Consider the following 60,948-nt stretch of genomic DNA (forward strand, 5'->3'; position numbering starts at 1 on the left):
ACTTGGTGGAAACTTACTTAAGGTTGCCCAACCTTTGGTAAATAGATTATTTAATGCACATTTTGTTTTCAACTTAGACATCAGTCTTCTAGGGTGAACTTTTACAATCAAGCTCAGCTAGGTCATCCTTTCAGAACATTTGCTCATTTGCATCGTTAGGTTACAGAGAGGGGGCAATGGGTTGAAAGGTTTTTGCAGCACAAAGGTTTTAGAAGGTGAAGGACGCAAATAATTCCACCACAATAAAACATCAGAAAACAGATAAAATATAGAGATAAGACCGAGAAGGAAATTAAAGCCAATAACAGCATTAATTAAAAAAAAAAAAAAACATTTAAAGTTTTGCTGCAAAAGTGAGAAAAAAAATATGCAGTTGCAGCATCCTATTTGGCTTGTTACACTTCTTTTTTCCCCTAGCTTTCATCTACACTAAACTAATAATTTCAAGAACTTAAAAATGTAAATTAATCTGTAACACCTGAGTTTTCTCTCCTATGCATTACCAACAAATGAAACGATTACTGAAGTATGACATGTTTCAAATTGCTTTAGGATGCTCAGGCACAATTTCCTTAACACCTTGCTTGAGAATTCAAAGTTGTTTTGAGCTTGATGTTGGAAACTGAGGGCCGCAGACACAAGCAGGTACACACAGATTGTACATCAATGTTCTGTGGTTAGTGGTGCAAAAGATTTACTGTGGTCACCGAATGTGTGAACGGACGATAAAAGTGGCGTCAAGTTGGTAAGTAAATTAATATGACAAGGCAGAGAAGGCACATTTAATCTGCCTTGTATTTCTGGTTTTGAAGAATGTTCACTTAACATCTGGATGTAATGCACATTTATATGCTAAATAAGGCGCAGCAAAAATAATATAAATGTTTTTCTTTCCTATAATCTGCAGTCTTCTTTGCAAAATAACGGTCTATGAGGATCATATATTATCCAAAGTGTTCCTTGCTTTTTTTATTTGATATGTAAGCTAATAAAGCAATTACAACATAGTTGGTGTAAGCACAGCTGTGTCTTGAATCACAACTTTGAATAAATGTCAGGAAAAGAAACCCAAACATTTGGGTATCTTTCATTCTGCCTATTCACATCCAGAAATGTATTCCAAACTTGAACTAGGGTCAATAGGAATCCATGCAATTACTGAATAAGATATTTATTAACGCATAAGACACTTATATAAACTTACTGAAGACTGAAGACTGAGACTAATGTGTTCCAATTAAAAGAGGCATGCATCATTGCTCATAATGGCAAAAGGCGAATGCAAGAAAAAAATAATTTTGTCATTAGGGAATGTAGCTATTTATGAGAAATTCCTGAGCTAAAAATAATATAAATTGTAATGCTTATGTCAGCTGGACTGGAACAAATTGGTTAAAAAGGGAGACAGAAAAAGGGGGAAAAGGGTTACACACAGATATCTCTGACAAAAACTAAGGATTTGTGGCAGATAAACAAACAACTTACAGTTTTATGTTAAGATGAGACACATTTTATTTAAATATTGTCAATTTATATGCAAATGTATACATATAAGATTTACTGAACAGCTTGAGGGCTGCCAGTGTTGCCTTGCAGTGAGAAAGTCCTGGATTCAAAGCCCAGTCTGTGTTCTACTTTGCTTATATAAGTGTGTACATGTGTGTCCATTGTTGTTTTTCCTGTATGTGTCTATATAGTGATGGATTGGCGACCTGCCCAGGTGACCTGACTCTGACCCAATGACAGCTGGAGACATGCACCATCTACCTTGAGACCGAACAAGAACAAATGGGTATGGACAACGGACAGATGACTGGAAAGCTTCATTTTATGAGAAACTATTCTATAAATCAAAATAAACTATGGCACACAAAAAAAAAATGGCAAAGTCAGGCTCCCCCCACGCCCCCCAAAAAACCATTATGTGTAGACTTCAATAATACTAATTGGACACAATTATTCTGCCATACTGACTACACCAGGGATTGTTTTTGAGAGAATAGACGTGTTCTTGAGTAAATACTGCAAGTTATTGATTGTGCCCTTCCTTGTAAAAACAGATTTTTATGCCTCTGCCTTGCTGCACTGACCCGTATCTCAGACCACTGCAGTGCCTCTTTTCAGTCTTGACAGTGTTCACTCCTCTGAAATGCCCTGTACAAATACAAGTGAAGCTTATCTTAGAAAACAGCCTCTCTGATTTAGCAGCAAATGAAATGTAAAACATTTCTGTTTATTTCTGTTAGATAATGTTCCAGATCAGGCTTGAGGATGTTAAGTTTTTTTTTTCTTTTTCTTTTTCATTTTTAATCTGTGTTTTGATTAGATGCAGTTCTGGTCAGAAGATTAGACATTTTCACCACTCAGTTGAGTTTAAAATTTTAACTTTTAATGATTCATTGGAAGTGTTGTTTTTTTAATGGACTGATAATGCAGCATGCTGTACAACTTGAATGATTAAAAGCAGGAACTTGGTCCTGGCTGGTTTGATGCATTGTGGATGTCATCTAATGATCATAGGATAAGAAGTTCTAGCTGGGCTGTTTGTGTAAGAAATGGTGGAGCTAGTTTAAATTATTTGGTTTCCTGGCTTTCAAGCAGAGCCCTTCCATTTTAACAGGGTTGGAATAAGGTTATTAAAAACCTTTTTTTTTTCTGTTTCAAAATGTTGATTTCAGGGTAAAATAAAGTATTATCCTAACAAATTCACTCGTATCAAGTCGGATGCTTGGAACCTACTCACAATAAAATCTTCTGACAGAACAACGATCCCAAACCCAACTAAACCTGGCTTTCGATGGCAGTCAAGTTTGCAAAATGATCTGTCAAAAGTCCAGATCAAGATGTGTTGAATATTTGTGTGTTGCACTTAAAAGCTGGTTTCCTAACAGGAAGCCAACCAATCTGACTGAATGCTATGCATTCTGTCAAGCAGAATGTATAGATATAAAACCCTGATGACTACAAAAACCATGTGGTCAAAATTAAACCTCCAAAGAAACATTTCATCAAACATTAGTGGAGGAGTATGTATGTTTAATTTTGTTAGGGTAAAATTGGTAGAAAATCCATAATAAATCATAAACTTTTGCATCCATTTTTTTGCTTTTAAAAATAACTGAACGTTTAAGTTGTAAAATAATTTAACTCTGGACAATGAACGGTTTAAATGCATTGCTGAAATCACAAAATTATCCTGATGTTCATACCACAGTAACTGAATGTTAACTTATTACTCAGATTATAGGTTTCATAAGTCTATAGCATCTTGCATACTTGCATATACCAAATCATCAGAAAGGGGAGCATGCTAACTTACTTCAGACTCACTCACTTGTGCGAGTACAGCACTGTTTCCCTGCAGGACATTTCATTTTGAGACCAACAACTGACCTCATGCCAGCAACACAATGTTAAAGCCAAAAGATTAAGTAAGTGTTTTCTGTGTGCTCTGCTCTTCTGCCAGAACTGCCTCCTTCAGTCTTGGTTGTTATTTCTAAGAGCTTGATGTCCTTTGTGTTGCAAGCACTCGTGCACAGCGGTTCCTGAGCTGTAGAAATAGAATTTAGGTAAACAAATTTAGCTCCTACAGCGCGTCACATTTTGTTTCACAAAAAAACTCCTTTGGAGACGAAGAAACAGATGAGTGAAACAGAAACTGCATATTGCATTCTTTCTAACTGCTTATCGTAATGACATGCAAGCCAATGAGGCTTTTAATTGTTTTCAGTTTTGTGCAGAATGCAAAACGACAGTGTCATTTTACCAGGCAGTAAAATTCAAGGAATTTAGACATTCTGTAATAAGTCAAAGGTGCAAATGTCGTCACACAGACAACGCTGTGAGCATAGGAGAGCAAACGAGTATGTAAGCGAAACCGAGTTCATCGTGATGTGCAAGGGAAAAACCATTTGTGCTTTCAATTGCATTAGCTCCACTTCCAGTCGGTGAACACAGGTAAGATGCAATACCCACAGGACACACTGTCTCAGTTTTAGACATTACATCAGCGTTGCACAAGAACCAAGCCAAGAGAAATATTTGCCAGTCAAATATGTTGTCATTGAATCCTCTTTTATGTATATAACCCTCTGTAACACCATTTTTAATGTGGGAGAAAATCTCTTCAAAGCGGTGCAGAAAAAGTAATCCATTTCCGCAGAATGCTGGAGGGTTTCTTGGAACACATAAATGGTTATTTTCTGTTGTAGCACTCAAACCAAACTACCAGTCGGTAAGTATTTGCCAAATAGAGCTTGTGTGAAGCCCAGTTCAATGGGCTCTTTAGATCTCTACAGAGAACAGCTTGTTTTTTCACATTTCTCTGTATCTCTCTCCAGACCTCTAATCCTGCTCCATTGTCTCTCGGTGTTCCTTTATGGTGGGCATGGAACAGAAGGGAAAGCTGATATAATAATTAGAAAATCCTCATTAGGACTTGTGAGAAACATTCACAGTTGCTCTACTCTTCCAGCTGAGCCTTTTCATTTTCTCTGTTCCTGGCCTATTCAGATAGATGCACATGGCCTTCTATCTGTTGATTACCCATTTGGCTGCAATTCCTTACAAACATATATAGAGACATTATACAACAAAGAAAAAGGCACTGAAAAAAGTTTTTATACTTGAAGACAGTATTATGCAGTTAATAGACAACTAATAATCCACAAACAGGCTTTTAATGCTGAATGGGGTTTTTTGGCTCACATGTTTTTGAGTAAATAACACTGCAGTCCACAACTAATTAGATTTGAATCAGAGACAAACTGGGCTGATCATCTGACAAGCTTAATGTCTGAGGGCATGCACAATGTTTCCAGACCATTTTCTATTTTTGGCCATGGCATTCGAGCTTACGAGAGAAACATTTGAATACAATCTTTAGAAAAACTGCAATGCAAACTAGACTCTACCTTCTTCTAGATGACCATCCATAATTTGAATACATTCATATGTGCAGCAAATTTGCAAACACTTCCCTGTGTTTACAAGTTTTTTATTGTACAACTGTATGAGACTCTCTGTCTTTGTCTTCTGGCTAAAAGTCACTCCAGTCACTCTCAGCCTGGTGGGTGGGCCAGATGCTGTGGTGGATGTTCATTCATAGGCTGAGCTTGTGGGAGAATGGGTGGGACAGAATATGGTTTCGGGAATGGTGTGGGGAGTGAGGGGGGGTAAGGGATTTGGGTTATGCCCTGGTGGGTAGTGGGGGTTTGGAGGATGGGTGCACCTGCCATGGCCTGCTTGGTGTCTGGGGTTCTGGATCCCATCCGTGGTGGGAGTGGGCTTGTTGCAGCCGCTCTGTGGCAATTCACCACCTGCCATTTTGGGGGATCTCTGAGGAACCCTGCATCGCTCTATGGTGTGTTAATACGGAGACAGGCAGGGGCCAGGTAGGTAGATGGCCCCCAGGGGAATTCGAACAGGGTCCTTGGTACTGTTAAGGAAGAGATTCTCTGAATTAATTAATTTTGGAAAAAGTCTGGCTCTCTCTTCCTCTTGGATCCCAGTCCTCTCGGCGGGCCACGTGTAGCCACAAGGAAAACAACAGCAATGCGTGTTGACGTCACAGAATTACAGAGTTTAATCCAATAGAAGACAATGCATAAAATTACAACAGAAACTACAGAACAATGGAGACATACATTCATGTACCTGACAGACTTGGAAAAAGAAGGAAAGAAAGAAAAGCAAAGACGTTCAAAGACGTCTTTGGAGAATTGCAAGAGCAAATCTAATGTGTTACTTCTGTGTAGAAAGTTTTATAGTAAAAGGCGTATTCTTACCTTTAATTTATTCAAATAAGGTGTATTTTTGCTCATCCAATCCAGGAGCTGTCTCTGACCCTATCTCAAGTCAGAAACTCCTGCTGTGTTTACGGCTTTTCACAGATGAGTGTGAAAAGCTACAACTTCTACTGTATTGTTTTCCCACACAGACAAAAGGCAGTTCAAACGATCCTAGCAAACCATCTGCTGTAACTACAAGTAAAATAAAGGTCAATAGGCCAGAATACGTTACTGATTTTAAAACCACCATTAGGGTATTTGAATCAAGACATGTTAAGTTTTAAAACTAGCTTATTTTAAATTTATTTTCTCAACAGTATCCATCCCCTTCTCCTCCCTAACATTATGCTAGAATAAATCTTGATGTGTGGGACAATGGACTTCTGTTCTCTCTGGGTACTCTGGCTTTGTCCCGCAGTCAGAAAACATGGCTGTGAGGTTAACTGTCCTTCCACTTTCTGAGTGAGTTACCCTGTGATGGACTGGCAAGCTGTCCTCCAGGGTGGACCCCATCTCTTGCCCAATGACCTCTGGAATTAGGCACCAATACCCCTTTGACCATGCAAGGAAAAGCAGGTATAGATAATAGCTATTATGTTCAGGAAACAATAACTTGTATGCCCAAACAACCTATATTGGAAGTCTACCCACAGTTGAGCCTAAATTAGCCCTAGCAGATTTAGGTTTAAGGTCATCATTTCATTTTTATGAGTAATAGCAATAATGTTTCAAAGCAGCCCAGCCATAGTCCTGACTTGAATGTTGTAGAGAACCTGTAAAGGTAGCTAACAATTAACATGATGGCAAGGACACCTTCCTACATCACAGACCAGGAGCTCATAACCAGAGATTAAAAAAATAATATTAATAATTACTTGTGGACACAGGTGGGTAAGAGCTTCAACATATTTTTACTCAAGTAAAAGTAAAAAGTAACCATCTATGAAATTACTCCAGTAAGTTTTTTAAAGGTTTCTCATGTAACTGATCGCTACATCTGATTTAATATTCTACAATGACGTCATCAGACAGACACGATAATGAAAATAAATAATAATAATAAAACAAAACCTTTCCATTTTGAGATATGTCTGTCTCATTCCCTATGAGAAGCAAACTTATCTAAATGAAAATATTTTTAAACTAAATACCAGGCGTTTAGCTAATTATTAGTTTTATGTCGTCTACCTACTCCGGGTTCTCTATTTCTCTGCTAGTTGTAAACTGACTTTCCTCCGCCTGGCCTCTATGTGTCTCTGTTTTTGTCACTCACTCCGAAAGCTGTGAGGGAAAATGAAGAACAAAAGAAGCAGAGAGCAGTTCATGAAAATAAGGAAGTAAATGCTGTTGGACTGGAACCGTAGCTTTACCTCTGTTGTTTAAAAAGAAATGTATCAGGTAGCAGCTCCGTGACAGAATTATAAGAACGATTTGGCTAAGGAAGTTAGCGCTTAAGCTAACTCCTTAATAGACACATTATTATCGTAAAGCAGCCCATGTACACAGAGAGAAAAGTGAGAGGAAGACACGGACAAGTAAGTAAACAGTGCTACCGTGCAGTGTAAAAGAAAGGGGAAAGATTTGTATCTTGTGTGAAAACGTTCGTCAGAAAGAAGTGGTAGAAGCAAAGAGGAGAATTTCCCCCCTTGTATTCAAGCATTTTTATTTTGCTGTTCTGAGTCAGACTTGATGAGTAGCACACAAACACCTCAAAAAGAGAAAGAGAAAGTAAGGAGAGACACAGGTGAACAATATACTGCATGTTTGTCCTCCTTTCAGTTCGAAGAGACATAAATACACACACACATACACTCACAAAAAAGAAAAACACATAAAGGTCAGGGCCTTGGGAGAGCAAGAGATATTTGGACCCGCTGAGACTACTCAGCACTTTGAGTTAGTAATAAAGGAAAGAGTGAAAATGGTATTTCAGTAGCTGCAGAAGCAGGATACCATTTAATAGGACTTGGACAATGTATTTTCTTGTGTTCAAGGTTTACATGTTTTGCTGCAGAGCTTTGCTGTGTGCTGCAGAAGCATACCACAAATCAGACATAATGTCATGACCGCCTAAGTCCTATTGTGTATGTCCATATTTTTGCAGTCAAAGTAGCAATTTGTTGATACTATAACATGTGATGTCAGGTGTTTTATGGCTTTCTGATCGATTTTTACTCTTAATTCCTTAGATTAAAGACAATACAAATGTGTCTTGTCTACTTGAATATTCTTCATCAGCTATATTTAATGCTAGAGAAAATTTACAAGGCTAAACCCAATCTGTTCTTAAGTTCTTAAACCATTTCTAGACTACGTTTGCTTCTTATGCACTTATAGGATGCTGTACAATATCTGGCAGAAAGAGTTGAAGGGCTGAAAGAGGGAACGGCCATCAGGAAATTCTGTTTTCACTCCAACTATACAACTCCGTAAATAATAAAGTGCGACGCATTGTGTATTCTGATGCCCATCGATCAGAACCAACATAAACTTCTATAGCAATGTGAGCTGTAACAGATTTTCTTTTTGATCAGATCCACAATTGCTTCGTACATGAGCCAGTCAGACTGGAGCTGTCTGTGACCCTGTCACTGGTTCCCCAATTTTCCTTTCTAGGACCACTGCAGAACCCAGTCATTAGCCATCACACCTGGCCATTGTCAAACTTATCCAGCTCCTTCCATGTTTCTATTTTTCTGCTTTAAAACACCAACATCAGTGAAAAAAAATCTTCACTTGTTGTCTTATATATTTCATCCCAAAACAGGGACCTTAATGAAGAGACAATGGGTGTTATTTTACCCGTCAGTGGTCATAATGTTATGCCTGATTCTTGTATGTTAGGGATTAAAGTTGTGAATCTTGGACTTTTCCCTCATTTAAAGATAGCAATCACTCCCAGAAGATCATAGTTATATGCCATGTCCCATGCTATTTGTTTCTGGTATGACTTATTTATGTGATGCGCAGATATTCCAGTCACGATGGATCACAAAGACGAATCCCTGGAGGGAGCCACGGGGCTGAGTCAAGATGATTTGCCACAGATGGATGGTTCCTGTGATGCGTGTGAGCCTGATGAAGCCCAACCAGCGACGCACGTGTGCCACATCTGCAGCTTTGCCTTCTGCCCGATTCACGCTGACAGACATTCCAGCAGCACACGGCACACCTTAATGCCTTATAATGGTGAAGGTGCTCAGGCCTGTGGTCTGGACACAGACAGTGACTCGAGAGTTGAAGGTGCAGCTGAGGATGAATCTGGTGAAAAGAGAGCAGCTCAAGTGGGTGAAAATCAGGATCTGGCAGAAGGTGGTGAGGTCGTGCATGCAGACGGAGAAAAAAATGCCCAGAATGAAGGAAAGGTTGGGGAAGAGGCTGAGGCTGCAGCTGCTGGAGAGGCAGGGAAGAGGGACACGGTCACAGTGGAGAGGCTGCGCTGCAAAGAGCACGGCCAGGAAGGCTCCCTGTACTGTAAGCCAGACGAGCAAATCATCTGCGTGGTTTGTGCTGTGCAGGGCGAGCACAAGGATCATGAGATCATCACTCTGCACGAGGCCTATGTGTGGCAAAAGGTAAGCAGCAAACAACATGACAGGCTTATACATGGTGGACTAGCAGAGTGTGATTTATGACATGCCATGTGTTGGACCTAATCACTTATGGCATGCTGTACAATATCAGCAGCCCTGCAGCAGCGCGTATTCAGACCATCACCTATCTGCTTTGCATTTCTAATTCATTATCAAGTATCCCTCTAGCTGTAGGCCTTTCTCTCTTTATAGCCAGCTCAACAGGGCTTTGTAAGCGCTTAGTTTAATATTTTAAACACAACAACATTCATGGTCACCCGCCTGACTTCATTATTAAATTGATCCAGCTGCACTATAAGTACATTCCCTGAAAACCATAAAATGTAAATGAAACTGCATCACTGTCAATTTTGCTTCACGTCAAATGGGGATACATATTTTTTTTTTGTCTTTCCACAATGTTTTTCCATTGAGCATATTTAATAGGCTCAGTGATTTAATTGCTGCTCAGTACAGCATAACATTACCATTAGAGTTTAGGTATTTCTATCCATTGTTTTCTATACATATTTAACTCTTTTAGTTTACATTCCAAATGGTTGTATGAATTAACATTTTTTACTCTTTAATTTGGAGAAAAAACATTTCTTCAAAATATCTTTCTTTCTGTGAACAAGTGCCTATGGATATTTGAAGAGGCCCCTTATTCTGAATTTAATGCCAGCAACATATAGTTGTTTCTGGCAAGTTGTGTAATTATGCATATAGAAATGAAGAAAAATCCTTGAACTGATTACATATAATTAATTGTCAACAGATAAGTAAAATAAAGCACTAAATAGTAAGTTGTTTCTGAAGAGTACTTCACAGAAGGTTGAACTTATGAGAACAAAGGTTCTCTGTATTATCTGGAAGAAGTTCAGACACTTAGATCTCTTGGAAAAGCCTGTTTTATGCAATTTAAATTAAAAAAAAGCTTATATGAGTAACCATTTTTTTTCCATCTTTTTCCTTTTTAGAAAACGTTTGTACCATTTGAGGTTGAAAAAGATTTTAGTGTATGTTCAAGTTATTTTCAATTTAACTTCAGCGTTGCATTGTAGTGAAACACACACACTGCATAGTCTCAAAAATTCGTCAATGAGATGAAACACAATTGCAAAGCATAAATATTGAAAAACTCTGCGATAAACATTAAAATGCTAACTTCTCAAAGTAGTTTGAATGGATCAAAATAAATAGTCTTGCCTTTGCAGATTCTATGTAGGAATCCTTTGTATCGTCTGGGCCTAAAGTAAAAGGAACCATTTAGTCTAAAAAGCCACATCTGTCATGTATTTAGGTTTAGAGTGCCTGACTTGAGCAGTGTGCTCTTTAGGTAAGGTTCCATTAAGGGTGACTGATGTGCTGGATGAATAAATGCTGGCATCACAGTGGGTTTCTTTTTATATTTTACAAAAGACATCACGGATCTTGTCTAGACAACCAGATGCTGCAGAACTTGTAGCAAGTTGTTAGGTTTACAAAGAGAATCAATTAACATGTGTCTAATGGAGTCAATCACTGTGTTATCTTTGGATTACTGCTTAAACAGTAAAAGTTTTCAGTTGTGAACACTGCAATAGCCTTAGGAAATGTGGCAAAAGTTAAAACATTTATCATATAAAGCCATTTCATTTAATTTTCTTCTGGTTTGACATGTGGCTGTGCATCTGGGAAGGAAAGGTGAAGCAGCCAGCTCACTGGTTTACACTTAAAAACACTCGTAGATTAATGAGCACCAAAGAAGGTCGCGCATGTGGTCCAAATACTTTTCATTTAGTCAAGACTTAAGTCAGTGTTCATTCTTACTTGCAACAATTTCTACTGAGTGATCAATCAATCAATCAATCAATCAATCAATCAATCAATCAATCAATCAATCAATCAAATTTTATTTGTATACCACATTTCAGCAGCAAGGCATTTCAAGGTGCTCTGCTTTACATAATTAAAAAATCAAAATAAAAACAGCATGTGACATTGAATAAACAGTACGAAACAGTAAGTGATGATGGCAGGCCTGTTACATGATTCAGTTTATTGCATAATTTTAAGATATTAAGCTTTATAGAGTTGCAGCCAAGGATGCATTAATGTCGCACACAATTTATTTTGTGTTGTAAAATAAACAAAATAAAAACACCACTCAAAAGTGAAGTACTACTAAGGATGCATTAATGTCGCACACAATTTATTTTGTGTTGTAAAATAAACAAAATAAAAACACCACTCAAAAGTGAAGTACTATTACCAAAATTGGTATGCCCTATAAAAAAAATACTGTTTTGCATCAGTTTATATATTCTTTGGTTTTTATACCATAATATTTGCGTTCACCTACTGTGTTTATGTAGCATCTTACACTGTTGTATTTACTGCTTGCTGGCGTTCTCCATCTGCAGAGCAGGCAGGGTCACGACCTGCTGGGCTACACACAGCAGATGGCTGAAAACGTCAAGACCAAGTGGACTAACCCTGAGGTGAGTGCAAACCTTTCCTGAACTCCAAGTAAAATACTAACACAGTTTAGTTGATATCAGAATTTGCTAAAGAGCACCTCTCAGGAGATGTGCTCCAAACTGCTATATTTAACCAAAAACTTCAAAGCAGCACAAGAAAAGTTATACAATCTAAATCTGGATATAAGGATTCATGTTAGATGTTTCTTTAGAACTTTGTGTTGCTGATTTTGTAATAATATTTACTTCTTATAGTTCCACTATTAACCGTGGAATAGTTTTATTAAAATATGGCAATGGCAATAAGACTCATGTATGAAAATTAATGTATTAAAATAATGTTTTATTGGGAAAAGATGAACCACATAAATGAGTCACTTTCAATTAACTTGAGTATGATTGGTTCTATATAAATAGCCTTGCCTTATGCAGAAGTGATGGAATGTGAATATAATACACTACTCTACTGAACTACCTAGAATATTCTTGATTTGATTTTCCTGCTTTGATGGCCTATTTCTTCAACTGATTTATGAGAATTTCTTTCATATTCTCCAAACTAAATTAGCATCCATTGCTGCTTGATTCAGCACAATTTCCAAACTTTGAAAACATGCATTCCTTTACATTTTCCTTAAGATATTTAATTCCATTATGTTTTAATTCTAACATAACTCATATTTAGACAGAGCTGGATATGTGACAGTAATGAGAAATTCTGCAGAAAAACACAATAAAAGTGCAAAGACATTTACTTCTACATTAAGACCATTATTTGTGTTATTGATTAAATGTCTTTATTGTGGCATTTCACAAAATTAGTCAATGTTTTTAATCATTGCTGTACTGCTACATTTATGGTTTCATGAGAATGACTCGGGCACAATGCTGCATGATGTTGGAAACCCTGGATAACCTCATGTCAAAGACAAAAACAACAAACCACCACCTTTAAAAAGAAAGCGCTATTATCAGATGTGACTGTTTTGCAACAAACATGATACATGTTAACATTTAATATTTTTCTGCAACCTCACCAAAGATATTTTATATAATAATATAAAGCAAATCTATTCCTAACCTGCATTCGATTGTATCAGGAGGCGAAGAAGTTATTTATTTGTAATGTAGAGGCTGCGGCATTAAGCAGCACAGCTTTAGGGTTGCAGAAGCACAGCAGTCCAGAATGTTATGCTGCCTCATTCACAAGTCTGTTGTTACGGATTCTGCATATAAAATTCAGCTTGAAGCATGACATGAGTGTGGACATCTGTAGGCTTTGGCTGATGTCACTTCTTTGTGTCAGCACATTTGTGCTAAGTCAAGGACTGTCTTTTCACTTTTATTTTTTTATTTTCTTTCAAAGTGAATATTGTTCAGGCTTTGTCATATGAAATGTGGATTACTAAATGTCCTCAAGCAGTCTTTAAACTGATTTTGAACCCAGGCAGTTGATGGAGGGGAAGAAAAGTTGCATTATTTTACAGAATAGTGGCCCCCAAATGTCTGCACGGCCTTTTTATACGATGCAATATGTGCACTGTGGATATGAAAAGCAAATATTTGTGGGTGTTGGAGATATAAAATAATAATAATTAAAAAAAATAAATAAAAGTTATGATGACCGCTAAAAGACTGTGAATTTCTTGAACTGCACTGAGTGATCAGATTTCTTTGGAATATGAAATGAGGGATGTAGAAACATAAGTTTGTACCTCCACTTTTGAAAATGGGACTGCAGCCATTATACTTGCTTTATTGTTCAGGCACCTAAACATGTCCACATAAAAATGACTTCATGAGAGGAAAATCGAAGGTTTGGAATGGCTTAGCCAGAGTTAAGAAATAAATATGGCAGAAAGTCTGTGGGGTCACCTGAAGACGACTGAGGGCAAGAGATGGCCTCATAATCTGATAGATTAAGACAATGTCTGAAAAATGGAGGGGGCAGATATTACAAAGTCAATATGTGGCCTGCTGATGCCCTTTTACGAAGACTGACGTTTTATAAAAAGTTATTCCATTAGCGTGTAATTCTTCCTTAATAATTAAAAAAATTTTTTCTCCAACACTAGTGTCAATTCTCTGTTGGATACTGCAGGATAATTGCCACAAAAAAATAAATAAAGCTGGAAAAAAATATATTTATTCCATCATAAAACCATACAATTTTATCAGAGTTGCTTACAGATTTGAGAGCCACTGTGTGTGTGTGAGTAAAGTTTTAAGCAGCTTTTCAGTGTCTAGATATTCTGACCCATATGTAGTCAATATTTAATCTTGATGGTTGCTTAATTCTACTGTGGTTCTTTGTTTTTTTTTTTTTGTTTGTTTTTTTTGTCTCTTGATAGTTTTTGTCTGTATGGAACATTTTTCTCTGCATTCCTGTTGAAACTCCTCCAGGTTACTCTGAAGAACAGTGCAACTAGTGGATTTCTGCTCATGTTAAAGGAGAGGGGGAAAAAAAAAACTACTTAAGGTGAATTTTCATAGCAAGTCAACCTTGAAAATAGTTTCTGTATTTCCATTACAGATGCCATATAGTGGAGGCTTGTTGTGTCACTGAAAATAAAACCTGATCGCCTAGAGTAGAGGGTTGTGCATTGAAGGGCAGAAGAGTGAAAAGCAACATCAGAAACATGCGGCTCTGGTCTCAGCAAATTACCACTGATAGCAGAAGTAGCAGCATCTCCTGCTCTCTCAACCATTCCCACATTTTCACCTCTGTCAAAAACGTGGCACACCCGAGCACAGCTGAATGCTATGAGGTGAGACCCAGGCACAGTGGCATAATGTAAAAGGTTAATTTCCCTCACCTGTGGGAGATAACACTCTTTCTTGTAGGTTGCCCCCCCTCACCCTTCACCCCTCCTTTACAGTTCATATGTATTATCATATTGATATACCAGCTCTAGCTATAGGATTTCCTGAAGGTTGTGCATTTTGCTGTTTCAGTGCAGGGGAGCAGTGTGTTGGGGAAAACCACTTACCTGCTCACTCACCGGGCATTGTGTTGGAGACCATTATGTGGATTTGTCAGCATGTCCTTTCTGCTTCCTCAAATGTCAGTGTTTATTATTATGCGTGACAGGCAGCCTTCAGAGAGACTGCTTCTGGTAAGGAAGGTTATGTCTAAGTATGTGAGCAACACAGAGACAGACACACAAAGTGCATCTCGAGTAGGCTAAATTGCATGGTATTGACATCCTGAAACACTTTAAGGAGGAAGAAGCCGGAGTGGTCTTCTGGTTGGAAAAGATTTAACCCTTGCTATCTGTTTGCTTCTTAAATCCAGTCTTCTTTATATCAGTGCTTTGCAAAAGTATCCTTTTTCATACTCTGTAAATGTCTTCATATTTTAACACATTATAACCACAAAACTAAGTGTATGCTAAGTGATACGTCATCACAAAATATCACAAATAAAAATCTGAAATGTTTCAATTTATGTACAGTTCCACTGAGTTAGTAGTACCTTTCAGAAACACATTTAGACACAGGTATAGCCGCAAATTCTTTCGGGTAAGTCTCCTCCAGCTTTGTCCATCTTGAAAGTTTTGCTGATTATTTTTCTTTTTTCTCAATCAGACTGGAGGGAGATCTTCTGAACAGCAATTTTCAAGTCTTGCAACATATTCTTTAATAGAGTCAGGTCTGGATTTGGAGCCATTTTTCTCTGGTTGTACACTTAGGCATGTTGTGCTGTTGAAAAGTGAATATCCTGAATCTTTAGCAGACTCTAATGGGTGTTCTTCCAGGATTGCATTGTATGTAGACTCTTTTCCCCACCACTAACAAAACTATATTAGACTTACCATAGGCCTCTTGGCTGCTTGTCTGGATAAAGTTGTCCTTTCTCATCTTGTGTGGTTAGTTGGACAACCTCGTCTTATTTTCAGTTGTGCCATGCTCTATTCACATCGCACACATCGTTTACCATTTTCTCTAATTACCTTCAAGGTCTCATTGAACTGCTGGATTTCACAGAAATAAAACTATAGTGATCAACAAGTTTTATAAACAGGTGAAGACAGTCTATAAGTGTAGTGGAGTAAAAGGAGCTGAATATACTTGAATGCCATATATTTTTTTATATATATATACAAAAAACATAAATATAAAACATACATTCTAATCCACAATTATATTTTTCATTTTCTTTATGATTTGGATTTCGTTCCGTAATATCCAAATAAAGAAAATTACAGTCTGTGGTTGTAAGCTGACAAAATTTGAAAATGTAGAAGGGTATCAACATGCTAGCAAGACTCTATGTTCGTTCCATAGACATGGGGTGAATGATGTTTTAAAAGTAATACTTTCAGCTCAAAGTGAAATCTAATACAACTATCATATCAGAAGGTTTACACTGAAGGCGACTTATCTGAATTATTAAGCATTATCTACATTCAGTGAGCAAAAAGGGAACATTTATGTGCTTATGGCAGATACTAACTAGCTTTATCTTCAACTTACTTTTTGTTTCTTCACTTTAAGGTATGCCACACACATATTCTAAAGCTGCTCCCTACAGCTGATTCTCTGTGATATGATACATCAGCAGAGCACAGCACCGCCAGTCATCATTGTGTATGTGTGTTTATTGGCTAAATCCATTTTCACTGTCTTATATGATCTACAAGAGAAGCAAGCACATTAAAGCTGCCTTCGAGACTCAAGGCTGAGAGGCAGGCAGTGGAGGAATAAAAAACATTATTCTTCCCTATCCTTTATCTTTGTTCTGTTCTTTCTCTCCAATCCAGTTGCTCTTTAAGGCTGTCATTTCTATTCTATCTCGGCATTTTAATTCAGTTACTTTATGGCATTACCAGGAAAGTCCCTTGGCTGACATTGCTTCACTCAAAAGCAATAAAAAAGTTGCAGACTATTGAAACTATTATAAGATCCCATGCTACCTTATTTTTCTTTCTTTCTTAGATATAGATGACTTCTGTGATTGTGTCAGAGCCATTGTTTTTCAAATAAATACTGTATTTATTGCTTTGTTTTGTAAGAAGCTAAATTGGAAAAATCTAATTCTGAGGGGAGATGAAAGAGTGTGAAAGTAAGAGTGCACTGCTGTGTTGGAACACGTCCACTATTGCCAAGGGCAAGGACAGTTCAAAACCATTTACTCCTAATGAATTATTAATGCTTTTTAGGCCTTTTTAAAAAGACATCACACCAAAATGAGGACTGAATAAGCAGCACCGCTGGCTGTGATTTTGGAAGACCAAAGATTTTAAATAAACTCTTCGCAAATTTTCCCCAAAGTAATTTAATGCTTTGTAAAAACCATTAAAACAGGCATTCTGTGCCCAAGCATTTTAGTGTATTTAATTTACATATGGGATATTTTAAATTAACCTTAAAAAATATTAGCATATTTATCTTAAATTCCTAAAGCTTTGTTTCTTTGAAACAATGTGAAACGTGTGCCTTTGAAAGCTGAGGCTACTTTCATGAGGCTCCTTATATTTTTTGCCAAAAGAAACACAAGTAGTGTTATTTCCATACCGTTCTTTGAATTCCAGTAGTTCTGCTTCTTCTTAACTTTTGACTTCAGCATATTCTTTGTATCTGGTCAGAATTTAAACTTGTGAAGGTATCGTCTCGTTGCTGTGTTGTAGCAATTTAAAGTGTCATATGAGCATTTGAAAAGTTTTTTTTATAAACCATGAAACCAGCTGTTTTAGAGGGTTTTTAGCCACAAGAAGTTGTTTACTTTGCCACATACATGTCCCCAGCAAGAGCATAAAATCTGTCTTCATTTTTCCCTTTTCGTCATGTCCCCACTTTCCTAAACAATCGTCCTGATGTCCTGCCAGGGCTTGTACTTGCTTGCTCCTCTTGCGTACTTACAGCAACCCTCCCTGCGTAAGCATTGTGCCGCTGTTCCTCCTGAGGCCTCATTTTGTGGCCTCAGCTTGCAGCAACGCTAATGAAAATTAACATGCATGAATGCTCTTTCCTTGCGGCCAGTTTTTTTTTTCTTTTTTTTTTCCCCCCCAGAGCAAAAGGTCTGTTGACAAACTCCACAAACACAAACATCCAAGATCACAGTGTACATCCGCCATGCTGACCATGAGGACTCGTTTAAAGGGCAGAGGGCTTTCTGTAGGCCCTACGAGATGCTGTAATGGTACACGTGTAAATCTTGATAGAGACAGGATAGAAAGTTTTGTGTTGGAGCCACTGCAGCCCTATTTGTGTTGATGGATTGTACTAAAAGCATCCATTTTTTTATGTCTCAACACAAATTACTATGAGTAGTTTGTATATGGAAATAAAATTTCCTAATAAATAAATGCATTTAATGCTTACTGTTGCAAATGCTGCACCTCCTGTTAAAGTTGGATTTTCATTTAAGTGTTTTATTGTTTTCTCAACACATCATTAACAGAACAATAGTCATATTAAGACAGTCTTCAGCATACGTTTACACAGAACATGTTGACCAGTCAGTCGAGACCAGTCAGTGTGAAGTGGTGTTTATAACTCTGGAATCTACCAGCAATCTATTGATGGATTTAGAAATCCCCTCTTGCCAGCCACGTCTCCCTTTTGTGCAGTGACTTAAGATTGCAATTTGAAACACAAGCATTCTCACTACATTATCCTCATAAACTTTTGCTCACAGTCTGACCACAGATTCTGTGTACTGTAACTCTTCAGTTAAGCTGTTTTATATTATATTGTTTGCATTTGGGTAGTTTAATCCAAGTTTGAGAAGCACTAACATTACCTCTGCCTCCTCTAGTTTATATTTGATCCTCTGGGTGCATTTTGTTCAGACCTCACAAGTAACTCTAAGATGCATTTCTCAGAGTTCTCCCAAAGACCTTTTAGGATTTCATAGACAATGGACAGGATTTAAAAATTGTTGTTTTACCAAAAAAGTCAAATGTGATTAGAGGACTGGTATATTATATTCAATTGGCTGACAATTTGTTGTAATATACAGTTTACACATGTCCTACTCTGAGGCAAGTCTCTGTTCTTGGATTGTTTGTAGGACGATGGAACACTAATTTACTTCATGTAAATTTATCTGGCAATCAAAAATTATGCCCGAGTTCATAAACTTGGATGTACTGAGACTTTACGTCTCCACAAAGTATCTTTAGTAGTTTCATTGTGCCATTAGCATAAAACATCTGAAACCTAAATATCATTTAGTAGATGATGTCCAAGTCCAGTTTTTGAAAGCTACTATCCTGAAACTTTTTAATGCTTTAACGTATTTTATTACAATTTTACAATATAAAATTTCCTGCTCCAACGTACGTAAATCAAATAGCTGAAATCCTTCACCGGCAACCTTTCAGCCCTGCAGAAACCTGGTATCAAAAATCAATAGATGGTTGCTCTCGAGGAATTAACTTGGTCATCCCTGCTCTAACTATATTCCCACCTACCTTGTCATTGGGTGTACCTTGCTAGTAGCAGATTGGACCCTTTTTCCCTCAGATCTATCTTAATTCGTGATGGCATTGATTCAGTAAGTTCTTGGAAACATTCCTCTGAGATTTTTATTGACATGAGAATTACATACTTGCTGCACATTTGGGAGTAGCACATCCATAATGTGAACCTCCAATTACACCACATCCCAAAGTTTCTCTATTGGACTGAGATCTGGAGACTGTGTAGGCCACAGGATTAGAGTAAAGTGATTCTAACCAAGAAATGTTGTCCAGTCCATTATCATAAGATTTTGGTAAGCCTTGTTGATTTTAACCTCATCTTTCTTTTCTCAGTTGGCAAGAGTGCCACTCCCAGTGTGTTCTGCATTTTTAGCCCATCTGATTCAAGATGTGACTTATTTATTTAGTGATTGTATTCCTCATACCTTGGTTGTAACAAGTAGGTGTGTGCCTTAGTGCTGGATTTTCTCTCAAACTAGTTTGTTCATTCTTCTCAAACCTCCGACATCAATAAAAAGGAGTTCAATGGATATTTTATTTTTGGACCAGTCTGTGTTAAGTCCTGCCTAAATTCAAAACTTCCTATATTTACTATTTTGCATACAAATTAAGCTTGGCAAAAGAGTTTTGCTGATATAATAAGCTAACAGAAGGGTTTTGAAAGTGACAAACTAACACCAGCTGTTCCAGTACAAAATTCTAGTAGTAAATGTCATGTAAATTATTAGTAAATACTGTACTCTCAGAGAGCCTGCAGTTGCTATTTAAATCAAATGGTTTTTTTTAAAATTAACCCTTGTATTTTGTTAATTTCATTAACCGTATTATACCCGAGTGGTTGTGATTAACGAGAATGCTGTAACTTTAAATCTTACGGCTGCCTCTCCAGTCTTGGGTTAGAGATGCGTTTAACAAGTCCAGACAAGCATTGAAGCGGTGTCCAACCTAATTTCTTGGCTTTTGTTCCTCATCTCTCAAACATATATTCAGGTTGTTAATTTCTTTGGGGCTGACAGAGAAAAACTCATTGCTCTCCTATTGGATGTTAACTCTCTCCTTCTGTCTTATTCAGAATGAATGATGAGCATGTTTTTCTGTCCTCATAGAAAGAGTAATTTAAAAGTGTTACCTATTGCGCTTGGTTTAATGGGCAATTTGGAGAATCTGATTGCTTGTGAAGAAATGGCAAATGCATAATAAAACTTTGGGCCCTTGGGGGCATTCACTCTGCCAGACTTCGTGAAGACAATGATTCTTTGCTTCACTGAAGAGAGGGAGGCTGAAGGGGAAACAAGACCGAGTGAATGGAGAGGAAGATAGTTAAATTCAGCTCCAGGGAACAAGGGAGATAGAGCAGCTGATATTTGCAGATTGAAACAATTAGAACATATTAAAGAGAAGAGACCATGGCAAGGGAGCTTGGAATACTTTACGCCATGACAGCCTCTCTCTTTTTTTTTTTTTTTTGTTAAGGTGGAGTCATTTCAGTAGGAAGGACTGCAAGGAGGAGTCTGCTTATTGAGGTGCTTTAATGTAATGAGTCGGATCTAAAGAGTCTCAGCGGAGAGCTCGGTGAGAAATTAAAAAGGTTTCTCTGTGAGCAAGTCAACCGTCTTGAAAGCAAAACAGATGGTTTCTGTTGTAAAAGAAGCATCTCAGTTCTCTGTTTACTTGTGGGATCCATGGAGTTTGCCCCAGTGATTCTGTGTCTTGCTAACAAATAGTTCCTGGATGAAAGAAACCTGTTGACTTGTAGAAATATTTTTGAAAAAGACAGACATTGTTTCTTTCTCGCTTTCTTTGATCTCTTATTTTGCTATGTTCCGCTACAGTATTCCTCCATCAGTCATTGACTTGCAGTGCCTTGAAAGCTATTCATATACCCCTACGTCTTGTAAATTATTTACATTAAAGTCACAAAAAAGAATTGCATAAGACATCTTGTTTGCAGATTATTTATTTAGGGGATACAACAAACCTGATGAAGATGATTTGATCAGATAAAACCCAAATGTTACTCTTTAGCTTACATGCAAAATACTAAGTGGACAAATTCTAATACTGTGTGTCCATGACATCATTGGCAAACTTGGTGCTGGCACCATCATGCTGTGGAACTTATTTCTTTTGTTTGTTTATATTGTAAAATTGTAATAAAATACGTTAAAGTTCGGGGTTGTAATACTTTTCTTTGTTTTTCTTTCCTCCTCTCTATCACATTTTCTACTAGATGTCGACAGAGGAACTGGAAGAATATGTCAGCGGCCAGTTTGATGAGCTCCGCAGGTTGGTTCGACTGGAGGAGAGGCGAACCCTTCACCTGGTAGACCTCAAAGAAGCTTTCCTTACAGCATCGGCTGCAGAGAAAATCGCTGAGATCACCCTCGAAACCGAAAAGCTGCAGGAGGAGATGGATAACATCACCCACCAGCTGTGCCTGCTGGAACAGGCTGAGGCTCAGGCAGTAGGTCCTGCAGCGGTGGCAGAGGTCCTGGCAGCGAAGCCTGGGCCAGTCCACAGATTACTGGTGAGAAGATCTTTCTCTCTTATTCGCTCTCATTGTTTTTTGTCAACTTACTCAATACTGCAAAGCACAGTTACTGTAGAATTTTCAAGGTGTACAAGTATAACTATTACAGAATCTCTCATAACCTAACATTCGGCATGTAAAATTTTGTAAAATCTAATTTCAGTTAATTCCAATTTTGTATTGGTAATTATGAGTTTGTTATGACATGAAAATCTTGTTACAGTTAACAAAGCTTTATGGTTTTCATACAAAATTCTAAAATGAAACCTACAACATGATTTCATTGCTTTTGTTTAAAATTGAAGAGTAGATTATCCCAACTGCTCCAAGCACTGTAACATGCAATGGTAATGCTATTTATTTATTCATTTTAATGTTGACACAAAGACTTAAGCAGAGGAATTGTCAAACATTCTCTAAATGATGTAGTTTTAAAGTTCTGCTTGTGCAGATTATAATTTTTTTCTGCACCTTCTGTTCTTAGATTAACACAAATATAAAAATTCTGATATTACTTGGTTTATTAGCTGCACACTGTTAAGCATGTTGTAAATCACCTGCTTAACAGACAACTTCTCATACACACTGTCTGCGCTATGTTTGTGACATGCTATGAATTTTAACAATTGGAAAAGAAATGAACATTCTTTTTTTGTCAAAGAAATAACTCATTGCTCTTTTAAAGCAGTAGATGATTTGTATAATTTTAAACTGAAAGTGAAGAAGGACATCCAGTACTAGGATAACAGCTTTGTGCTTGTCTTATTTCTAAATCACTTGTCAATAACAATGTAAAATATATTTTTTGGCATATTACTGATATTTACACTTTAACAAAACACTTCACCTAATGCATGTGATGCTTCCAAATTTCTGTTGCAGAGCACTAGGCTACAAAAAGTCCTTTAAAGGTTTCAAATAACCTTTGAAGGTATCACATATATTTTTTTTTTTATATAATTCAGGAGTGATCTCAGCTATTCATAATTTGCATTAGATTTAGCTCTTAATCTTATAATTCATCAGGATTTATTATTTTAGCCATTAAGCAATGATCCAAGGTCTTATTTTTTATTTTTTTTAAAATTGTGTTAGTGTAGAAGCTGCAGCAATACACAGATTTGTTGCCCTGAAAGGTCAAACTAGCTCAGTTATTTATTCTAGATATTATATATATTTATAAAAACATGCATAAGATATAGTTGCATGAAAATATTAAACCTGACACAATTTGTGTTTTAGGGGTTTAATTTAGTTGACATTTGCAGATATTCTAATATTTCTACACCAACAGTGTAGAAATATTACACTGTTGGAGTTGTTTGCTTTACTAAAGCAAACAACAAAACTAGCTAATGTTTTGAAGCTGACTAATATTGTGGCATTGGAGTTACAGTCTACTGTCGACTGCACTCTCAATGTAGAAAATAAGCTATTTTTAGGCTTCAGAAGAAGAACAGATCTGTTGGAGAGAAAGCAGAGACATTAGAAATGGTCTAATCAATAGTTTTGTACATTTTTGAAAAAAATAAAATAAAAACATAAAAACTTGGAAGACATACAAAGCCTTGGACATCCACAGAACAGTGACAGATGATCACAGAATTATTTTTATTATAGAGAGACAAAAATACACTCCTTAGCGTCTGGCAAAGTGAAGGACGCTCTCCAGAGAAGACTTCAAGTGAGCAAACATAGAGGCTTCTCCACAAACTGTAAACCAGACATAAGCCTTTAGAATGGAAATGTCAGATTAACCAATATTCTTCAAAAAGATAAAACACATACGATTAACTGTGCACGAATGATGGGGAACAGAAGCAAATACAAAGCAGGCCTCGAAAGCACATCAAATAATTTTTTCAAACGAGCAGGTGATGTCATAAACATGCATTGCTTTCAGCATCACAGGTTTGCTAAGGTTTAACGAAAGTGACTGAATGCAGAAACAGCTGATGAATTTTGTTTATCTCCTGCATTTCAGTCACAGAATGCAGCTAATACTAAAAATCTGTGCACAGGAGAAAACAAACCAAAAACCCTGTTGGCTTCAGTGAAAGCAACTTAGGTGATTTTGATTAAAAAAGTGGAGATTCTTGCAGGTGCAGAGTGAACCGCTATAATTCTAATCACATTATGCATGTCATTTCTTAAGGAAAATGCCAGAAAGAGCCACAAGCATATAACAAATTTTATTGCAGTCCTTCTATTGTATCTTTCTTTGTTTAAAGAGCAGATGTCATGTTTTGGAGCCATTAAAATGGGAAAAGATTAGACATACATAAATGCCAATCTAATGGTTTTCAAAGTGGATAAGAAATCTTCTAGCTTACCTTTTTAAAACAAATGGTGCTTTGCGTGACTCTAAAGCAGTAAGGCTCCACCATCTACAGATGATAATGTTGCTTCCCTAGCGGATTATTTAATATGACAAAGTTGAGGGCACTGCATAGTTTATGCCGCTGCACAAAAGTGGTAAGTAGAGAGTAAATGGCCAATAAAGTTCATAAGTGTTTTTTTTTATTTTTACATGTCCGCTGTAAGACAAATGATCACTAACTTCACCTGCTGCCTAAATATTTGTTTTAACTTTCTTTCCAACCCCCAGAAGTGTGGCATTAGCATGAAGTGATTTTTTTTAATATATTTTTTATTTTGGTGCCTAAAAAATGTTTTGGGGAACCTAAGTAGAAAAACTTACAGAGCTTGAGAAACATTGAATAACACTGAATAACATTTTGACAGCTACATTGCTGTTGTCCAGGTAAACCATCAAAAGTAAGACACAGATGGATTATGTGAAGAAAGGTGAGACTAACACAGCATGGCTCGCAAATATGAGACTGGTGAGACAGTTGTTGGTCAGAACCAGATCTGTCAGATTGTTCCCAGTCATTTGCCACTGAAGTGAATTACAGAGAGGATGCAGGTTTATTAGATTTTTAAGCGACTGCTTTTCTCCTGACTTCCTTCTGCTTACTTTATGAATCACCATAAAACTCTTTACTTCATAAACTACATTTTAGCTACAATTTTTGCCTTCATTGCGTCTGTCTGTTGCGGGGCGTTGTGTGTTTATATAGTACTTTGGAATCCTCACTCCTCATCCTCTTTCTGCTGCTTTCTCAGCTGCCTTTCTTTCATGTGCCTTTACATATTTCTCAGTTGGGACCCTGGAAATGAATATAACTGTCATAAACTATAAGCCTGGACACATTTGAAAATGAAAAGTTGTAAAATCATTAAATATGCCCTAAAATGTTCTTTTCATTCCAAAAGAGCCATTTAAATCCCAATGTCTGCATACCTGTTTTATATAACATAGAGCTTTTGGAAGATGTGAGCTTTGGCAGAAGAGCAAGTCATGTCCTCACACTCATCAAATTCTTAAGCACCTCACTCCCGCATGTCTCGTTTCAAAATTACACAGAGGGCTTTTAGTACTTATAGATGCCAAATTAAAAAATCCCGTTGGTCCATTTGTCACTCACTACATTTTAGTCACCCCCGTCAAGACAGGAGGCGTGAGGGTTCCCTGGAGATGCTATGCATGGCTAAAAAGGCTGTAGTAAGGGTAATAGCTGCTATGCAGATTGCTTTTTCACTGAGAGGTGAATCCATGGTGGGCCAGGTTCATTAGTAGCCCTAATTGAGAGTTCCAGATCTCCTCCTGTTTGTCCTCTTGTTTTTGTTATTGCTGAAGTTGGCAACAGAAAGCGTAGTCGACTCTGTAAGGATGAGATTTTATTCATTTTTTTTATTATTTGTGAAGGATTGCACAGATTAATTAGTATTTTAATTATTTGTGTTGTAATTTGATTTGTCTTTTTTTTTTTTTACTTTTCAGAAAGATTGTCTTCAAGAGAGACCTCGTTGAGGTGCTTGTTATGAAGCCAGAAATATTTACATATTAGGCTTAAATACTGCTGACATTGGTTGACAGACTTGCTGAATATATTAACTAACTGTAATGTAAAACATATATCACCTCACAAATGTCTTCTGTTAAACAGCCTAATGGAAAATAAGTAACATAATTACAGCAACCAATCCTGCTTTAGGTTGAACAAATATATCACTATGAGTAGATAAGATGCTAATATACCACTGTACATAGATTTACAATAAAGGAGGTCAGCATGCATTTGAAAACGGACACATTTGTAGAAACCAGAGACCTGATATGCTAAGAGACTTTGTCTCAGTCTGTCTTCAGCCATTATTAAAACTCTGTCTCAACATGTTTTTTCTTAAAAAGTGCCAAAGGCTACATTTGAACAGAAATTGCGTGTGCTCACTAGACTCTTCATTGATGACTATACAGAAAGCACCCAACCATGCCATGCCACTGGGCAGTAAGTAATGTCTGACTTTTAAATCCCCACCAAGATATTTGCTGCTTAAAATGTGCATACATGTGATTTGAATACATTAAGTGAAGACATGCTCTAATAAAGATCTCAGGCTCTGGACACGTATCAGCAGAGAATTTCTAACTTCATACTTGACACTGTTGCATGTTGGGCTTCTGCTTCTCAGGTTTACAGGGATTTCTATAAACCTTTAAATAATATAAATAAAAATAATAAAATAAAAAGCTGCAATAATCTGGATGTAGTTTAGTTTAGGGATGTACAGCCTTAAAACTAATACTTTGTTGAAGTACTGTTTGAAAGTCTGCATTCATTCATCTTTGGTTCAGATCTGTCAGCATTCAACATTTTGACTTGACAGTTGCTTCCCCGTTTCTTTCGGAAAACTCGTAGTCCACTCACAGTCCTCTTCTGGTGATCCTGCAGATTTCCTAGCAGATGTATGCATCTCTGCCTGGTTATTGTTGTGAAATTACAGTGATAAAACGGTAAACTATCACTGACGGTTTTTAATACCATGCAGACTTCCAAGTGTGCATGCCATATTTAGTTAAACTGCATGTTTCTGTAAATCACTGTAATATTCCATTGTGTCTGCCTCATTCAGTGTGACATGTACTGGTGTCACTTCATATTAGAAACTGTATTATAGAAAAGGTTTTATGCGGCTCCTTCCAAATGTAATTATGTCCGGGAATCTAAACACTCAACACTTTTTCAAGCTAGACAGGTTGCCAAAAAAGGGAAAACTCAGTTTGTGTTTCGTTAGCCTTCTGGCTTTTCTGACGATGCACATTTTTTCTACTTAATGAATATTTAGAACTGAACTATTAATATATTCAAGGCTGGTTTTCCTTGTCGCAGCCACTGAAAGAGCACACTCAGACTTAATCGTTTGACTGCCGACTCTTTAGTCTTGATTGTCCTTTTCATGGCTGCTCCCAGTGACCCAGCTCATTTAAACCTATTGAATAACACGGAAAATAGGTAATTAAGATATATTAATCCCTTTCTCCCCACTTATAGTTGCAAAGGTTCTTGCAATAGTATCAAAGTGCCACAATTTTCAGCTTGTTGTGTTTTATTGGCAGGGGTGCTTGCATCCAGAGTAAATGTAAATGATTCATGGAAGAAGTGGAGATAAATCAGCGTAGCTATCGCCCTTCTTTATTGCATTGATCTTTTCTTTATTGAGATTGCAATGAGAGATGTTTTCTTTGTTTTGTTTTTTTTTTCATTGTTTACTCATGATAATGGCAAAAAGGTAAAACGTCATTGTTACAGTGTAATAAGCCACTTTTCTTTGATAAAAAAAAATGACAGTCTCATATACATGTAGGCTGACGGTTAAAAAATGAAAATTATAAAATAGTTTCCCACTCAAAGAAAAAGTAATAGCTAGCCCATGAATAATTTCTGCAGCTTACTGGTGCTTTGCTCCAGATAGTCCCTATAAAACCTCATGAATATACATGAGCACAAGTGGTGACTGAAAGTGGAAATTAATTGGTCTGAATTAAAGGCACACCAGATGTTAATATATCTTGTTCTATCTGGCTTAATAAAATTGTTTTGTTGGTTCCAACACATGCAATAATCTTTTATGTCTCGTTGTCCCTCCCCCTCCCTTTCTTTCTTTTCTTCTCATTGTTTTCAGCACGACATTGAAGCCAGGCCAAGGTAAGAATGCCATTGTGATTCATGCTCACTTTCTTATTGCACAATGGTAGGTGTTGCAGAAAGTGGACCCCTCTGTGTTTGAGTTTTTGATGCAACTTTCACCATGAAGCTGACTAGTATTCCTGTTGCATAACACAACCCAGAGAAACACACATTTTTTTTTTTTTTTTTTTTTACGCTTCCTCAAACAATCCCACCTGCCAGCTCTGCCTTCAAACATCTGACAAACTCCCTGCAGTCACATCAGGCCTGCCTCACCCCCAAACCTTTCTGATCACATGCAAGTCACAATTGTGCAGGTAGTGGTGACAATCTGCCCGATCAGATGAAAGAGCTGCGAAACAGTGGCTGGCAGGCAGAAATTTGACTTTTGCGTAGTTGTATTGTGTACATGCAAGAAGCTGTTGTGTAATTACCAGGGAAGAGTCTTTCTTTCGCCACATTCTTCACACCTTTTTCTTCTTGCTTTTTCATTTTTGCTTCTTCCGTAAATCTGTTTTTGCAGCTCAGCAGGTGTTTCATGTGTTTAGTGTCTGTCTTTCTTTCCCCAGTGCCTTGCAAAAGTATTAATGCACTATGAATACGTCCCCATACTGTGTGACTACAACTAAAGGAAAAAAAGTTTTTTTTTTATTGTAATGTATAATTGTGAAGTGGAATGAAAACTGTTTTCAACATTATTTACAAATATTAATCTTTAATGTGTGATATACATTTGTATTTAACCCCCTTTACACAGACCTCTACATACAGTGACTTGCAAAAGCATTCATACCCCTTGAACCTTTCCATGTTTTGTCACATTGCAACCACACACATACATACATTTAAATGGAATTTTATGTGAAAGACCAACACAAAGTGCTATACATGATTTAAAATATAATTTTACAAATAAAAAAAACTGTAAAAGTGTGATATGCAAGCATGGCTATAAAGCTAAACCACTGATGAAAATATGGATCAAGCAAAATACATGGCAACTCTGAAAAACAATTGTAATAGACTGCAAAAGACTTGAAAGTTGGCTAAAATTATTTATCCAACAGATCAATTATATTTAAAGAAGGGGGATAATCCAAATGAACACAATTATGTCAACTAAAATATTTCCCTCCACTTACAGGGATGTGACTTCTAGTCACAAATCCTGAAATTTGTATCCACTCTTAGAATACCAGCAATTGCAGATTTTGCTAATGTGAAAGAGTTTCTAGGGTTTTGTATATTTTGGCAGTTCATTGTATGTTACATGTGTCTTTTATAACATAAAACTACTTTTATAGCATAACTATTTATAAAAACAATTACCTATTTATGGTAGGTAGATTTCAAAGTGAAAACTATTTATGTACACTCAGGACTATTTCACATTTTCTATATGTGAAGCAGTCTGAAATAAAGATCCCTTTACAGTTCTCATGGTCATTGATCAGGAAATGTGAAAACCTTTGCCTTCTTTACTTGGAGCATAAACCCTGACAGCAGAGTTTATAGTCCAAGTACAGAAGGTAAAGGCTTTTACCCAATTAGATTTCTTTATGGGCTTTCATCCGAAACTGCTCCAACTAGCTTCAGATACAGACAACACACATTCACAAGACTAAAAGGCCTTGAGAAAATGTTAGACCATCTGTTGCTAAAGAAATAAACCCTATTCTCCTCTAGACTTTGAAAACTACCTTTTTATGGTAAAATATACTTTTTTGATGGGCTATATGCTTTTTCCTGGAAAATAGAAATTGGATTTTTGACTTCACATTTTTGTGGTCTTGCTGCTTCCTTGTGGAGTTTAATGTGCCTTGATTTTAATAACCAATGAAAGTCGTGACCAGTGGTGCAGCGTGGTTCCAACATGTAATATGTTATTGATTGGTCAGCCTGCATTATGACCCCTAAGCACTGGAGCAGATGGCAGCCAGCTTGGACCCGAGGGTGAGATGTAACTAATGGTTTGCCCTTAGAAAAGGTTGAATTCTACATCTGTACAAACACACACACACACACACTATTAATCCAGATCAAACCATTTTGCACCAAGCTGCAGTCCCCTGAAGAATCCTTAGTAGCTGTAACGTGTGACACTTTTTGAATAAGTTGCTAACCAAAGAAAAGCCCTGAACTTGGATAAAAATGGAACCTGAAAGGTATATTGTGGACACATTGATGTTTGTTGAGAAATACAGAGTTTTCTGACAATTTGAGGGTGACGTAAACAAAAAGGCGAAACTAACTGGCATTGGGAAAATAAACAGAAGAAAAAGAGATTTTGGAGGATCAAGCGACGAATGGATGGTTAGAGTTGTGTGCATTGGGGATCCAGACAGCAAATTGATTATGGAGCAGAAACACTAATCCGCTGTCTGAGCCCCATATCGCTGCCGTAGACAGAGCATCCCCACAGGATCTCAATCCTGCACCCACACACGTCTTTCTTAGACTTTGCTCGTCAATAGAAGCCCCCGCCTCTTCGCAAGCCCCTCAACATAGGTAACCAATGCCTGCCAAGATTTTCTCGCCTCTGAATGTAAATCCTTCTTTTGTACCCTTCTCAAAATCATTTCACTGGTGAGTCTAACATGATGCATTGCAAATTTCACTTTCATGTCTGTGCTTTAATCTGCACACCTTCATTGCAACCTTTGTCCCTGGTGTTTTGGATCTTACAAACGCTTACGTCAATGCTTGTCCATTATCCACACATTGTGCAGCCCAGTATTCAGGTGTTTAGGTCTCTATTTTTGTTTTAGTGAATTTGAGCATTTTTTAAAGGCAAAATAGAACAACACCTAATCTTCACATGATTTATGTGCATGAATTTGCAAATATGTGTACACGTTCCTATGTATTCATATGCCCAAAGACGCAAGCATATCATCATCATCTGGAATCTTTGGGTGCATTATTTAGTGTATCATATCTCCCAAATTGTAGAAGATTGTTGTTTGTGGCAAGTAGCTTATTTTTAATGCCTCAAAAACTTGGTCATCAAACAACAAAAAGTTCAAAAGTATGAAATGGTTGAGGTGGTGAAATGACCAGTAAAGTTTAGAAAAATAATTCTCATTCCTTCATTGTGCACAATCTCCATCAGTCATAATCAGAATAGGGATGTCGAACCTCAAAGAAAATTATAAATTAGTAAAATTGTCACAATTTTACACTATAAAACAGAATCTCATAAATATTTATTCTACACTGCTGAACAAATATTTTTACCTTGTCAATATTGCCAAGAGAGCAACTGTAGTGAAATGCTACATACTGAATTGTTAGGATTTACTGTGTGAGAAATTCTGCAGGATTCAGAGGCCATCTGTAATGGCATGAGCTCAAGTAGTCTGTTAAAGAATTAGATAACTAGCACATCTATTGAGTCTGCTTACATATTGAATCTTACAGAGTATTTGGTTTTTTGAGGCATTCTTTCTGCATTCCATACTTAGCCATTAAAAAAAGAAACAAAAACACTGCTTTCTGTTATTCCTTAAAGCAAGAACAACATGGAGGTATGGGGTCATTGTTGTTTGCCTATTTGTTTGCAAGATTATGCAAAATTTTTTTTTTTTGCCATTAGACTACACCCACTCAGTTTGAACTGAGATACTGCTTAATACTGATGGAGTGTGAAAGAAGACAGAATGACAAGTGAGGCTTAAGGGAAGATAACTAAAATGATAGACGCAAAACAAATAGACAATAACAGTTACTGCAAAGTAAGAAAGCTGATTTTCCAGGAATGATAAAGAATATCTGAAAAACACGCCAGTAAGCAATAACACTAGCAGCTAATAATCTGATTTGATTTTCAGATTAGTTTAAAATAAATACACAGATTATGTTAATTTATTTGTGCACACAACCAAATCAGGAAACATATCAGATAAACATTTGGTAAATTTGCTTTGGTAGATTGTTGGAGACCAGATGACCACATGTCAATACTCCTCTCACACACCGGCAATTAAAACAGGCAAGGGAGCAGAACATGTAATTTCTGCAGTCACAAAACCGTTTACTGTATCTCACATCCTATTGTACACTCAGTGCATCCATTTTCCTTCATAGACGCATACATGATTCTACTTTTTTGAATATCATTTATAGAAACATGTTTCTCTAAATTGATACAAAACTATGTTAGGCATAAAATAGCTTCTTCTTACAAAAATGTACATTTTCAATAATGGATTGTTTGAACACCACTTTGAAGTGAACAGATCCTGAAGATTGAATGCACTTCTAATTAAGTGGGCATTGGCAACACCAATTGCCAGTTTTAAATCGGGGGGAAGGGTTGTGTGGAGCTGCTGAATGTAACGAATGTAGCAACTTGTAAGCTAACTCAGTTACTTTTGAAATCAAGTAATCGGTAAAATAACTGTGACTCTACTGTGACTCGCGTTTCTTTTTCCAGATAACTCTGGGAAAATATTGTGACAAAGTTCATTGTCTGACATGATTGACGTTCGTTTTCTAAGTTTCAAAGTCAGTTTCAAGTCAAGCTTATTTCTGTAGCACAAGTCAGTTCAAAGTGCTTTGCACTTAAAACCAATTTTGCTTATCATTTGTCAGGACTATGTTCTCTAAGGTGCAGAGACCTCTCTGCCTGTCAGCCTAAGCCAAGGCAGCAGCCCTCAGCTTCCTGAGTTTTTAAAAATGGCTTCATCCTTTTGTCAGATTATTAGCTAAACTGAAGCTTTCACAAAAACAGAAAAATTTTGATAGCCCAGATCTGACATCCATCTTTTTAAGTGACAAGGGAGACAAACTCCCGTTTAACATCTCTTTCTTACGGCTACTCCTTGATCTAGGACTGTTTCACTTCATGAAGACATCATTGCTGTTTTGATGTAACATCTCTGACTGAGTGCTCTGTTACGCTTGTCTGGCTGTTGATTCGTTTCACTATTTCTTAGGTGTTCCCTCTTACCTGACATTACACTGACATCATTTTCAGAATGAGATTGGAATAATTGGTGGGTGATGCATTAAGATCTGTATTAAGAAACACAACACAAAATGCAATACATTTACAAATTCTAACTTGTGTAAATCCTGTATTTTAGCTGAATGCTGCAGTTGTGTTTTATCAGATTGTTGTGGACAGAGTTATACTTTGATAGATGTCATTATAATTTAATTTCAAAGGTTATATCAACCAGGCAGATTTTTGGAGGTTATCCCCACCCAGTAAAACTAACTAGAGAATCAGTCTGGATCAGTCAGAATGTTTACACCTTCACCGTTCTGAGAGGAGGCTAATTTAAAATCATTATTATAAAAAATCTTTCACACGGCATGGCTTCATTCTTAGCTCATTTATTACACTATTTGTAGAATCAAGTCAGCTTATGGAGAAAAAACAATTTCTGAACTATCTCTATCACTGTCTCTCCTCTTTTGTAATCTTAATCTTGTTTGAAACTAAAAATCCACTGTGTACTGTGTGCATATAGACCAAAAGACATATCAAATTATGAAAATATGTCATTTTAGATAATTGGTAATTAAAATTTATCAATTATGTACTACTTGCTCTGCACTATGGCATTTCTTTTCAAAATTTGATCTACAATTTCATTGTTTCATGCATGGACAATAGAGTTCTACAGGAGAGATGTCTGTACCACTGAGTTAAGGTTAGAGACCACCCACAATCACACAATGAATTCACATGAACACACAAACCAAGAAATGGAGGCTCACACAGAAGCAGAGCATAATCTCAGGGACACAGCTTATCTGTCTGAGCTGCATGCCTTTCACAGGGGTCAAATAGATGTGCTAAGTGAGGCAGGAAGGGGCTGGGGTGAGGGGAGAGTGGGTAGAGGACATTCGATGGAGCTCAGAGATTAAGACATGGAGGGAGATGCATTTCCTCTACTGAAAAATTAATATCTCCTCCCAGAATACACCCTCTCCTCTTTATGTCATTCCGCCTGTGTTTCTTTTGTTGCTTGTTTGTTTGGCAGGCTACCTTTGTGTGAAATACTTTGAATTTTCAAATACGAAAAGGAATTGTGTCTGTTCCTCTTAATAATTGAAAATGTTCCGCTGAGATCCATCTGTTTCTATTTTCTTGTTTGCATGCGTGTGTGTTTGCTGGAGAAACCCGGATGCTTGATAAAACCAATCTAAACTTTTATGCATTCTCTCTCACGGTCTGTCTGCCTTTCTCTGAATCAGTGTCTTTGTTTCTTTCCCTGCCTACTTTCCTCAGGCTGTCACTATTCCAGAGTGGCGATACTAAGCTTCCAGATGAGTCTAAAGCACACTAACCAAACCGTAAATATATAAACATGTAGATTAGAAGGAGGCTTATTTGAGATGTTGACGGAAAGGGAAAAAAAGTTTCAGCATGAGCACCTGCTTTTGAGGTTTGTGATGACTAATGGCACTTATTAGTTTCTACTGAAAATTTCATTGAATATAAATTACTTAATTTAGGTAGGAAATACCTCTATTGGGGTTGCTGCAGCAATATTATCTATTATACTTTGCAGGTTGAAGCCTCCTTTATGCATCCAAATTAGGTATTTCTAAGAGTCGCGCTGCAAAAACTCTATCTTTAAGTGATGTTTTTCTTTTTTTTGCACAGCTTCTTTATGTGAATAACCTTCATATTTATTTAAGACATTTATTTGTTCTTACAACAAAAGCAAATCAATGCTTTTGTTGTAAGAAACTTTGCAACAATGTCTTCTAAACTGAAACATACCCATTTAGTCAATCATCATCAGGTCAGTTTTGACCATGAGGATTTTACCAAATTCAGTTCTGAGAGTGAGCTGGTGTTATTCTTTCCGTGTAGTGCAGCCTTGTATCATTTACAAGGAGGAGTAAATAAAACATCTGGGACTTCTCTGCTGCATTTGAGGACTGCAGCAAATCTGTGCGTATCAGTGATGCCAGAAATGACTGTGTTTGTAGTTGGAGACCAAGGTACTTTCTGAGGTCATTGCTGATGTGTTGATGTTATGAGCTTCAACTGCCATTGAGGAATTTATTGATAATCCAGCTATGTAAGGTGCAGCTCTTTCCCAATTGCCTTTTCTGAACTCCCAGATGCTATTTTTGTGTTTGCCAGCAAAGATGTGTGTTGGTCTACTCTCATTTATGTTTTATGTGCCCTCTAAAAGTCTGCCGAAGCAGATTCCTACCCTTTGAAAAGGCATTCTGATAATAAAGCAAAAAAATCTGTATTTATTAAATATATTTCATCTCTAAAACATATAGAAACATAGTTATAACTATGCAAAAATATCCTATACTTTTTATTAGCAGACTATTGCAATAAAACTAAAACAACATAAAAGCAATATAGAGAAGTGTACAAATATTTAATTCATAAATGACTAAAAGACCACAGGTGTTTCATTTTCATTCCGTGATAAAACAAATGATACTAGCCTTAGTGGTGCTGGCAAAGAAAATAAAGATTTAACAATTTAAGATGGAGAGCCACATGACTCCTTAAACATCCATAAGCGTAATTTAGCCTTGTTGTGTAAAAAAGAACATTTTGTTGAAAGTAAGTGGTATGATTTGCTAATCATAATGGCTTAATGCTTTTCACTTTGTGATTTCTTCATCCAGCGCCTGATGTTTAGTAATAAAGATGTTTAAGGACCAAAACTGGTGAATTTTAGATAAGAAAATGTGGGATGTAACCAGGCAAGGAGGAGATGAAAAGAAGGTGTAGCCTGTAGAGATGTATTTCTGCTTCGTCGAGGCAGTTGTGGGGAGACTACTGAGGAGGAAAGAGAAAAATACATAGAGTCGAAAAGAGGGAAACTGTGGCAGGTTGGCAATTCAGAGGGGATAAGCACAAAAAAAATGAAAGAAACCATGACAAATAATGTTTCAGAAGGCTACACTCTGCAAGATACTCAGACAATGGGTTAGAACATTGAACTACAACTAAGTTTTCTGGTATGAACATTTTATCTCCTGAGTTGGACCGCATATTGTATTATCTAAACATAATGCCTGATAGCCCCATGCTACCAAACCCCTTCTTGTGAGTAGTCATGCTATGCTTTGGTCTTGTGTTCTTGCTTCATTTTCTTTTCTCAACCTAAATTCATGAGCAATAGTCATCCTGGCTTTTCTTTTAGTGTCCTGTCTGATCCCCACAGTACCATAGAACAGTGGAGTCCAGCTCCAGTCCTCATCCTGTCATTTTTATGGCGCTTTTCCTCTAAACCGCCTCTAACCAGAACAATTCCTGTCCAACTTGGCCCAATTCATTTTCAATTGGAAAATGTACCTCAACTCTGCCTGGCAGTTCCCAGATTTTTGTTCCTGCTTCTAGGGTAGTGCTGGCCACATCAACCCCAGTATGGCACCAAAGCGATTTGATTGACAGCTGTCTGCATTCATTGATTGGCTTACGATTACCTCACAGCAAATTCCAAACTACATTGTAGTTTAGCTGCCGTCACAGAACTGTTTGGTAAGGAGGAGGGTAGTTATGAGTTTAATCACCAGGAACACATTCGTAAAGTTTTGCAAGGGAATAATCATGATTTAACAGCGCTGCTAGCAGCTCGTCTTTCTGTAGGACGCGCAGCAATAACGAAGAGAGAAACAACGCAGCTGTGGTCACCTTTCTCTTAGAGCTGCAGTTTTGCGCCAGCGGTGTGAAACACCGGAAATTCATAATACTAGCTTGTGATGTGAATTTTACTTTTCCCCACGATTAAAAAGAAATAAATTAAGTTCTCGCATGGCTTGGTTTGCATCTTTCAAATGCATTACCTAAATCCAAAACGTTGCACATTTAAAAAAAAAATAAAGTGCCAGAATCTAATTATATTTATATGCATAGCAAAATAATCATCTCATCTGAGTCTCTGTCATTATGTTTGGATCAGCAAAGAATTTCTATAAGACAAATTAAATCTCTGGGTTTATTTGAGTCCATCGGTACCACAACCTCGAGGCTCTCCATTGCTGAGTGTTGCTGCAAACATCAGCGGAGGGCTGACCACAGCTGCTGCACGCTCACGTTCTGCCCACAATAGTGAGTAGCAGACCATATAATGGAGAAGCTCACTACCTGGGGTAGAATCGAACCGCACATTAACTGGTTAGTGCGCGACTTGCCAGTGGAACAGCACCTTTAGATGTGTGACTGCACTAGCAAAGCTGAAATGGTCCAACTGCCTCTCGCCAGGTTCTGCAGAGGCCAGCTAACAAGTCATCTTTTGATTCAGCTGTGTTGAACCAAGACAAGAACTAAAACTTGCAAGATATTGGTCATTAGGGACTGACGTTGTATCCTACTGCCACAGAAGGTACTGCAGTTTGTAGACTCTACTACAAAACATCAAAAATTTACTTTTAATTCAGATTTGAAGCTGTTTTGAATGCTACCATCTAAAGCAACGCAATTATATAGAAAAGAAAAAAACATCTAGAGTCAACAGAAAGTGAGAATAGATTTCATCTAAAGAATAAGCTGGATAACAGCAGCAGAGAGGTATTCTTCTCACATGTCAAAGCAGATCAAAGATGATGGAACTCTGTTCCCGTTGTAATGAGCTGACCTTTTTTGTCACATTATGTTATTAATGAGCACTGTTTTGTAGTCAGTACAAGGATGTCTGTTGGTGTTTTGACTTCAGACTGCAAAGCATGACTGTGCTTGAATAAGAGTAAAAAATATTGTGCTGATTTACAATACAACCAGGTTAAAGTTGATTATTGCTATGGATGGAAATTGATAAGATGCTAGCGAAACAGATTCCATTATGGATCTCATTTATCAATTAAATTTTGTATCAATTTTCTTGTTGATTTTCGCAAAGTTAGGAAATAAACTTTTTAATTTAAGATATGCACCTTGCTGCATTTGATTCAAAGAAAATTAAATCTGGCTTAAAAAAATAAGAATTTGTCTGTCAAATGAACATTTCAACATGAAATGCAACTTTTTGCACATCAACCATTTTCGTGCAGACAAATTATGCATGTTTTCCTTTTTGAAAAGAATCTTTCTTTTTAGAAAGCTGTAAGAAAACAACCTCATATGTTATTTCAATTTATGTTATCCTGTAATAATTATAATAAAAAGTTCATGTATGACAGTAATTTTGAAAATATTTTATGGTACCAAGAGGCACCTGCTAAAGAAACCAGTTTTAACAGAATCCTGACAAAAACATGCCTGTCATATTCTCACCAAATCTTTGGTACGTTGTGGAATAGACATTAGTATTATGCAACACGATGTGTTCTATGCTTGCCAACCAGAGTTGACAAGCATGGTAAAATCAAAATACATTATAATTTTTGTAGTTTTTTTATATTTTTTGTAAAGAAAACATCTGACTCTCGGCCACACTGCAAACAAGTTCTGTCATCAGTCTTATCTTGATTAGCTCAACAAACAAGATTATTAGACTGAACTGCATGATCGCCTACTTAGAAAAGATTTACAAAAACACTGTTTGGAATTTGTGAAACCTTTTTTGTTTGTTAAACAAATCGAAAAATGTATGTGTATGCTTTGTTTGTTTATTTTAACACTAGGCCTGTCCTACAGTAGATATAGCCAAATTGAATTTTTGGACATTTTCTCAATAAGAAAAAACAAACAAGAAAAAAAAAAACAATATTTTCCCCAAAAATGTCTCATTTCATTGTCAGGAACTCGGTACGTCTTGTCTCATGAGCTGGATGTGTCATCTTGTATCTAATGATTATTGTCACTTCTGCCATAACGCGATTATGCTATTGACTTTTTTTGTTTGTTTTTATTGTTAAAAAGAATCGTTACTAAAGAAAACTTGGGCATCAGTGATCACAACATTCTTCCAGGCACACTGGATCCAGTCAGCAGTACAGTGGAACATAAACTTTGCTTACTTTTGAAAATAATTTGGCTTTGGTGTGACAGAAATGAAATATTGCAGAAGAAAATGGATAAGGCAATTAGAGCTTCCTCTTCTTTTGACCTCAGCACTTTAGTCCTGTGCTGGTTGTTTTAAGCACTTTAATAGTAAAGTTGGATTGGATTCTAGGTGACAGAAGATTACAAACGGCTTATGTGGAAATTCTTTGTTTTCTGTCAAACCCACACACTCCAACGCATACTTTCTCCACATGTTTTATCCATATGGCAGAATGTCATATTTGATAGGCATATGATCATTCATGTAGTATTCACACGCACTGTAAACGCACTCAAGTGATGCTGCGCTGTGCACAGACATTCATTATTCATTCGTTAAACCGCACAGACACACAAGCAGACATTTGCATCCACCAGGTAATTGGAAAAAATATAAAAAGAGCACAGAAACCATATTTCTGTGCTGTCGGAATGGGACCTTAAATGCACTGATGCTTTTCCTCATGCAGTCTGACCCATGGCCTCTCTAACCACACGCACATATATATGAATGCTCACCCACATAATCACAGCTGCTTTAGCCTTCAGAAGGAATACAGGTCTTACTTCAGCTTGGTGGAGATGAAGAAAGATAATGGCAGACTGAACCCAAAGGGCAATGAATCAATGTCTTATAAAACTATTGCTCTAGGTATGAACTGTCAACACAGAATCTGCACTCTCCCCCTACACAAACACACTCTTGGAAAACGTATTCGTTCCACAACTGGAGATGGCAACAATGCTGCAACAACAAAATCTGAACCGCTGTGCCTCTCCTAGTTCCCACTTTGTCCTTCTGATTAGTTATTCTTAAAGTGGGGGAAGCAGGAGAGTGCGACGGGTGGCATGTTTAATTCAGCAGCCTCATGACAAGCCCTGTTGCCACATCAGTTTAAAGTGTTTGGTAGTGAAATATGAAAAATAGCTTGGATTTATCTTCCCCTAGGCTGTAATAGGAGATATCAAATACCCTTTAAAAATCACATTAAGCTAGCGATTCTTAGAAAAATAGAGGAGGGTACAGGGAGTATTAGAAGATTGTTTTAGTACTTCCATTGTGTTTTTTGGGTGGGGGGAATTTTACATATCGTCACCTTCCTAAAATAATGGCCTAAGTTATTTTTTGCCAAAAGGTAGCTAAAATGTCCTATTTTTCATCAGAGAGGAGAAATAGGATATTTGACTATACAGCTAAAGATCCATTTCCCAGTGATTAACTACTTTCTCTCTTAAAACAGGTTTTTCTCTTAAATGTGCAATCACCTTCAGTTCCCTAGTGACAGAATATCTGCTAGGTGCATGTGACCTCCAGGAAAAGGCAAGCATTTATGACTGATGTTTTACAGGATGCATTAGCACACATAAAAGTTTATTAGTCAGGCAGCACTGGGGGAGCCTTTAAGCTGCATAGATCTATTTCATTGTGCTACAGTGTTGAATCCAGTCAGAGTGCTTCTGTAAGAACAGTGACACATTAATGTTTAGAGATATAAGCCAGAATGGCTGGATTTGTAAGGTCTAATATTAATAAAGCATTTTCGTTACAATGACCCACATTATTTCCAAATATTTCTAGATAACATGTGGTATTTACAGTTAAGTTTAAAATAACCTTCAATTGTACCAATGTTTTATTGATTATCTGGAGGGCTGTAAATCATTCAATTTTAATAAAAATCCTTATTAGAACAATTTTGTTCTTCAAAATTGATCACATTGCATTATTAATATGGTTAAAGGTACGGATATGCAGATTCTGTGTCCATGAGCTTCTTTAAGCAAGTTTTAATTTCCATATGTTCATGTAGTGAATATTTTGAAATTCCCGTAAAAGTAAAAAACCTTTCTCTTTGACTGAAAACTGTTTTTTTATAAACAACTATAACATTGTTGTCTGTTGGAATCAAGATCATATGCAAGTATATTTAACTTTAAATCCCATATTAGTAAAGTCTTTGCTTGATGTAGTTGGTTGTAGAAAGGAGGTAACGTATAACTTCATCATTGGAATCTCCTTACCAACTTCCTGTAGCTTTTAGATTTGTTTGAAAATTTCATTCCTTGTTTTTAAAAGTCTTAATGACCTCATCTCATGTCTTAGTGACACTTTTTCCAGGTATGTTTAACCCAGAGTTGTAATCTACTGGTGACACCAAAGACTCAAATGAAAATGGAAGGAGCTACTTTTAGTTATCATGACCCAAAACTCTGGAATGCTCGCCCAGAGTCCGAGACCTACTGACCCCTTTAACTATTTTACCAGCTTTTTATGAAGCTTTCTTTCTTTCATTTATTCCTCTACAAAGCAATTTGACAACACTGCTGTTGAAAAGGTGCTGCACAAATAAGGATGTATTTGTTGCAGAAGCTCTCTTTGGTGTAATCTGAGGAAAGTCATTTAATTTGTACTAATTGACATTCTGCAGGGTAGATGAGACGTATTGTACTTTTATCTGGTCAGATGAGAGTTGTGACAGTCTGGTGACTGGATTGTCTGTCTTGATGTCTTTCACACTGAGGGTTTAGATGACAGGCCTTGAACACAAGGGTGGGGGAGTTTTCATGTAGCAGAAGGCTTGCCTAATAGCCGTTCTGTTCTCCAGCTCTGTCTGCTTTTCACTGGCACAGAGAGGATTTTTACTGCTTTTTTTTTTTTTTTTTTTTTCCCCCCATCATCCTCCCTGATTTTTATGCACCTATGACTCCCCTGCCTCTCCAATCAGGTAGAATGTAGACCAGGAAAGGATTAGTATCATTGCTTCATGTGTGGCATAAAGAGGCTTTTAATTTCAAATTTTCTCCAGAGCAATCTAGATTTCAGGACAAATGCATTGCGGGTACCAGAGCTGTCTCTAATTAAGGAGGCGTCAGCGCTCCGCTGTTAGTGAAGGGGCTTGTTTGAAAAAGGCAACAGGGGGCATCTCTGCCAACCTGCCAAATGTGTGGGCGCTGCTGTGACCAGTCAGTCTTCATAATGGCTGTCTGCCCCTGGGACTGAGCCAGTTCTGTGCTCACACGACAGTTTTGTGGAAATGAAACTAGCAGGAATAGCCTTTTGTGAGTCCTGGATTGTTGGACAGGGCAGCAGCCGAAAGTAGAAAGTTAGTGCCGTAAGAAAGCGTTTTAAATGCCTCTCAGTAAATTATGTACGAGCCATGTTACTAAAGCAAAGAGAAAGGAGAGAGCAAGAAGCTTTGGGCAGAATGTGGGATGGGGCCACTGTAGGCTCTTTCAAGTCATTACCAGATAGTTGCTGAGTTCTTTAAGACTAGGAAGGCAAACTACTTTTTTTTTTGTTTGTTTTGCTTTACTTGTGTTCTTTTTGTGAACCTAAAAATCAGACTTGGAAGATGCATCACATGGTGACCAAATTTAATTTTAGGTTATAGAAATATCCTGTATTCAATGTTTGTTTTTGTTATTATTTATTTAAACACTGTAGAAAATAAATTTTACACTGCAAGTCATATATTTTGTTCTCCTAGACTCATCATCCATTTGTGTAAATAAGCCATTAGGTTACAAGTTCCATAAATGCACTGATTGCAAAGTCAGTACTTAGACAGAATGAATAATGTTTGCACCATAATGATACAAGCTGGCAGAATTGTATGTCATACCTTGTCTTTCTGAATCTTTCATCACCTCCTGCTTGTCAGTAAAGTACATATTAATTTTACACAAGCATTTATTATACTTATGTTTTTGTTTAGTTTTGTTTTTTTTTTGCCATGAGAATAGATGAAAAGGCATTCTTCAGTATTAAAGTGTTAGCTGCTCAATATTTATCAGACTTTATATAAATCTTGAATTATACATTTTTGTAGTGTACATACAGAATTAGATTAAAATGAAGCCAAAATAGAAGTTTCTATAAAAAAAAAAAAAATAATAATAATAATAATAATAATAATAAACTAAGTACACCCACAAAATCCTATACTTCTAACATAGATGTAAGTGTTGTGTTCCTTCTTTTTCCTTAACTGTCATTCTCATTCTTACTGGTATAATCCAGAGTTTAAAACATGATCATTCATTTGTAAATAAAGTGTCATTAAACATGTATGTACATGTAAGAATTTACTTTAAAAAAAATATTAGGCCCAAATCAGATCCGATTTTTTTGTCACCAAAAACTTGATTGGTGTCTCAGCTAATTCTTTACAATATATCAAGTCACAAGAGTCATCCCTGCATTATCATGTGCAATAATGCAATCTAAAGGATTGCTTTAATACAATATTTGCCTGTATGGTACATTTTAATTGGCATGCATGCAGGTCCTCCATGCCAACAGTAAATTGTGCTGTTAGTTGGGCTTTTATTGCCCTTGATGCCCACGCTTGATGGATATTTTTAGTGTGTGAGATGCAAGCTCACAGAGTGATGGAGGCATTGTGACGAAGGAAGAGGGACAAAGAGCCAGGACTTGAACTTGTCTCTAGCTGTGTTAGGTTCATAGGCTTTGTTTTCATTCCAATATTTTAGATATGCTGTACAAATAAAATCTGCAAACAGACAGATTTTATGCAAATAATCATTGTTGCATTCAACAGAAAATAGAATATGGGAATACTGAACCACAAATAGACAGAGGTGCAATGTATAGTGATGAACCAATTACTGTTGTGGAACATATCTCTGGATGGAATATTCCAGACATTTGTATCAAAGTTGAAAATCTGAAATCCCAAATAATTATATTTATCCTCTGTAATGTTCTGTTATTGTCTTTACTCATGGCATTTTGCCTTTGGTGCAGTTGGGGGTGTGTTTACTTTTGCCACCATGTGGGTGGTTAAGTTGCTTATAAAAGCAGCAATTTATCTGCATTTAAAGCTATGGGCAATTTTAACCTATATGACAAAGTTTAAAAGCTGAAAAAAAACCTAATAATGGCCATTTGGCCCTTTTTTTCAACAATTGTAAGCATTGTAACCATAGCTCAAATTGTTATGTTAGGTGGTTTCTTATTGGTCAACAGTGAATCACAACAGAATGGGTAAGACACTCAGTTGCAATAAATATCCCTTAATTATTTTATGAAAACTTTTTTTTTCCAATTTGTGCATTTTAAGGATTAATGACTGCATGTTTGTGAATAAGTTAAATAAAAGTGAATGCTACCGTGCACCATCATAAAAATATAGTCTTGTTAGCAGCAATGTGCAACATCTGTCTTCATCTATCTCTTTGTTATTCATCGGGGAACCATGAAAGGGATACCATTATCTTGTCTGCACTCCCCTTTAAGGAATCTCCTTAATGTCTTATATTGCCATGTAATTTGCAACCCATAGTATAATGGCTGAAGGAAATGGGAGAGAACGGTCCTTTGCATATAAGAGTGCAATATTCAGAGTGATTGGGGATTGTTGACAGGTTAAAAGCCCCCATGGTAGAGAGGCTTTCAAGAATGAATCCCTCATTCTCACTCTGCCCTAAAGCAAGCAACAATGGAAATCTTTTTCTTCCTGTTCTGGTTCATTTTATACTTGCATTGATATTATAGAGCAGTTTTATTATTAGGATACATGGATAACATTTCTACAGTTCCCCTCGATTAGTTTCCCAACAGGCCCCATGGCCGCAGAAATGGTGAAAATCGCTAAATGAGCCAATGTGAGATTGAGCCTTTCCTGTTGCTAAGGGCTTTTATCTAAATGTCACTTAATTAATTCCCCGGCATGATTAGCAGCAGTTACCTGTGTCACAATAAGAGGGAATTCCGTTTATGAAGGGACGAAGTATTCATCCAACAACTTACGCTTGCTGCAACACAGACAAAGCTATGTGATTATTCTGATTGGCTGAGCATCAGCACACTGCTTTATTCTGCGTCACTGACATTTTCTGCCTCATTGTGCACTGACCCTACTCATGGGAGACCATCCCTAGCACGTCACGTATCTGTGGAGTCTGTTGCGTGCAGTCTTTGAGTAGAATAGTTAACCACATTTTGTTCTCTAAACTTTAAAATGATCACGTACGATGTCCAGAAGTTTGAGTAAGTTCTCCTTGAGGGGATGATTATTTATCATTGCCTTTCCCAGATGTGATCAACATGGAGGGTCGTATTAAACATCCACTAGGTCAGTGTCCCATACAGCTGATGTATTGCTTGTTGTTTTCCTTAATCTCTTTGTCTTTACAGAAAATTTATAGATGAAATGAAATTTAAAAAAAACTCAGAGGATTTGATTGTTTAGAAAGAAGTATTTCAACATAGTGCCAATATTAGACATAGAATGCAAGAAGTAAAGTTTAATACCAAAGGATAAAACCACAAATATTTAATGAGATTAGGGAGATTACAAAATTTAACACTAGAAGATACACCTGTAACCTTATTGAGGCTGCTGGTTTCTGTGAGCTTTATCATAATGACAAGCTAGAAAAATCTCTCTACATTTGGAAGATGGCGTAGAGCAGGGGGGCCCAAAGTGGGACCCTTGTACTGAAATTTTCATTTAGAAAAATGTAGAAAAATTTAAATATTCTGAAAGAGAAAAGTTAAGCAACACACAAACTATTTATCTTTTAACAACCATGTTTTTTTCTTTCTTTTTACTTTGATTGTGCATAGCATCACAAACATCCAGTAACCTTTACTCAGAAAAAGAATTGGATGCACCCATATATAAACTGGACTAAATAAGACAGTTTAGGGGAAAAAAAAGTCTTAAAAAATGACTTGGAAAAGAGGGCTTCGTCATGTTCTCATATTCTGGAATATATCTAAAATGATTTGCAGATACTTTCTGTATAGAAATAAGTCTATTAAATTCCATTAAAACAGTGGTCCCCAAAGTGGGTCCTCGAGAGCCATCATCCTACATGTTTTAGTTCTCTCCCTGGTTTAACGCACCTGAATCAAATGATGGCTTGTTAGAAGGCCTAAGAAGAACATTGACATGCTGAAAAGGGGTTGTTGTTACCAGCAGGGAGAGAACTAAAACATGCAGGATGCCGGTCCTCGAGGACCCACTTTGGACACCACTGTATAAAATAGTGTATTTGCAATAGGTTTTACAATAGAAGTCATTTTGCCATTTTCATAATAAAAGATATACCATTTCTTTTGGCTTCTAAAAACTGTCCTTTAAAAAAAAATATCCATTAGTTTTTTGGCAATAAGTAATTTTTTTGTTGGTGTCTGGAAAACAAGCCTCCAATGTATTAAGTCACAATCTGAAGCACTGCCCCTCACACTCATACCCCCCGTCCAACGCTGGCGCAGCTCTGCTAACTTTACTTGGTTATCTGGTTTTATTGCTGTACAATGGCCATTATCACAGACACAGATAACTGAACTGTGTGGCTTTATTTTATTTTACTGTTTCCATTAAGTATCGCTTTAGAAAAGGTTACTGGAAATGGTAGCACTTGAAATGACTTCCCCAATTAAAAAGAAGTACGCTGGTAAAGTTTAAATTGGGGATGTGGCCAGCAGAAGCTTATTTGCATAATAGAATTAAACCTAAAAGCAGCTTTTGTGACCAAAGCTCAAAATGGGCACAATTGACCAGGTGAAACCTCATTATCTGAGAATGGTTTTGTTGTGCAAAAAATGTAATGAACATGTTTAGTGTTGCACATCCTACTTATCCTAACTTAGTCAAGAAATTACAATATGTCCCCTTTAACTGAAGTTTATAAATCCTTTGGCCATGCTTCCTATTTATAAAGATAAGAGCGAAAATTATTGTATGTGCTTTGATGGAAAATTTAAGGTCAGCTCCAATTTAGGTTCATTTTTTTTTTGTGTATTAACACCAGCTTTAAAAAAAAAAAAAAAGCTCATAGCTGTTGATTAGGGAAAAAAAGTTATCAAGAAAAAAGAATTGCCAATCAGAAAATGCTTCCAGCTGCAAGAAACAACAAACAAAAAAAAACAAGTTTCCATTGTACACAAACTGAGGGCCACCTATCTCTGTTTTTTTAAAATCCCCTTTTGGCAGTTTATGAGCTACACGCCTCACTGGAACCATCTAATATGAGCTTGTTATTTTTAAGTGACTTCATAAAGAAAAGAGCTGTGAAAAGATTAAGATTGTTCAGCATAATGAGCGCTTGACAGCTACTGCTAAATTTAGCTGGTATTTATTTAATTTGTGTAGAAAATAAATGTTTTATTACTACTGTAGCATCAGAAATAACCATTGCTTTTGCTGTCCAAGTTCAACATGTGCGTGTGTGTGTGCATATATGTGTATATACATTTTTTTTTTTCATTCTTTTTAATACCCTGAAGCCATTTACCCAGGGTTGTCACAGAGAATCTCAAACCAGTCATTGCAGAGGTGTTCTGTCTACTAGCCTACCTAGAGAATATGCCTTGACTTGAACTGATCTGAAGGTTATTTGAGATAATAAAAACTATTTTCTTAGTATATGCAGGCTTATGTGGGCATTCTGGATGACACGAGCCAAAATAGATTTCTTTTTTTGGTAAGAAAACTCTTGTTTAGAACAATATATAAGGCAGATATGTTGCAAGTTCTGCATAGTTCGTTGATGTGTTGCTGCAGATGTGGGAGCTTTTGAGAAAATCACAGATTTGTCATTAAAATGCCCCAGGGGTTTTGACTCCCCTGTAGATTTTTCTCTCATCTCAAGGTGGAAGAACAGGGCTGTGGTTGTTTTTCTTTGCCCCAAGGCATGAATCCCCATGTGTCTGCTTTGCGCAGCATTTGTGTGCAATGCTGGAGAACCCTTAGACTTGGCTGCAATAGTATTTTTAAAACATTTGGCTTCATTTGCTCTGACTCTTGCAGATTTTAAATTGAAGCACCAAATCATAGCAAAAGATGATGACAACCAAAAAAAAAAAAAAGTGTGTGTATATATATATATATATATATATATATATATATATATATATATATATATATATATATATATATATGTATATATGAGGATGTGAAATTGGTGTATCAGATGCCCTGCTGCCCAGAGGTTTGATAGTAAGATAGTTTTACTGTAATAAAATCCGAACAGTGACTCATCTCATTCTTTCTGTCGTCCACCTTCTGTACCTCTACATATTGCTGCTCCTGTGCCCACACAGCAGCCTCTCACTGTAGACTCTTAAAGACTCTTCTCATCAATAACCGCTGTTGCACTGTTTATTTCTGCAATGGCAAGGTAAAAAATTAAAAAAAAAACCTATATGATCATATATTAGAAATGGTTTAAAAAATAGATATAGTTAGCAACAAGAAGTAAACAGAAGAACCCCAAATAGTAACTAGGGAAAGATGATTATGATGTGAACCACTTTTTGTCCTTTTTCTAACCTCTCCTACCTGCTATCTTGAGGTGGGTTATCATAAAGTTTCAGACTCTTGAGTTCAGCACATTTTTACCTTTTTCCTACAATCTGTCCTGTAAAAACCAAGACATGCTTCATCTTGACAACAGCTCTAATCTTGTCAAAGGGGCTTTCATCTGTTATGGGGAGGATGCAGTCATCCTTTGAAACTAGTCTCAGAAATTTAAAAATAATTGGAGCTAAACTTAGTAGGCACAGCTGATGAAGCAACTGTCAGGGGAAAGTACCCCTGTATCCTTTCTGCATTTAAAATTTTAGCAGCTGCATTTTGAAACAGCAAGGGTAACAAGGTTATGCTTTTTAATTCTGAGAACAAAAAAAAATTTAAAACACACGTACTAGAGAGATGGTTTGTCAGCAAGTTCACTGTGTGTGTGTGTTTTTTTTATTGTATCACAGAGGTAGACAATGACAGCCCAGAGCATTTGGATATGCAGTTTGATTCATGGCGCAGCAGCACAATCTCACCTTTTTGTTTGTTACAAAGAGCTAAAAATAGTCTGTGATGATCCACAAGTGCACACCACTGTGCGCCCCACACCTTTTAATCTAGTCAAGTTCCAATCCTGTTCCTGTCTATGACCTATTTGTCTTACAGAAACTGTTATTTTATACTGTTATGTATAATTGACAAGCTGCAAACATATTAGACAGTGAAATTGTTTTCATACAAAAAGATAATTGAGCTTTCTATTTTTGTATTTTTTTTTTATTTAGAAGGAATAAATACAAGATTATTGATGACTTTTCTGATTCTGTTCAAAGCTCTGTGTATTTGAGGCTGGAAAACTGCTATAGCCTTGTAATAAATTAGGATGTCACTGTTCTCTGACAAGTTTTATGGAGATGCTAATGTCATTGTCATTCATTAATTACAATTTTACTTAGTTGGCCAGCAAACTGGTCTGACTTAAACCCCATATGGAATCTGTGGAGTAATGCCAAGATCAAATATATAAACACGCAGAGTAGACCCAACAATTATGATGAGCAAAAGGGCGTTATTAAAACCACCTTCACTTCCTTAACACTTTCTCAGAGCCACAGACTGATCATGGATTTGTGCGCATGCACAAATCGATCCTCAAGTCCTAATCAACACCGAATCTGGAGTTGAACTTATAAATATCCGATTACAAGATGATTAGTATTCCCACTACAAACCATAGCCACTCCATTTAAACGTAACCTTTTTGTAAATTAGGATAATATCACCTCGACACTTTTGCGCTCCATGTTCTGATCGTTATCTACCTGAAGCACATCCTAATTAACTTTTTTTTAGTTTTAAGTTTTTATCCTCCTTCTCTGTATCGTTATTTATTTATTTATTTATTTTTTGTCATTAGTGTTTTCCTTCTTAGTAGGGGAAAGCTATTACTAAAATTCTTGCTCAAAATAAACAGAGTTGAGTATTGGGGAAATTAGAGGTTCACCAGATGGGAGGTCTCTGTGGTGCAATCTCTAAATTACACATTTCTTCCCACAGTTTTTACTCTTCGGTGAGCATGTCTGTATTTTTTTATTTTTTTCCAGTTTACCTATTCTTAGGGGATTTCAACCAGGATTTTGCTTTTATTTCAAAGCAATGGCTAGATGATTATAGAGGTAACATTTTAAACTGAATTTAGCATCTTGTATTACAGGCTAGCGCAGTTATCATTACTATTAGGGCTGTCAATGTCAATATGTTAACGTATGCAATTAATCTAAAAGCTTAATCCGTTAACAGTACTTGATGCGGATCAATTGCATTATATATTTTGACCTAAAAGCCTCTCTGCTATGGAGGGTTACTTGGTTCAAAGCAGCATGTTTACATGGTCTTGTACTGGATTCAACAATGCAAAAGTGAGTGTAAAGATGAGTGAAGTGAGTCGGACTGGTGTGCTCAGCTGTAATGTTCACTTTAAAAAACACAATAGGTAGAGCGGAGGTCACAAATTTAAAACCCGTCCTCAGTTCCTTCTCCGCATGTCTCCTCCCACTTTTAGCCCTCCCCTTGAGGGTTCTGCGCAGTATCTTGGCTGTGCCTAGAACTGCACATTTCTGGACTGAGATGTCTGATGTTGTTCCTGGGATCTGTTGTAGCCACTGCTCCAGTTTGGGGGTGACTGCCCCAAGGGCCCCAATGACCACAGGCACCACTGTGGTCTTCACCTTCCAGGCCGCCCTGGTATTTCTCCAGTTTCTTGTGATATATATATATATATATATATATATATATATATATATATATATATATATATATATATATATCAGTGATGTGCGGTCAGGGGAGGGGCAGGTGAGGCAGAGCCTCACCTGTCATCATGGAAAAATAATAAAATCATTTATAAAGATATTTTCACCCTGTGGTTTGTACTATAAAGTACCTATTTTTTCATTTAATTTAACCAAATCTGATTATTTTTTTCTTCAAAATCGCATAATTTTTCGCATTTTCCCATTCAAATGCTTGGAAGTGAAGCTGGTGAGGCAGCAGTGAGCTGAGCCTCACCTGGGATTGCTCAACCTCTCGCTAACTGCACTGGCTGCCATTTTATGAGAGCTGAGAGCATGCTCCTACTGTCTGTATGTCGCCAACAAAATTGTTAAAAACATTTAATGTATGAACTGATTTTCTATAATTTAGCTTATGTATTAATGTACTGTGTTTTTATTGTCACCAACTGTGTGTATAACGTGTTTCGTGTGCTGAGGAACAATCAGAAATGGCAGAGAACAGATTCTAGGTGAGGCAGGCAGTTCTCGTGCCTCATGGCAGGGGGCGCTCATGAACCCAGACATTGTGACTCCACAACTGCAGAGTAAGAGACAGTAACAGCGAGCTAGCCACACAGTAGCTTCGCTGATACAGAGAGCGAGAAAGACGTGGTTTTGAGTTGTACTTTAATGGTTTCTCCCTTTGCTGTTAAGCACAGCACAAAATTAATAATATCTACATATCTAAGTTTGAGATAACGGAATTATTCAGCGGCGGCGCGGCTAAGCATCACATGTTGAATAGTCTTTTTGCCCTCCAGCATTGTATGCATGCTCGACATTTCCTTATGTAAACAATAACATGCAGGGGGTCTAGATTTGTAAATCCGATTAAGTCGGTGCCTCACCAGATATGAACCTCACCGCACGTCACTATATATTTTATATATATATATATATATATATATATATATATATATATATATAATGGTTGCTCACCATTATAACTGACATTTCTAAAAGTCTTAATATTTCCATGTTCAGTATGTTCCATGATGTAGTTTTGAAGCCGTTTTGCAGTACTCTGAGCCTTGCCATTATCTACTGAAAGTCTTGCTCTCTCCAACTCTCTCATAGCTTTCTTGAATTGCAGAGAAGTTACATAAAGTGCAGTTTCCTTTTTCTTCTGAACTCTCCGCCAACATCTTGTAGATACTGAACAAAGCTAATTTGGAGTCATCATCACTCCAACAAGTGGTACATGTGGCTGACTGGGCAAAGATCAGATTGTTTTCAATTTTGACCAGTTGGTTTGCACTTTAGGGCCAATCAAGAACATCATCCAATTCCGGACAATTCCTTGGGATTAATCTCTCGTGTTTAGTTTTCTTCCATAATGTTGTTCATCCCATGCTGTTTTAAGCTACTGAAGTCGTAAGCCAAGTGGATTGCTTCTCAAGAACATGGGGGAAAAATCTGCTCTCTTGGGCTCTTTAAGTAACCATCAAGGATCTTCTCTCATTAGAAAAAGCTTCATAATGCCTCAGGGCTTAAAGGAATGGGTTCAGCCTTCCTATGTGATGGAATATGCATAAGATGGCATCACTACTGTCTGAGAATGCAAATTGGAATAGTTTTTTTTTTTTTTTCTTTCCTCTGGATGATTGCCATGGGGTCTATGTACATGGCCTTATTCTCGTTTAACTTCCTTGCTTAATCAAGAAAAACCTCTCTCCCCTAAGGGCAATTCCCAGTTTGCTCTTCAACTACTCCTTTTCCCATCTCTCCATCTTTATACACATATACACATGCACGCACCTCGGAGGCTCATAAAGCATTTCCAAACTACTGCAGTATGATTATTCATATGGCAATGAGGCTGGATTGAGCCAGCTAGGCTGCGACAGTGAGATTGGAGGGTTTCCGGATGATGACTTAAGAGCACTGCATTTTCTCGCTCAAGAATAGCAAATTCAAACTTAATCAGGGCAAGCACCCATCCATTCTCTCTTTTCCAGCTAGCTCAACAAGGTTGAGGCCAAATTGAAAATGGAAAGCAGGAGACAAAAGTCAAAGTCTGGGCACCATCAGACACACTCCCATTCTTTGTTTCTTTACCACGAGCCTGAGGTTTTCTCCCATGAGCGATGGGTTTTTCTTAGGGCAATCAGAGAAGCATTTCTGTTTCACTCAAAGAGGAGACATTAGTAAGATTAGCTTTCTTCCACTCGATCAGACCTATCTAAACCCTTATCTTTTTCTCATTCCTTGTCGCACACACTCTCACAATGTTCCAGATTTCCACACACAATGGCCACTGCCATCCATCACCCTGTAGGGCACCAGGTATGTTTCAGTGAAGCCCCAGCCAGCTCTCCGGCCAGCCTCCCAGCCGTCAGCTCTCCTATTTTTTCCACAGGCCATGGTCACATCAGAAGGAGGAGGCAATGATGGTTCCTGATCAATAAAACATCGACTGCATTAAAGCTCATGAATAAGTCATAGAGGGAAGGAACTCAGTCGTTGCGACACACACATACACACACAGGGAAATTGGTTTTATTTAGGACAGAGAAAATGAACAGACTCAGAAAGAGAGTGAAGCAGAGACCCTAACTTAAAAGAGGTTTATTAGTGGCCGACCGACACTTTATGTTAAAGCTCCTTTTTTCTCCTCCACTACTTATCAAATTTATAGCTGTTTTTTTTTTTTCTCAAGTTAAAGGGTCTATATATTGTGGAAATGACAAAAAAGCTCATGCATCTCTTTGTCCTAAGACTACCTAAATATAATTAGTTTATTTGCCTCCAATGGCTTTACATTTTGCCATGCGACTGTTTGTTGGTTACACAAAGAAAAGGGGAACTTATTTGGTAATTAGGAGAGTCAAGAAAAATGTACTGCTCTCACTCAAATTTGCTGAGGTTTTACCAAAACAGTCAACTCAGACAGGATGAAGTTGTGTTTGAGAATGAGGTAAAACTCAGACAACTTTTGCGAACTGCTTTGTGCTCTGAATTTCAAACAGCTTGAACAAAAACTAACCAAATGGACGGCCGTCTAAGTTGTCACATTGACAAAAATAAGGAATTAAAGTCTTGTAACCATTTTAATTTTGTTCTTTGATGTGCCATAACGTTATTGCACTTTGTCCTTCATGTGTGAGCATGCACACTTTAATTATACCCTTTTTTTATTTCCTTTTCTTTCTGTTTTTTTTTTTTGTTTTTTTTTGCATTTGGGTTTGCCCAGGATAGAAAGATATGCACTTTTCCTCAAACATTCAACAAAAAAATGTAAATGCATTCGGTTAGGATTTTATAAAATTGGGATTGTTTAGATCACAGCATATTCATGACTTAGAACAGTCTAGTCAAAGTCCAGACATAAATCATTTTGAGAGCTGTGACTTAAAAATAGATGATTTTATTGTAACCATGTCTTCTTTTCAGTTGACAATTCTTCATGTCCGAGTGTTTAAGTGTCACATAAAGTCCCTGTGAAATAAATTGAGCTTTGTGACTATACTGTGTTAATTTTAATTTGAAGCAGTATGAATACTTCACTAAGATCCTGTATGTTTCAGATTCAATAACACCTGAAAGTACCTGACCTCGAACAATAGAAAAATTACATAAAAAGTGAGCGGTTATATTCTCGAATCCTGCATGCAACATTCTTCTCTTGAGATTTTTACTGCAGGCTGAACTGGGATGATTTGCTCCCTCAAAATGTATAATGAACGATGAGAAATATCGCTTCTTTTCCCCCCTGTGAAACAGGAATGTTTTCAGAAGAGTTCTCAGAAAACCTTTTTAGCAATTTTGCTTCCTTTTTAAAATGTGGTTTGCATGGCTCCTATTGTTAGAACTCACAAATGAATCCACAAGCTGTTCAGAACCGCATAAGTTTGAACATTCTGATTGAATAGTACCTAATTAAAATGTAAAAAATAGAATCGCCTGAAACGGCATAAACGCGATAAAGTTAATTAAAAAGTGTTTAGAAAAACTCGCAGGTGTAATCTTTTGAAGGTGGATCACCGTGCTACAGTTGTAATTGGAAAATATTGATGACTGGCAAGTAACATTCCAGGAGAGTTGCCTTTCATGGAGCAGCAGGCAGCAGGGCTCTGCCGTCCTCGCTGCACTGTTCAATTAGAGCATATGATTAGTGTAGACTGTCTCAAGTGAAATTGAATCTATCAGCCTGGTTCAGATTACCACAGGTCCCTGCAATTCAGCTATCACTTTGTCTCTGTCGCACTAATATAACACTGACTGAATGAATGATTTCTGCTTAAGGCGACGCTTGATTGAAGCTGATTGCATTTTGCAGAGGTTTATTATATTTCCGTAATTTATCATCATGGGGCTAGAGTTTGTGTTTGCGAGGCTGCATGCAGGTGGTTGTGAAGGAAGGGAGGAGAAAAAGCAGCTGGAGCTCTGCAACCAGTGTCATGTTTATCTCTGTTTTTCTTTTCCTTCTTGCAGGGTGCCGGAGCCAAGGGCGAACCCCATGGACCCACGGGACCTTGAAGACAATGATTCTGGACCGTCCATGGACCACGCCCCGTGATGTGAGCGGACCAGACTCCTCGTGCATCTACCTGTCCTTGACGATTTGCTTCAGCCCGCCATCAGCCCAGTTGAGCCGTCAGGCCGGCCCCTTCTCTGTCAGTCATTTCCACCCACCACTCCCCCGCCTCCCCTCCCTTCCACAGCAGTGACCTTGAGAGGAGGCTGCAGTGACAAATATGGATGGCCACAGCTTTTCCACACTCAAACTTTTTTTTCCTAATTTCTCACTTGCTACAAACTTTCTTTAATTGAAGCGCTGAAGTTATGTGCAATCAATTACCATCAGGCTCAATTTTCACAGCCAACCAGATCGGTGACTCACTGGTGAGCCTGGCTGATTCAGAGAGGAGTTTGGGCAGGCAGCTGTGAAAAGCAGCTGTTAAGCTCAACAGATGTTAGAAAAACAAAAGTATGTGATGCAGTGAGTTACACTCCTCGTCTGTTTGGAATATAATTATGGTTCTGCCATTCAGCCTTATATCTTAAAGAGATTTTATTACGTCTAGTGGTGCACTGATCGGACTTTGACTGGCCGATACCAATTTCTAGTTTACTTTGAGGTCTGGCCTCCTGGTTCCAAATTTGTCCATTGCTGATTTTTTTTTCCTTTTAGGAACTATATGCCATAGAAAAGAGAACAGAATTAAAAATGGGCTGCTCTTTCCACATTTTAGGAATTACATGATGCATGTTAATTGGGACAGATATTTACATTCACTGTTTAAAAACTATATTTTCCTTTTTTTTAACAATGATTAACAAAATTATTTGAATTTGCTAAATAACATGCAAGATATTTTTTATTGCTATTTTAAAACAAATTGTTCTAAAATGTGATAGAAATATTCATGTCTTCGGTCAAATGGAAAATATTGATGACTGACAGATGACCGTCGGTTCATCTTGGGTTTTCTTTCCTTCAGTAATTTGCTGCCCCATTCTCCCAGATAACTGGTGTAACAGTCAGATTTGACAGACACCTTATCTCTCACAATTTTTTTAATGGTATGGAGTTCAGCACTTTGTAGTGACCACTTCCAAAACACTTTTGTCCTTAGTCCAGTTTGTAACTAATTTGCCAGTATGATTAAGGTTCTTGTCCATTTGAAAGACCCATTTGAGCCCAAGCTTTAACTTCTTGGACGATGTGTGGAGATGTTGATTTAGTATTTCCATCTCTTGGTCTTTCTTTCCCTCTTATGTTGTGAAATGTACCACTCCCCTCTGCAGTTCTCACTCAGCAGCAACTAGAAGATACATTTCTCTGTGCATAATATCATACAACAAAGCAGCACTTTTGAGATGTTGCCTTAAAATACCTCCACGTGTTTGCCTCTGTGTAATTCAAATGTTGTGAATTATCCGGAAGCTTACAAAGCCTTTATATCATCATCTGGGGTTTCCTAAGTGCTTGAAAGGCCTTTATACCTTTGTGTATGTAAACTACAGAACTTGAAGAGATTAACAAAAAAAAAAAAAAAAAGGAAAAAAAAGCGAGTCTCTAGATATGCTGGGATATTGAAAATTTGATGTTTTATGCAGTGTATGTAAATATTTTTTCTTCAGCTGTAACCATCAAAGTATGTGTTCCTTACAGGCATGGGCTGGTTTCCATTATCAAATTATTCCAAGGTTATAAAAAGCTGTGGTTTCAAACTGCTAACATTTTCCAGCACACCATTCAAACTGTTTTGAGTCTTTTTGTTTAGGTGCAAGACAAAGTGCGACAGGAACCGGAGCACTGCCCCTGCCTGCTGCTGTTCAGCTGGCTGAAAAGAGGCTCCGTCTCTGTTTCCTTTCGTACAAAAACAGATGAATTTGGCAGCTTGGAAACATTTCCAATTAAACTTTGGGAAGCTAAACGATCACCAACAGCCCCTCTTATTAAGCTAAGCTCAGTTTAGAGTTGAGTAATTCTCACTGAATTATAGTTAATGAATGAAATTATTCAGTGAGAATTTAGGTGATAAAAAGATGTTTTGTTAAAAAGTTTATCATAACTTGAGGATTTTAGCCCAGCCCATGTCCAAACCCATCTTTCATCTGATTTTTAACTGAAACACAAAAGTAATCCATGTTCATGCTGTTTGTTGATGCATCTGTAGTTCACAATGGTGAAAGTTCTCAGTTGTTATTCATTTAATTAACTGGCAAAAAGGAAAAATTTGCCCAGATTTGATCTCTGGCCAGTTTTACATTCATCTGCGTACAAGGGTGGTATTTTGATTGAAAAAGGGAGAAACAAAGCAAAAATAAAATAAAAAAAAAATGGTGTTTTGTTCTGTGCCATACTGTGGCCTTCACTTCTGCATTTGCTGTTTAAAAATGTTTTTAGACTTGTTCCTCTTGTGTTTCTTGGATGATTTATAAAACTCAAGGTGTGTTCCGACACCTATTGACTGGTAAATGTTGCTGAATCTTTTAAAGGAAGCTTCAATTTAGCTGTGCAAAAACAGCGTTTCTGCATTTACCAGCTCCTTGTGTACTGTAACGTAAAGCCTCATTACTCTCGACCCGTCAGCAGCGTATGACGGATTGCAGTCCAAAGATGCGAATGCACTTTCTACCTTGACCTGCTGAGTCGCAGCTGTCACTCATGTCGCATTGCCACAGTTTTGTGTTCATATCAGCAATTTTTTTTTTGTTTTATTGTGATTCATTCTGTTGCCTTAATATCTGAACTGAAATGCTGTTGATGATATTTGGGATGGGTTTCAAAATCCTTTTTTTCACTACAGTAGTGCTGCTCAGAAATGTACTAAAGTTGTATACCTCCTCGAGGGATTTGTTAATGTGTCAACAGCCGATTGAAAAAAAAAACAAAAAAACAGCAAGATCTTATTCTGTATTCTTATTGTGACAGCAGGCAGGAGTCTGACTGTTCTGTTGTAATTTGTCTGTTTTGGTTTTAAATCTATAAATAAACAGTCTGCTTCTTAAGACTGGAGGTAGATGACATTTATGTTTCCATTTTAAGAAATTTTATTGTATTTTATTTGACTCATGCAAAACTCGGGGAAACAGCTGAAAAGTATCTGTCAACCAGTCAACCGAGTCGGTGGTATCAGCAAAAAAAAAAAAAAAAAAAAAACCTTACAGCCATGTAAGGTTTTTCTATGATTGATGGAGACAGGAAGAGTGATGAAGTGGCTTAAAGAAGAATTCAGGATGGGGAGAATTTCAAGTTCGTTCTTCATTAAAATTCAAAGCAGCAGCACATCCAGATAGGACTGGGAATAGGATGTTTAGGAGCAGGGGGAAGGCAGAGCCTGAGCGATCTTTGGGGTTTCCCCTCCTCTCTCTCTGCCCAGAGAGACTGATGTATTTAACCAAAATCCTTGCCTCCAAACAAGCCAAAAAAAAAAAATGCTGATCAACTCCTGAACTCAATCTGAAACCATTTGTGTCTTTGCTGTTTATTTTCTTCATCTCATCTCTTGACAGATGTCCCATCTGGTGCGCATTAGTGCCACACCTGTTCTCCTATCTGAGCCGTTTCATCCTCTCTGCCTATAATGGAGAAACCGGCCCTAATACATTGATTCACAGATACTTGTTTAGCCACCGCTGCTTGCTACCCTGTTGGAAATGGACAATTTTACATTTTCTTCTGAGCTTAACTCTTGACCTTAGGTGCTCATAGGCTAGTACCCTGATGACTGTGCCCTGGTGCATTTAAATTCACCTTGCGAGAATTTCTGTTGCAGTTGTCTGCAGATACAGCAATGTGCAAAAGTATTTCCCTCCTCTGAAGATTTCTTCTTGTTGCGCTTTAATGTTTCAGATCTTCAAATATCTTTCACATCAGACAAAGATGACCTGAATAAATACAAAACGCAGATTTTAAATGATTTCCCAGTATTCATTTTGCAGTCTTGTCACAGTAACTTAATGGCAGTTGATGCTCCTAAAGGTGGCACACCCTGTTATTAGATTTAGGAGGCAATCTTCTCATCAGGCCTGGTGGGTTTATATCACCAAATGAATACGAAAAAACACGTATTTAGTATTTACCAGCGTTATAGTTTTCTAATAACATTTATTTGACGATGCGAATTTTTGCAACGTTTCAAGAAAAGCAACATCTGTAAGAGGAGGAATACTTTGTCGCAGTATGCTCCAAGCACAGGTGCCTTCAAAAAGAGAATAATAATCCACTCTTTATATTCATTTCGTATGATCAAAGCAATAATAAAGAACCTGAAAGGGGGACAATGTGCATCTTGTCAGTGGAGGAAATGGAAAGAAGAAGATTGTCTGATCTCATTTAGGCAGCGAGACCACAGGGTTGCTTTTTATCCCCCCCTCCACTCCACACCCAATTACACCTGCTCTTCCAGGTCCACATGACTGAGCATGTTCACACAGAGGCACAAGGATGTGCTAATAAACAGAAGCACCGCCTTAAGACCCTCCGCTCTCCTGATGGGGCCAAAAAGGACTATTTGTGTATTTGTATTGACATAAATTAATTGCTTCATGGCTTGTGAGATTGAATTAGCTACGTGACATGCGTGCTAGTGGTGATGCAGCTTGATTGCTGCCTCTAATGGAGCCTGTTTCTCTGGCATCCTTATAAGAAGCCAGTCGGAGTCTGCGGCTTCAAGGTAATGAAGCAGATTAACAAAAAACCTGTTATGACACACCTTAATGATTCTGTTTATTGCAGTGGAAGAGATGGTGAAAATTCTGAAACAGTTTCAGACGGATGTGTGTGCATCCCATGTGCTTAAAAATATGTATTCATGTGTAAAAAAAAAAAAACCCAACAAAAAACAGCTATTATGCAGTGAGCCACGCCTACGCTATCTGTTATCACTGAAGAAAATGTATTGCTTGAATCACAGTTAATGTGCTTTCTTATTTTATTTTTCCCCTTTCTCTCTTCACATTCACACAAAAATGCACAAAATCAATAAAATAGCCATTATTGTTGGAATTTAAGCTTAGATTTTGAAGTCATTCAATGTAGAGCTGCAGAAAAAGCAACCGCTGGCAATCACGCTGAAATACCTGACTTGGTTTATCGTGGCCAATGAAAAATTGTGTTTTTAAGTGTAAGTTTTTCTCCTCTGTTTTAACTTGTAGGGGTTTTAAATCTGGACTCTGCATTTTTGCTCCATAAAAAAGGAAATGTGGCCACAGAAAGAGGAACGTCATCAGACTTGCACTATTCAGAAAAAAAAAAAAAGAAGTTGCACATTTTAAGTGTTTGAGCTTCCCTTCTCTCATTGTAGAATAGTTTAGGGTAAGTAAAAAGGTCTAAAATTATCTTATGATGGTTTATTTTTTATGTCCTTATTGATAAAACCTGTTGAACTGAAAGATGGTCTCAGTGTGTGCGCTACTGTTTTTTCTTCTCTCTTTTCAATTTTAGGCATATGCGGCACATCTGTGAAATATTAATAGAAATGGATTTTTTTTTTTTTTTTTTTTCCTGGTCGTTGAATTTGTGACTCATATGAGTTCCTGCTATAGCAGGATGGAGACTGTAGACCATCCCAGACTGACTGACAGTAGGTATCTGTCAAAAGTGGCAGGTACAGACAGCTCTCTGGCAACTCGGCCTCATGAACAATGACTGGGTGGAGACGAGACAGGCCATGGAATCCATCTCTGCTTTCGACAGCCCCCATCGCTCTTTGATACTCAATTCAGCAGAGGTACCTTAAGGCTCCTCTCTCCATCCCCGATGCGGTCTTTTTCGGCATCCCACTTAAGTGAGTAGTGAGAATTATAGAGGCTGAAATGAGGGGGTGAGACTAAAAGGATACAGAGATCAAAAGACCAATAGATGAGTCAGTTTCCAGCAGCGTTTAAAATGGGAAAAGTGAATATGGTCACATTTCTAAGAAATAGCCAAATAACTTGCAGGGCTAATGAGTTCAATTTAGATCATTTAGGATAACATGGGTTTACACAGTTATAAGTTTAAAGTGGAAAATTTAATATCTGATCAACTAGTCTGACACAATTTAGTGAAATAATTTTTTTCCCCAGTCGTTTACCTTTAAATGTGCTTCAAGAGGTTTTTTAGCATCCTGCTTTGAAAGTAATGCTAGTGAAGAAGTAAAACTGGCCATTCCAAG

General features: G+C 37.2%; 1 protein-coding gene across 1 annotated transcript; it reads left to right on the forward strand.

The window, feature by feature from the left end:
* The first annotated feature begins 7,072 nt into the window (after positions 1–7,072).
* Positions 7,073–57,799, forward strand: trim44 (TRIM family member 44). Its single transcript, XM_015002602.2, has 6 exons — positions 7,073–7,324; positions 8,760–9,364; positions 11,767–11,844; positions 21,481–21,777; positions 27,811–27,833; positions 54,773–57,799. The coding sequence occupies exons 2-6, from the start codon at positions 8,774–8,776 to the stop codon at positions 54,855–54,857; spliced, it is 1,074 nt and encodes a 357-aa protein (XP_014858088.1). The 5' UTR covers positions 7,073–7,324; positions 8,760–8,773; the 3' UTR covers positions 54,858–57,799.
* Positions 57,800–60,948: the final 3,149 nt, after the last annotated feature.

Source organism: Poecilia mexicana, unplaced genomic scaffold (genome assembly GCF_051168715.1).
Source record: "Poecilia mexicana isolate PSO_F unplaced genomic scaffold, ASM5116871v1 scaffold_6, whole genome shotgun sequence".
NCBI classification, from domain to species: domain Eukaryota; kingdom Metazoa; phylum Chordata; class Actinopteri; order Cyprinodontiformes; family Poeciliidae; genus Poecilia; species Poecilia mexicana.

Bases quoted from the DNA above. Each gene is read 5' to 3' on its own strand.
- trim44 (XM_015002602.2), top strand. From the start codon at position 8,774: ATGGATCACAAAGACGAATCCCTGGAGGGAGCCACGGGGCTGAGTCAA. The intron at 21,778-27,810 runs GTGAGAAGATCT...CATTGTTTTCAG, and splicing joins GGCCAGTCCACAGATTACTG to CACGACATTGAAGCCAGGCC. The intron at 27,834-54,772 runs GTAAGAATGCCA...TCCTTCTTGCAG, and splicing joins GACATTGAAGCCAGGCCAAG to GGTGCCGGAGCCAAGGGCGA.